At 40.8% G+C, this 72,089-nt stretch overlaps 2 protein-coding genes across 3 annotated transcripts in view; both read left to right on the top strand.

Annotated features, from left to right (window-relative positions):
• Positions 1–20,712, top strand: part of SLC25A22 (solute carrier family 25 member 22) — a 163,344-nt gene extending 142,632 nt beyond the window's left edge. For both annotated transcript variants that reach the window (XM_077459810.1, XM_077459818.1), the window contains exons 10-11: positions 4,362–16,995; positions 17,436–20,712. In XM_077459810.1, the coding sequence (XP_077315936.1) occupies positions 4,362–4,515 (154 nt within the window). In that variant the 3' untranslated portion in view covers positions 4,516–16,995; positions 17,436–20,712. The remainder of the gene's footprint in view (positions 1–4,361; positions 16,996–17,435) is intronic.
• An 11,295-nt stretch (positions 20,713–32,007) lies between these two features.
• On the top strand, positions 32,008–53,033 carry CEND1 (cell cycle exit and neuronal differentiation 1). The gene is made up of 2 exons (XM_077459768.1): positions 32,008–32,348; positions 45,126–53,033. The coding sequence occupies exon 2, from the start codon at positions 45,213–45,215 to the stop codon at positions 45,567–45,569; it is 357 nt and encodes a 118-aa protein (XP_077315894.1). The 5' UTR covers positions 32,008–32,348; positions 45,126–45,212; the 3' UTR covers positions 45,570–53,033.
• Positions 53,034–72,089: the final 19,056 nt, after the last annotated feature.

The raw sequence follows: 72,089 nt of genomic DNA, 5'->3' as shown, positions 1-72,089 counted from the left end.
CTTGTACCCTTCTCCTGACTGATACCTTTTAACAATGAGATCCCTCTGATGCTTTGGAGCTCTCTGTGGACCACGGCTTTTGTTGTAGGATGCGACTAAGAAAATGTCAGGAAAGACTTACTGGAACAGCTGAACTTTATTTGGGGTTAATCAGAGACACTTTAAATGATGGGAGATGTGTACTGACTCCCATTTAACATGAGTTTGAATGTGATTGCTAAATTCTGAACACAGCTACATCCCCAGTTATTACACTTATGCAACCACATTAGTTTTGTTTTTTTTATTTTTACTCTCCCCGCCTAAAAGATTTTGGTTTGTTTTTCAATTGAGTTGTACATTTTATAGGTCACATTAAAGGTGGAAAAAGTTCTGAAATGATTTATCTTTTTTTTTAACATCACAGAAACCTGACATTTTAACAGGGGTGTGTAGACTTTTTATATCCCGTATACAATTTTTTTCTTTTCAGGGCTAGATAGGTTAGCGTCAGAATGTTGGTGGCTATAGATGCAGGGATTTTCGTTTTTTCCATGGACTTCCACTTTAAACCCTCAGCGTTTTATAGTTTTAGGGTAGGTTCACATTTATGCGTTGCAGGAACGTGCGCAAAATTGCACAAGTTTCTGCAATGCACAAAAATGCACATCCCATTTGCTAGTGCTTAGCGGTGTCATTAATTGTTAATGGCATACCCACGCACCTCAATAACGTGTGTTTTGGTATTGCACAATTTTTAAAAGGGGTCTCAAAAAAGTTTATTTTATTTTAATCACTTCAATACAGGGCACTTATACCCCCTTCCCGCCCAGGCCGATTTTCAGCTTTCAGTGCTCTCACAGTTTTCTTTATTTAAACAAAATAATAGAAAAAAAAACAATAAAACACTGGATCTGATTTATAATATATGGGGCAAGGAAAATGTGAGCTGTTGCCTACAACAACCAATCAGAATTTTTTTTTCATTGTCCATCTTGCGAAGAAAAATTATGGTTTCAGTCTGGTTACTATGGACAAATACTCACATTCGACTTTCTTTCATCAATTATGAATCAGCTTCCCGATGGCAGATTATAAAGTAGGTCAGACTCTGAGTAAAGAGCAGCTCTAGCTCACAAAGACACCAGACCATATTTTATGTATGTGGTTGAGCTTGCTGGAGCAATATGTCTGTATACTGTCACCAAACCCCACTTAGTAAAGCTGTAAGGCCAGGTAAAGAACATGCATACATGCAGGAGTTCAGTATACATTGTAATTTTGTTCAAAAGGAATGAGCAAGTTAGATATCAGAATTACCAGTATGGGCTTGGCACAAATAACCTTTGCCATATCCTGGTACTGCACTGTCATGAATAGGAGTTAGAACAGGGTTTTTTTTCTCAGGTAATAGGTGCAGGACCCCCCCCCCCCTTTCAAGTCACCCTTCATTTCCATACCATACCATCCTTTGGTTCCACCCCCTACCCATCTCCCAGTACTGCACCTTTCAGAGAATACAGTACCAAGTATAATTTTGTACTACTCTGTAATTTCTATGGATGTTTTAATGATAACAAGAAAAATAGTAAAACAGATTCCTTACAATGAGCAATAATAGACCCCTCCCCAGCAACAATAGAGCCCCCACACAACAGTAGACTTCCCCCAGCAACAATGAACCCCCCACAACAAAATACCACCTCAGAAAAAATAGACCCCTAGTAGTACTAATAACAGATCTCTTAGCAGCCAGCATCTATAGACCCTCCAGCAGCCAGCAACAATAACCCTCTCCCTCAACAGTAGATCCTGCCCCAGCAACAATTGACCCCCCCCAGCAAGATAAGACCCCCCACCAGAGACAGCTGACTTACCAAGCAAAAATAGGTCCCCACCAGCAACAATAGATTCCCCAGCAGCCAGCAACAATAGACCCTCTAGCACACCCCATCACCCCTTGCCATTACATACACTCAGTGCTAGAGGTGACGGAACTGCGCTCCCCCACGTTCTTGCTGAAAAAAAGCCCTGGGTTAGAATAATGCTAGGTAGATAAAGTCCTAAGAGAGCATGGGACCAATGAACCGAGAGTCCAAAAACTGTTAAAATGGGTGTTTGTTCAGAAGGACAATACAAAACAGTCAACACATTTCAGGGACTCAGAAATATCCCCCTTCTTCAGGGCACAAAAGTATATTAAATTTAGGAGGATTCTAAATAGCAGAACCATTACAATTAATTTGCTTGAAAAACTAAACATAGTAATAAAGTTGGAAAATTGGAAAAGAAACTGTGCTACGGTGTAAAAATACACTAGATGTGTTACTATAGAAGGTCTATAAAGACCTATTGGAAGCTGCAACTCTGCTGCACAACATAACTACAGAGAACAAACAAGGAAAAATTTGAATTGCGCTAAACCAGTGAAACAAATAATAAATGAATCGGTGGCCTCACCAATAGAACCGAGCCACCAGGACAATCTAAATCAACACTGGAGGCACACATAGTGAGTAATCAAAACTAAGTACCAAAAAACCTCTACACACAACGAATCATGTATACATAATCATAACAATAAGTGACTGGAATGCACACAAATTAATGAAAAAAAAAAAAATATATATATATATATATATATATATATATATATATATATATAAATGTATTTATGTGAAAAGTAATATCCCTTTAAATGCAGTCCAAAAATGAATAATATGCGCCCGTGCGTGACAAAGTGAAAATTAAAATAAAAGTCCATCCAGAAAAATTCTTCAAAATGTGAGCCGTGTCCAATCCACCACCACTGTACAAAGATTCACTTCTTACCAGAAGTCTATGACCCCCCATTACAGAGGATCACAGAGAGCATAAGATGATATTACAATCTCCTTGACCCTCAGATCATCCCATTGATTAGCATAATCTCCAAAACTTGAGGAATGGACCGATACTCTTCAAATTGTCTCACGCCGATCAAGGCTCATAGATGGATATAGATTTGCATGAAAAGATATAAAGGCTCCAATAGTGTAAAACCTTAGATTTATTGAAGTAAATAAAATAACATATTGCACTTACAAAAACATGATGTCAGAGGCCTTAAATCCAGTGCGCCGGCCAGACACACACAAACAGACCAGTCCTTCCTGGATCCTATGACCACAAACACGAGGTGACGTCAGCTCGTCGCTCCGTCCTACGCATTTCGTAATAGAGTTACCAGGGGCACTGAACGACGTATCTCTATTATGAAACGCGTAGGGCTGAGCGACACGCTGACGTCACCTCATGTTTGTGGTCGTAGGATCCAGGAACGACGAATTCAGCACTTCAGTTACACATATTCCTTGACTAATGTGAGGGTCAGGGATCTGGGGATTTAGTTTAACTTTTTAGTTTAACGTATAACTCATTGCAGTCATGTGTGTTAAAACATGTATTACTGCAATATGTGTGAACGCATATGTTCTAGGCAAATTTGACTACCTATATTAATTGTATGTAATGATATTTTTAAGCTAACACTCAACTATAGTACATTAAATGGTGTTTGTTATATGTGTGGAATTCAGCTTGAAGTGTTCAGGTAGGGAGAAGATGTCAAGGAACAAGAGATGAGAGGAAATCTCTTGCCATCCCCGAGTATGATTGTCCCCCTTCTCACTCCAATTCTGGTCTGTACTCACACTTTGCTTTAAGGAGGCATTCCCACGTCATTACCTCTGCCAGCCAAACTACAATGATCCACAATGATCCTTGTTTCAATGCTCCATGAATTCTCTGTGTTATATGACAGTTCAGTGCTTGAGCGTGATTTGCACCCATGATGAAGTGAACTGTCACAGACTCTGTCACTGTCATAGACTCCAAGTGAACCATACACCAGACCATTTCTCTTTCCTGGGCAGAGTACACTTAACCCTGCCCGGACACAGTTCCGAGCACTTACACGACAGAAACAAACCACACTAAGGGATTGAGCCATGCCTGGGCACAGTTAAAACATCTAGTGCACATATGCCAAACACAAGGCTGGCAGGCCGACTCTAGCCCACCAGGCCTTGTCATGTGGTCCTCACACCCAGATTTGAACCAGAGACTGAGACACTTACACAGGGAGATACTAGAGCCAGGCCAGGTAAGAGAGAGAGATATGTGAGGAAGCACTCCTGAACCCAGCACTCTGTACATAGCACACCCCTAAACCCTGCACTCTGTACATAACACACTCCTGAATGCTGCACTCTGTACATAGTGCACTCTTGAACCTTGCATGTGAGAATAATAGAGACACCGGCATTGCACAGTTTAATTGTTTACGTGTCAGGCTTTGTATCTGAATTCTGTTTCTTCAACATATGTCTTTCTATTTGCAGGAAGATCTGGAGGAGTGAGGGTCCAGCTGCCTTCCTGAAAGGGGCGTACTGCAGAGCCCTGGTTATTGCTCCACTTTTTGGCATTGCACAAGTCATCTATTTTATAGGCATTGGTGAATTTATCCTTGGCTTCTTACCCTCCAAGCGTGATTAACAAAAAACCTACATTTATCTTCTTTTAGTGGCACCCTAACTTCAGCTCCTCTTGCCGCACAGTCCTTGTGTGGACACTTCCTGGCCCTGCCTTTTGTCACTTGTGGGTTTACAAGCTGGAAGACCTTACACCAGTGCAATCTGGCCTGAAAATCTGCAGAGCCTTTCAGCTAGTTAGGTAGCGTTCCACGCTGGCAAGCAGGACACAGTGTTAACCTTACAGGCAAGAAAGCTGTATTATGTCTGGTTGTTATTGTTTATGTTGCTGGAACATATTTTATTTTATTATCCTAAATGGTGAAAGTCTTTGTTTTAGACATAACAATCATATTGTTAATTCAAACTCTGCTGCATGGACCTGCAGCATACTGTACATGGATCCACATATATTTTAGTTAATGTATTTCAAAATTTAAATCATCTGGCATCTGTATGAATGTTTTGAGCAAGCCTAGAAAAGTATAGGGATTGGGATTTTTAATGCGCTAGGGTTACAAGAGATAATTATAATGCTGTTAAAAAGTACATGTATACATAGTCTATGCAGCTTTTGTTCTAGACTTTCCAGTTAAAGTGGCTGTTAAACCCAAAAGAAATCATGTATTATATTGCAGCTTACCATTTCTTAGATGTGATGGCTGCATTCATTTTCTTTTTTTTAGCCTTTCTTTCTTCTATTTCCAGCCAGTAAGTCTGTTGTTTTTCAAAAGAACAAGTTCTCCAGCAGAATGTATCAGTTACAGAGATGGGACAGACCATTTAACACTAGCAGGCTAGCAGGGGTGCTTACAAAGATCAGTTTTTATTTTGTTTATGTAAAGCCTTTATCACAAAAGTAAAAAGCTATTTGCTGTAATAACTTATAAAGTTTGAGTTAGAATTTGGCTGAATTTCTTAGTGTATCTGAAAGCACTAGTCCATATAACCCCCCCCCCCCCCCCCCCCGAGTGACAAAGCTTCCATCCAAAGTTGCCCATGTGCTCCTTCATCCAGAGGGAAGGCATTCCAATCTAGGAGGTGTGTTACTGGTCAGATCTCTAGTTGAACACAAGGAGAAAAATGTTTTAAAACTAAAATGAATGCAGCCAGCACATCTAATGATTAGTAAGCTGCAACATATTACATTTTTGGTTTTGGGTTTATTACCTCTTTAACAATTTATTAGAACATTGATAGGTTTCTCTAAAAAATACTCCAGCACAAAGAATTGGTTCTCTTTGTTGTAAACGGTTAACTAAAAATTAGGGAGCTACTGTATGTTTAATAGGACCAAAGTGCTGTATCATCATCTTTGATCATTCCTTCACATGTGGTATATTTTGGAGACACACTGGATTCCAGTTATGTACCTCCAGGCCACTTTATGCTGTGTTTTATTAACACAGCAAGACATTAGACCTATATATCAGATATACCTTATGTGAAATGCATATGAAATGATAGCTGCAATATGCTTGGTTGTTCTGGGCTACACAGACTTGCTAGTCTCAAACACCTTTTATATATGAGGCTCAATGAAAACGTGCTAGCTAATGACCTGTGAAATGTTGCTAACCTAGGCCCACTAAAAGTGGAATACCATAAAAAATCGTTGTATGAAATTCACAAAACATGAAAAGGTGAACTAACAACACCCTCCCCACACCCCCTGTTCCCACTGCAGTTACCTCATTGGGTATATTTTTGTGGTCATGTTAGCTGATCTAGCAGTCTCAGCATTTGTAGACCACTCTCTTCTGCAGCCTTCATTCTTTAGGGGCACCGTCCTGGAGCAAAGATGGTTCCGAGAGATTCTCATTGGTCAGCATGGTCACATATTAGTGCTGACCAATGGCGCTCACCTTTATGATGCTGCTTAGCCTCCTGGGCTGTGTACTGCAATGGTCCTCAACTTTATTGAGACCAGGGTCCAATAAATTCTTCCAAAACCTCCTTTGCCCCAACAGTAAAAGAAAACATTTATACTAACACAATAAAAGTATGGGAATACAAAATATGTATTGGAATGTTCTGGATAGGGTTGAGGGTAATGTGGGTTCTGAAGGAGTTTGGGCACTCTGCAGCAGACTTGGTGGCTCTTTAGGGTATTCTTGATGTAACTGGGGGGAATTGTGGGTATGGGGTCTTTAGAGGCAGCTGTGGGTTTCTGCAGTAGGCTGGGGCTTTCCAGCAGCATTGTGATAGGCTGGAGTGCACTGCAGGGACATTGCAGGGCACTAAAAGGGCTGTGAGTGATGGGGATTCTGAAGGGGGTTTAGGGACTCTACAGCAGACTTGGTGTTTCCTTAGATGATTCTGGAGGTAGCTGGGGGCAACTGTTGGGGTGAGGTCTTAGGAGGGGACTGTGGGTTTCTCCAGTAGACAGCGGAATTCCAGCAGCATTGTGGTAGACTGGAGTGCACTGGAAGGAGTGGAGGACACTGTTGGAGGTTGGGGCACTAAAAGGGCCTGGGGGATGTGCAGCAAGTTAGGGGACACTGCGGAGACTGAGGGCTTTTGTAGCACTTTGGGAGGGGCAAGTGGACCACTATGGGATGTTGGGTAGCACAGTGGGAGCTGGAAGGCACTGTGGTAGTTTAGGGGATCTGCATGTGGCTAGATGCCCAGGAGGAGAGAGGCCGTGCCCAGCAGTGGGCCACAGCCCGGTGGTTGAGAACCATTAGTGTACTGCATTCTTCAAATGCCTGAACCACTGCACTGGCTGGCAGGGGCAGCAGAATATAATCATCCAAGGAGGTAAGCGCAGCAAGGACCAGGGGTGTATGGAGGGTGTTGTGAGTTAGTTCACCTTTTCATTTTCTGTGAAATGGTGAGCTAACCCTTTAAGTAGAGATCTCTTCAATGGTGACACAAACAGAAATTTAAATATTGTCCTATAGTAAAGGGAAGTGTTAATTCCACTGTCATATGGCAGGACTGTAAGTGAGGGTAAATCTCCTCATCACACCCTTCCCCATCTTATCTCAAAATAAAAGAAAAACGTTGTGTGCTGGAGTCATACTTTAAATACATTCAATGGACTGTGAAATTCAAGTATATTTACGTTTTATGCCCCGTACACACACGGTCGGAATTGCCGACTGAAAACGTCAGATGGGAGCTTTTCATCGTATATTCCGACCGGGTGTATGCCCCATTGAACTTTTTACGCCAAATTCTGACGGACCTAGAAAGAGAACATGTTCTATATTTTTCCGACTGAACAAATTCCTATCGGGAAAACTGCTTTGCTGAATGCTGTTCCGACTTACCAAAAACGACGCATGCTCTGAGGCAAGTATGAGATGGAAGCTATTGGCTACTGGCTATTAAACTTCCTTTTTTTAGTCCCGTCATACTTGTTGTACATCACCACGTTCTTGACGGTTGGAATTTGGTGCGATCGTGTGTACGCAAGACAGCTTCAGCGGAATTCCGTCAGAATTCCGTCGGAAAAGCCTTCAGAGTTTATTCCGATGGGAAAACCGGTTGTGTGTATAGGGCATAAGGATACGTTTTATTTGAGAGATAACTGTAAGCTGAGCATTTAATATGGCAGAATATTTGGCTATTACCTTGTACAGTCTTACTGGCATTGTTTTTCTAAGACTATATATGTATATACTGTAGTGTGTAGACATATACATCTGGCAGAGTAAACTTTGTGTAGAAAGGACCAAAGCTGTTTGCCGCCTCTGAAAACAGCAATGTGTTGCAGACCCATGTGGCAGGGTATACTATTTAAAGGGTCAGAACACCCAAGAGTAATATGACAGTTATAGGTGGGATGTAGGGGACTTGGACACCTGCTGTCCTATATTTTTAGAGAGTAAAAGTAGTAGAGGAGTGGTCCAACTCTTCAGTTCCTACAAAGGGCTGAAACATTTTTTATTTTTTTTTAACAGACTGACGCTTTAAGAATGCCCATAGACATTGGATATAAATGTAATCAAAATGTGATTAATTGACAATTTCTGGAGGAAGAAATTTATGGAAAAATGTTGCAAAAAAATAATTACCCCAATTTTACTGTTCATTCATCCACACCATGGGCCGGCTGGACAATCATTTCTTCCAACTTTCATCCAATGTCTATGGGAACCTGACAGGCTACTACTTAGGGGTATATTTATAAACAGTGAATGTGACATTCACAGGCGGTTAATCAATCCCTGTACTGTAAAACATATACAGCAGATCTGCACTGAATTTTTGGTGAATGTCACACTCAATACTTATGCCCCTAGGAAATTATTGAAGTCACAAGTATCGCAGCAAAGTGTACTATATGTGTGCAAGAGATTGTATTAGTGTATTATTTATTTTTTGTTAAAAACTCCATAGGTTTGTATAAACGATATATTTTAAATGATAAATGTCCTTATGCTGTAGTATTGAGCCAAAGCTAAATTACTGAGGGGTGTATAGAAAGAATACTTTTCTTTTACAAATGATATACCCACCTATTGTTCTATACTTGAAAAATTACCCTCACTTTCCAAATCGTCATTGTCATTATTCAATACAGTATACTTGTCATAGCTAGGGGTTCTCCTCAAGATGGTTTAAAAACTCCTCAAGATGGTTACGACCCTGTTTTGGCATGGAGGCCACAATCCTCAACATATAAATCATGCAGAATGTCTGACTTGAAGTAAAGCAATCAGACCCAAATCAATGCTGGTGATTAACATACCTCATAGGGATTAGAGATTATTGAGTGTTAAAGTGACCCTCTAATAGAAATCTAAATCACATTGTCATTTTAAGTGAAAAACGACCTCTTTCGTAGTATGAAAAACAATACTGTTACTCCCAGTCTAGGCAACTCAGATCACATGGTATTGCAAGCCAATCATTAAACACTGCAGGGCATATTGAAAGACTTTGTGTTAAGCTGGCCATACATTTTTAGAAATTTGGCCGGTTTAGCAGGAAACCAGCCGAATTTTGATCAGTGTGTGGTCATTCCTGCTAAACAGAAGATATGTGTTAGAAAGTCTTTCTTGATCAGTTGCTGCAGCCGCTGATCAGTGTATTCTGACAGCAGTGGGTCCTGCTGTCAGAATACAATGTTCTGGCGTGGGGGACTTCTCCATCTGTCTTGTTTGTGTGGATGGAAAAATCTGTTAGTCTAGAGGGCTGAAAAAAGAAGACTAAAGCCTCGTACACACGATCGGATTTTCAGCAGGGAATTGTGTGATGACAGACTGTTTGCCTAAAATCTGTAAGCTCCTTCAGACAATTGTCCCAACTTTCTTCCAACAAATGTTGGATGGCAGGCTAGTACATTTTCGGCGGACAGTGTTCTGCTGTCAGATTTTCGGATTGTGTGTACACAAGTCTATCACACAAAAGTCAAAATTACAAACACGCATGCTCGGAATCAATGCTCATCAAACATGACATTAACAGAAGGTGCCCAAAGGGTGGCGCTCAAGAGCTGAAATTCCTCGTAGTACGTCACTATGTTCGTGTTTGGTGGCCAACAAGTGTGTGTCGTTAGTATTCAAGACAAGTTCCTGGAACACGCCCTTCAGACAAAAGTCTGAGGCTCTGTTGGCCAACAATCCAATCGTGTGTATGAGGCTTTGCAGTCTATGGCCAGCTTTAGACATGCAATTGGAATAAGATAATTAGCCAGGCACAAAGAAAATATGGTTGGCCCCATGTCCATGGATAATAATATGCTATTTTTAGAAAGGTAATATATTTGAAAACATGGTGACATTATTTTCAATAAGGTGACCTTCCCATGTATAGTGCATAGATAGAAAATAGAAAAAAAAATGAAAAATAGTAGGTGGGCATAAACTTATTGGGGATTCTGGTCCGGGCATATCTGAGTGATCTTGCCAGAAAGCTGTCCTTGGCCAATCACAAACGGTTGAGGCATTCCTGCCCACAGCTGCATGTATTCACTCCCATTGTATATGTGCAGCTGCAAGGTGGGGCATGCCTTGGCTACTTATGATTGGCCAAGTGCAGTGACAGCTTCCTGGCATATCTCTCTGGTGGATTCAGGCTAGGATCTGAACATGCTTGAGCTCATCCCTAACCTTCATATCCTGATATATTTCACTGAAGAATTTTGTTTGAAGTTCTCCTTCAGAAGGTGCAATACAATTTTGACCTCTTATTCACACATAACAAATCTAGTTTTTCCTTTTTGCAGTTTTCTTCAATAACATACCACTACCACCATTTTGTGAACTAAGGAGTTGTCACTATTTAAAAGCTGCTAGGTATATAGGACCTGTTGTTGCAGACTTGTTTTGGGGGGTGCATTTTCCAAGCTGTCATACTTATTCTTGATTCACTACTTGCTGAAGTACAGTCCTAGGACAAATTACAACTTATCTGCACATGCTTTTCCAAGTTAGTGCCTTGCTTAAGTGGGGTACATACTATAAGAAAATCGGGTGAACGATCGTTCGATTTAGCTCGTTGTTTCACAGCAATTCGGAACCGAGGAAAGAAATAATGTACAAAAATCCTCGTATGACTAATGCAACATACACACGACCGGACTTTTCGACGGACTTGGTCCGATGGACTTTGCAGCTGAGGTCAGCCAGACTTTCAAACGAACGGACTTGGCCACACACGATCACTCCAAAAGTCCGACAGATTTGAACATGAATAAGGAAGTTCATAGCCAGTAGCCAATAGCTGCCCTAGCGTCGGTTTTAGTCCGTCGGACTAGCACACAGGCAAGTTTTATTACTAGGTCCGCTGGACTTTTGGGAAGAAGAAGAAAGTCCGGTCGTGTGTACTCGGCAAAAGGCTTTTTTTTTTTTTGCTGTTTATTGTTTCTGAACATGTACATTCTTTCGCTTCGTTTTCTTGTGCGAAAATCGTATGAGAATGGTACATATTAAAACGAAAATCTTTCATTTGGTTCCCGTATGAGAATTATTTTACAGTTTGTCCCTTCAGAAATGTGTTTCCGACTGTCGGAATTGGCTGTCGAAAGTTGTGTACACACTATCAATAAATCGTATGATCGTTCCTCACGAAAATGTTCGCCCATTTTTCTTATAATGTGTATGAGCCATGGTCACTTTGAATACAAGTCAGCAATGGTAATTCTCATATTTCTAAATCAGATAATTAGCCACTAGTTAACAATTGCATTGTTTCATTATTGATAACATTGCAGAAATTCTAATATATACTGACGGATGTCAGATGTGATCCAACAGCTTTGCCTTAAAATAAAAATAAAAATATTAAATTCTTCATTTGCTTTATACAAGAAATTAATTGCTAATGATAAATGATAATCACCAGGTCTTTGATCTGGCTGGTTCCTTGCAGCCTTGTTAATAACAATCAGAATATAATCACTATGCACTTTTACAGCTGTTTGAGCAGAAGAAAATATATAGTAAACACAATCACCTGGGAAGGCTTCACACCTTGGCATTGTGGTAATGCCTGGTATTTTGTGCGGTGCATTTAGCATGGCACTTGAGCGCACTACTACAATAGATGTCAATGCATCCACTCTCTAGCCAAATAATGTGCATTCTGTGCTTTGTGGTGCACCGCATCAAAAATGCTGCAGGCGGGACTGTGTTTTTTTGTTTATCACATATATTGACAACCAATTCTAAATGAATGGGCGCTGTAACATAGCACATCTTAACACACTGCAGTGGAATATACATGGTGAAAAAGTCCTTCTGCGTTTTTGCAAAAATGCAAATGAGTCTATAGCGCCAATAGGTCTTGAAAATGAATGTTTATTAATTGCACTGTTTTATGTTACAAACTGTTAATGATACCCAGCACTTATAAATTACCCTTTATTTATACAATCTGTGCATTTCTGGTGAAGAAATATAGGGATTGTACTGATTTATCAGCCTTTGGGCTCCTATGCTTTGCACTCCTGCATACGGTGTATGATGGCTTCACCGTAGTGAAGATATTTTTGTAGCGGATGGGCTATCATTGCTCACTCTCTCAGAGTATGCCCCTAAAACAGAACATGCTTTGTGTGAGGTGGGCACAGCCATTAGGAAGGTATCAGGGGATTAAAATGATATAGTCTTTTTACATTTTGTTGTGTTATATACACATGAAAGTTAAACATTGTATGAAAAAACTTTTTGCTGTTGTAATATAAAAAAAAAAATTATGTATTTAGTATATTATTTAAATGGTGACATCTCTGTGTATTACATAAGCAGTGCCCGCTTCCTTAGTCGTGCTGCACAATAATTATGCTTTGCTGCGCCTCTCTTGTTATGGAAATCTGTCAGTTAGGTCTTGTTGATTAAACATGTAGTAATTTTAAGTCATTGAGAGTTTATTTTAACAGTCATACTGATGATTGTCTACTCTACAGAAAGCCACTAGACGTTTAACACAATTCCACATATATATTTTAAATATAGTAGAGCAAGCTTGTAAAAATGTCAATGTTATATAAAAATACCTACAGCCCAATTCCAGACAACTAAAAAATGTTTCCTTGCAGTGGGACTGTGCCCTACTTCACAAGGGTTATTTGCTTGTTTACTATAAAAGAACAATAAAAAAAAAATTATCTTACCTGATCCTCCGCTCCTCCTCGCTGCGAGACCAGTCCCATCACTGCAACGTCTTCTCCCCCACTGCTCCCACCACCGTATCATGGGGGAGCTGCATCTTCCAGGCAAGGTGAGAATCGGGTAAGTTAACCGCTTCCGGACCAGCCGCCGCAGTTGGTTGGCTCCCCTGGGCAAAACGACATTACCTTACCTTGCAATATCGCAGTCCCGATAAAAATGATGCTGATCACCGCCATTACTAGTAAAAAAAATAATAATAATAATGCCATAAATCTATCCCCTATTTTGTAGACGCTATAACTTTTGTGCAAACCAATCAATATATTTTTTTACCAAAAATATGTAGAAGAATACATATCGGCCTAAACTGAGACTTTTTTTTTTTAAATTGGGATATTTATTATAGCAAAAATTTGTCTCTCTTATTTTGTGTATAGCGCAAAAACTAAAAAACGCAGAGGTGATCAACTACCACCAAAAGAAAGCTCTATTTGTGGGAAAGAAGGGCTTCAATTTTGTTTTATTACAGTGTAGTACGACCGCGCAATTGTCAGTTAAAGCGGCACAGTGCGGAATAGCAAAAAATGGCCTGGTCATTGAGCAGCCAAATCTTCTGGGGCTGAAGTGGTTAAAGTATTTCTCCCCCCCCCCCTTAGAAAAACAAGCAATTAACCCAATACAGTGCGAGAGCAGCCCCATTGTAAGGGATCATTTTCCTGGAGTTGGGCTTTAAAGATTAACAATGCAATAATAACTCAGATTTATTGACAACATTATAGTTACGGTTTAAAGGTATACATAATTTCTTAACATTGGCATATAGCCTTGGGAATAATTTTGTGAACAGGTTATGGGTCAGTGGTAGACACATTGCACACTGTTCATGGGTAACAGGGTCATTTGAATCCAATTCAACGCACTGAAATCGGACATCCCTGTTGTGTCATGCACTTTGCACTCAAATTCTGAAGGAATTCCAGGTTTTCTTAAGCATATTTATTTAGCCCACAATTTGCTAACCTCCTTAATGTTTAAAGTGTATGTAAACCCAAAAACAAAAATGTTATATTTTGCAGCTTAACAGCTCTTACATGTAGTGGCAGAGTTGTTTTTTTTTTTTGTTTTTTTTTTTAAAGAGGAAGTAAACTCTGATGGGTTTTACTTCCTTCCTTTGCCCCTGGAAAGTAAAAGCATAATGTGCTAGTATGCATTGCATACTAGCACATTATGTGACACTTACCTGCAAAAAAGCCAGCGCCGTCCCCGCTGCAGGCCGCATCCATGTTCGCCCCTCTTCCTTCTGGCTCTGTGACTGGCCTGAGCCGTGTGACATCACTCCTGCGCATGTACACGGGAGCCACCAGTCACGCCATTTGCTCATGAAGAAACGGCATGGGGGGGGGGCGTTACTTCACAGCACGTGCGCCCTTTGACATCATCGGCGCAAAACACAGTAAATATCTTCTAAACGGCACACATTTAAGAGATATTTTCAGTACCTATAGGTAAGCCTTATTCTAGGCTTACCTATAGGTACAACTTCCACAGAGAAGTTTACAACCTCTTTAAGCACTTTTTTCTTTTGTTTTCACCTGCTAATGCTGTGAATAAAACTTCCTATTCCCCCATATATGCACTAATATCTGCATTGTATTTATGGAAGGAACCATGGTGGTCAGGACTTCAAATATGTCTGCCTTTGTGGTGGGACTAGTGGTTTAAACAAGAACAATAAGGCACTTGTACTTTCTTTTCAGCTTATAGGAAGTGACAAGAACATTACATTTCTGGCAAATTAACAGATATTTTCTGTACTTGCTGAAAATGTTTAGTCTGCAAAAAGAAAATGCAGCAACTACATCTAAGGACTGGTAATTTGTAATATATTACATTTTTTGTTTTGCTATAAGGAACAGACATATGTTGCGCGGGGTCTTCAAAAAGTTTCCACACTTTTATCTATATAACTTAGTTTAAAAAAATCCAGAAACTTTTTGAAGAAACCTTCTAATTAAAGGGGAGCTTCAGCCAAAAAAAAATGCAATCTACAGTATGTAATATCAGGTTATGTGCACTTGGTGCTATTGTGTTGTCGGTGTGTTACAACAGTACCTGTACTAAAGGCTATAAAGCAAAGTTGCCAGTGCAACTGTTCTGTACACTGTTATGCCCTGTACACACGGTTGGATTTTCCAATGGAAAATGTAAGATCGGATCGTGTTGTCGGAAAATCCGATTGTGTGTGGGCTTTATCTGACTTTTTCCATCTAAATTTCCGACACACAAAGTCTGAGAACTGGATCTAAAATTTTCCGACAACAAAATCCGATCATTTAAATTCCGATCGCGTGTAGACAATGCCGACGGACAAAGTGCCATGCATGCTCAGAATAAATGACAAGACAAAAGCTATTGGCTACTGGCCTATTTATAGTCCCTTCATATGTGTTGTACATCACCCCGTTCTGAATGATCAGATTTTCCGACAACTTTGTGCGACTGTGTGTATGCAAGACAAGTTTGGCCCAAAATCCGTCAGAGAAAATCCGACGGATTTTGTCGTCGTAATGTCCGACCGTGTGTACAGGGCATAATAGTGTACTGCATTGTATGTATTAATTAGTTAGTAGTTGGTTAGTACAGAAACCTTACAGTGGTACATATCTATCCATATTACTTATTTTATTATTGCATTTGTATTTTGCCTGTATTTCTCATACAATTCCTTAAAGAGACCCTGTCACCAACTTACAAAAATAACAGACCCTGTCACCAACTTACAAAAATACACATAAAAACATAAAAAGTTGACTTTTTAAAATGTTTACTTGCAGTGTTTCTCTTTTCCATAATATTTTTTGGCTCATGTGCCTCTGAACTTGCTAGAATGACTACTTCAGCTAGAGTAAATTCCCTCCCTCCTTGAACATCAAGCCTTCCAGATGTCTACACAAGGGAGGCACTATAGGTTAAAAAAACTGCATAAAATACAATAAATGCACATATAACCGTAAAGGAAAATTTTTGTTAAAATGAATGGGCTGCTGACAGGGTCTCATAAAACAACTGAACTGAATCTGTCTATGAAAGTGATTTAACCATAAGTCCAAATAAACGCACCTATGTATGCTAGCACCTAAAAAGATGTATGTACTCTACATGACAAATGTGTATTAATATTGTGTGTTCCTCCCCCTAGACTAATATATGTAATTTATCTCTAGAATAATATGTAGTAGATGCATCTTAACTTGTGTCAATTACCACAACAGTCCTATTATAAAATTAGGTAGCAGTGGAATTAAACAATTAATTTATTATTGACCAGGTATTTCAGACAGTGCCTACTAACTTACCAATGATGTCATTCAATATTATGCTACCTTTCTTAAAGCCATGATTTTAGGAGCCTAATTCAAGTGTACAGCATTCACAGCACTATGGGGGTTATTTACTAAAGACAAATTCACTTAGCCCTACAAGTGCAAACTACAAGTGCAAAGTGCACTTGAAAATGCACTGAAAGTGCACTTGGAAGTTCAGTCGCTGTAAATCTGAGGGGTAGATCTAAAATGAGTGGAAGCTCTGCTGATTTTATTATCCAATCATGTGCAAGCTAAAATGCTGTTTTTTATTTTCCTTGCATGTCCCCCTCGGATCTACAGCGACTGCACTTCCAAGTGCAATTTCAAGTGCACTTTTCACTTGTAATTTGCACTTGTAGTGCAAAGTGGATTTGCCTTTCATAAATAACCCCCTATTTCTGATAAACTAATATTAACCTCAGAAAAATGAGCTGGGGGCGGTTATCAGTAACCTTCTAGCCTAAGAATAATGCTTGAAAAATAATACTTTATTTGGGTTACTAAATGTGTTATACACTTATTTTCTGCCTTTTAAATCTGTACTTGCAAATATACCCTCCAGTTCCTACCAATAAGGCCGCGTACACACGCGGGGACTGTTCGCTCAACTTTGTTTGTCAAACAGTTTCAGCGGACAGTCCGCTCAAACTTAGCATGGACGGACTTGACCACACACGATGAACGAACAGTCCGCTGAAACCGTGCGTGATGACGTGAACGGCACGTACGACGGGACTAGAAAACGACGTCCTATACACTGCAATGCAACCTTCGGCGTGTAAATCCTTTCTGAGCATGCGCGGAACTTAGTTTGACGAACAAGCCTACACACGAGGGGACTGTTCGCTGAAACAAAGTTTCAGCGGACAGTTTTTCGGAAATTCCGAAAAACTTTGTTCAGCAGACTGTTCGCTGAAACTGTCCGCTGAAGCCCACACACGAGCGGACTGTCCGCTGAAACACTGTTCAGCGGACAAAGTTGAGCGAACAGTCCCCGCGTGTGTACGCGGCCTTAGGCTTTGCGATCGTTATCAGACCCCTTTATTTTTGGTAGAGTAGGAAACTGTTAGACCCTCAGTGTGGCAGATGTTGCTGTCTGTAACCCCTTAGGGGAAACTCGCTCTCACTTCCTGTCCTGGTGACAATGTAAATTTCCAACGGTGATATAGACAGCAATAAAAAGCTGATGATTGTATTTTTTCCACTTTGCTAACAAGTGTTGTTATTGCTATTTGATGCCCGTTAGAGAGATTTCTCCTACTTCCTGTCTTAGTGAAAACAATGTTTAAGCTGATTTGAAATTCGCACCTACTCTATCTACTCATGCCCATTAAAAGGACCAAAGCCACTTGCTGACAATACATAGTACATTGCAGTGGAAAATATGACTAGTTTTGTACAGAAGACTCTTGGATGAGCAATGTAATGCAATAGTTCTGTAAATCCCTACATATTTTAGCCATGTACTCTAAATTTTAGGAAAGTGCAAATATGTGTACGTTAAATATCTTATCATTACTTTAAAACCATGACACCCTTGGTGAATAATATAGTCTTTCTATGTAATATATAAAATATAAGGAGATATTTAAGATAAATTTAGCTGATAGTGACTGTAGAGATGTTTCATGGCACAGGCAAGGTTAGAATGTTCTCTCGAGAAGCACCGTCGGGGAAGTGCAAGGTGGAAAACCCTCACTTTCTGGCCTTTCAGTTGGCCAACTGTGTACAGCAGTGTATAGGCTGTAGGCCTCATTGACTCAGGTGGTAAGCATACATCTAGAAGATGGGCTGTTTTTGCTGGCATGGCATGCACAAGTGTTCCATGCATTCCTGTGCAGGCAGTACAATTCATATCTATTGGGATGCAGCAACTGCACGGATACAGCCACTGGTCCTTATTTGGCCTCATTAATATGAGGCAATTAAATGTGTGCCCTGTGCTGGGCTGTGTTTTGCAGATACAGGGATGCACAGGTGTGTCCTTGTGGCCTCTGCATCCCAATAAACATGAATTGGATTGCCTGCACACAGATTCATAGAAAACCTGTGCATTCCATGTGGGAAAAGAAAGACATTTTCACTGATGTACACTTATGTATATAGTTTATAGCTGCAACTTAGTTCTAAGAAAGAAGGGAGCCTGTGTCTGGAGACCCACTGGTGCTATAGATCAGTGCTTATTAACGTTATTAAAGAATGTACCATTTAATTAAAGCCATTGCTTAGCTAGTAATCATAAGTAAATGACTTTATCTAAAATACCCTTTGAGTCCCTTGATGTTCTCCAAATAATCCCTTAACCATAACTACAGATAAGATCAGTTTTATATTTAAATAGTTAGTCTAAAAAAATTGCAGTATAACAAATGTATGTTTAGAAGTAGTCACTAAACGTGCCAGAGGTACCATTGATTTAGCCCCTGTACTGTAGGCGCTCAGCTACAGCATCACTGCCTTCATTATACATTTACCTGAACCCAACATTGGCACTCTTTGTTCCATGTCACAGTTGGCTTAAATAGCCAGCTACAAGATTCAAAAATGTGCATGGTGTGCACTTACCTGGCTGGATCAGCGAAGCATTGCTCTCTTGCTACCAAAAACACTGAAGAATGTGCCAGAGAGAGAGCAACTCATCGCTCACCCAGCTGAGTAAAGGAGAAAACAAATGCAAGCAGGTATTTTATTACCCATGTGTGTCCTCTATAATGATCATGCGGCTGACAAATTCTTACTATCAGCAATATCACATGGATGACATGGTCCTTACACTGCATTGGTGTTATTAATGTCCCTGTGAGACTGTAAGGCCTGTTTTACATAGGCTTCAACTTGCATAAGAGAAGTGTGAACAGCAGGCTTTGACAAAGCATTTGCAGAGCTTTCAGCAAGCGTTGTTGAGGTTTCTAAAGTATCCTTTAGCTCCAGTTTGTAAATGTTGAACACAGATCCTAATGGAAGTTTTGATTGCCACTTTAAGCAAGCTGTTAGCAGGCTTCAGCAGGCTTTCAACAAGCTCCAAGTAGTAAAGCCTGATAGCAGCTAGTCTAAAGTGGCCATCAGCACTCTCATTAGGATCTGTGTTAAACATTCACAAAGCAGAGCTACTTTAAGCTTTCTGAAAGCTCTGCAAATGCTTTGTCAAAGCTTGCTGTGCACACTGGTCTTATAGAAGCTAAAACCCATGTGAAACTGTCCTAATAGTGGTGGAGGCTTTTCTGGAGCTAGAGTGCCTCACATGCATAGAACAGATAGAGCTGTTGTGAGAAGTTAAAGGATGGATGAATTGGATGGATGTGGATGCATTAATACCTGGTCAGCTAACATGCACAACCACTATTCAGTACAAGTCACTCCATCTTTTACTGCCTGCAATATAGTACCACATTATGCAGTAATTCATTTTACCAGCAGACGTGTTAATCGAATACCACACACATTTTCTCAGTACATTTTATCACGTGCAGTGCAGATGCAGAGCTTCCAATATGATAGTTTGTGCGCCATACGCAGTGTTATTGAGGCACATCATCCAGCAATATCTTGTATGGAAGATTTGGTGCTGACTTCACAATATTCTTGTAGCAACACCATTTTGTAAAAACCATTCCAATAAATGAAATGCAAATGTAAATATGTCTGCTGATGCAGTAGAATTCTAAATATGCGCTTTAAAAGAGGCAGAACTTTCTCCCAAAATGTTTGGAAACAATCTTGACTATTGGAGTGCTGGACCCCGTGTCATTAACTTTACGTTTGCCCAGTTTACTTTCTGGAAATTTTCTTTTTTGAGTTTACTTTGTGCTGTACTTTGCTAAGTTTGCTGTCTTTCATGTGAATCAGTAGAATGTTTTGTCTTGTTGTAGAAACCATGACTTTGCTACCACCAATGCACCTGGTGTTCAGATATAGCACATTTGGACATGTTTCTTTAAATGTCACTTATACACAATCTGTATTTTATGGTATACATTGGGAAAGTTCCTATGTGAACAGTTTATGCTTGGATAAACCTTGTGTAACCTTGTGTTCAATGCATTCCAATCTCCTTTCAGTTTTATTCCTACATTTTGTTTACTTATGTGAGTGTTTATGTTCTGTTGGAATTCGTCATGCTTAATTTTGTGAAAAGTATTGTACTTAACCGAACAATGAAATGTCATTGAAAATGCTGCTTTGAAAATAAAACAAAATGTTATTTTAAAATGTTTTACAAAAAAGTAGATAGTAATTTTGTTTGATGTATTGTATTGTAATGTAAAATAAATCTTAATGACAATGTTTTATCAACCATTTACTCAGCTCTTTAATTATGCATATTTACATACATCAATTACATTCTTTCAGCTGAAGTCGCACAATCAACAAGATTTTTTGTCAAACTGAATTCACAGCAAAATAATTAAATAATTTCCAGGACCCTTTTCCTCTGTCATAAATTAATCAAAAATACTTAGCAAAATGCTGTTTTACTTACATTAATATGATGTCCCTTGCTCCTTTGCAGCCTCACCAACATTTGAATTGTGTAAGCCCCGTAGAGGGCAGTACTGATTGCACTGCCTCAGTCTGCTGTTAAGCAACATTTCCCAGCAAGTAGGGGAAATTCACCCCAGTCTCAAGTCTTTTGCAGACCCTAACAGGTTCTCTTATAAAATTGCCCTGCATTTGGCTCCATTTATCTTCACATCAACTCTGACCAGCTCCCCTGTCCCTGCTGAAGAAAAGCATCCCTACAACATGAACATTTTAGTGGTTCAACATCAAAAAACACCTAAAGGGTAAGGCACCACATCCCTGAGAATTGAAACATAGATCAGAGACAAGAAAGGGAAATAGGGATTTTGGCGGTGCGTATAATGACTAAATAGTAAGCATTGTTCAATAGAATACAAGGTTAAATTACAATTATTTATTAAATTCAAAGTTAAAATTCATTAACAATAATTATTAATGAAATATAAAAACACAGGACAATACAATGCAGTGGTTGTTCTCGTTAAACACACATAATCCCAACATGTTTCGCAGTAAATTGCTTCTTCAGGGGATGTGCGAATTTTTCAAAAAAATCTGGATCAAAATGCAAGAAAATATAATAACAAAATAGTTTACAACATTATATCACAAATCAAAAAGTACAGGCTTGAGAGAAAAACAAAAACAAACAAAACAAAAAACAAAAACAAAAAAACAAAAACAAAAAAACAAACCCACACACAGGAGTGTCAGACCCACCTTGAACCACTACAATGATGGTAATGTAGGGAGTTTGTCCACCTCAAAGGTCACCCACAGCCATGCTGGATCGCAGGAGGCTAAAAAACCGGCCAGAGATAACTGACTAAAAAAAAATTTTTTTTTTTTCATCAATTCATCCTTTCTCCTTCTTTCTTTCTTACTATAAATTTTTTTTTAAGTCAGTTATCTCTGGCTGGTTTTTTAGCCCCCTGCGATCCAGCATGGCTGTGGGTGACCTTTGAGGTGGACAAGTCCCTACATTACCATCATTGTAGTGGTTCAAGGTGGGTCTGACACTCCTGTGTGTGTTTTTTTTTTTGTTTTTTTGTTTTGTTTGTTTGTTTTGTTTTTCTCTCAAGCCTGTACTTTTTGATTGTGATATAATGTTGTAAACTATTTTGTTATTATATTTTCTTGCATTTTGATCTAGATTTTTTAGAAAAATTCGCACATCCCCTGAAGAAGCAATTCACTGCGAAACATGTTGGGATTATGTGTGTTTAACGAGAACAACCACTGCATTGTATTGTCCTGTGTTTTTATATTTCATTAATAATTATTGTTAATGAATTTTAACTTTGAATTTAATAAACAATTGTAATTTAACCTTGTATTCTATTGAACAATGCTTACTATTTAGTCATTATACGCACCGCCAAAATCCCTATTTCCCTTTCTTGTCTCTGATTTATATCCCTACAACATGATGCTACCACCAGTGGGGATGGGATGGTGGTGATGGGATTTTGGGGATGGTGTGTTCAGTGTGATGTGCAGTGTTAGATTTTTTCACCACACATAGCATTTTGCTTTTAGGCCAAAAAGTTACATTTTGGTCTCATCTGACCAGAGCATCTTCTTCCACATGTTTGCTGTGTCCCCCACAAACATGGCTTCTCGCAAACTGCAAACGGGACATCTTATGGCTTTCTTTCACCGATGTCTTTCTTCTTGCCACTCTTTCATAAAGGCCAGATTTGTGGAGTGCACGACTAATAGTTGTCCTGTGAACAGATTCTCCCACCTGAGCTGTGGATCTCTGCAGCTCCTCCAGAGTTACCATGGGCCTCTTGGTTGCTTCTATGATGAATGCTCTCCTTGCCCGGCCTCTCAGTTTGAGTGGACGGCCATGTCTTGGTAGGTTTGCAGTTGTGCCATACTCTTTCCATTTTTAGATGATGGATTGAACAGTGCTCCGTGAGATGTTCAAAGCTTGGGATATTTTTTTTTTATAACTTAGCTCTGCTTTAACCTTTTCCACAACTTTATCTCTGACCTGTCTGGTGTGTTCCTTGGCCTTCCTGATGCTGTTTGTTCACTAAGGTTCTCTAACAAACATTTGAGGGCTTCACAGAACAGCTGTATTTATATTGAGATTAAATTACACACAGGTGGACTCTATTTACTAATTAGGCAACTCCTGAAGGCAATTGGTTCCACTAGATTTTAGTTAGGGCTATCCGAGTAAAGGGGCTTGAATACAAATGCACAAATGTAAAAAAATTGGAAAACCATTTATCATTTTCCTTCTACTTCACAATTATGTTCCACTTTGGGGGTTATTTACGAAAGGCAAATCCACTTTGCACTGCAAGTACAATTGAAAGTGCACTTGGAAGTGCAGTCGCTCTGAATCTAAGGGGTAGATCTGAAATGAGGGAAAGCTCTGCCGATTTTATCATCCAGTCATGTGCAAGCTAAAATGCTGTTTTTTATTTTCCTTGCACATCCCCCTCGGATCTACAGTGACTTTACTTCCAAGTGCACTTTCAGTGCAAAGTGGATTTTCCTTTAGTAAATAACCCCCTTTGTGTTGGTCTAGCACGTAACATCCCAATAAAATACATTTACATTTTTGGTTGTAACATGACCAAATGTGGAAAATGTCAAGGGGTGTGAATACTTTTTCAAGGCCTTGTCATTTTCTAGGGCCTCTGCTTTAAAACATATATAATGTTTGGGGGTTATAAGTCATTTTCTAGCAAAAAATACAGATCTTTACATGTATGTGAGAGTCAGAAAAAGGCCTGGTCTTCAAGTGGTTAATATTCTCAATTAACCTCCTGTACACAGCTATACACTATTACACGCTTCTCTGTATACATCCAGGGATTCCTAGTTTAAATATATTGCAATACATGCTCAATTGGAACTGTGTACAAGTATTCCCTCTGTGCAGTCTAACTTGCAAAAAGACAAATATACTTTAGTGAACAATATATTCTACATTCTGTTGATGGGGACAAGGGCCTCTTCTCCATAACTCTGTGGTTGTGGGGGTCTGCGGGCAGGAGGATTATTGGAATCTGCCCCCTTTGTCAAAAGTGTCAAAAATAAATAGAAACACAAAGACAGATTTTGACAAGTTCTTTATTAAAAAAACAAAAGCAATGGCTCCCCGAAATAAATCCAGCACAAATCACAATGAGAGTTGCCACAACCCAAAAAAAAGAGCTCTGCACCCAACGCTGGCACCTGCCATCTGACAGCTCATCTTGCAGCTGGTGTTAAATAAACTAAGGGACGGGGCCACACGGTGACATCACCAGGTGACCCCCTCTTCCTTGTGACATCATTGACCCAGCCCCATAGCATAAGGGAAAGATGTTCTGTAAGCAGGCTAGGCAAAGATTGCGTTGGAGTTCTCTTTTAACTTTTAGGGCATTGTGCCGGTAGATCATTTCCTTTGGGTTGGCCCTGCCCTCTGCCTAATTAAGAAATAGGAGTGGTCACCCCAGGGTCTTTTTTGAAAATGTTGGCAGCTTGAGAGGGTGAAGTGTTTTCTTCACTGCAGGATGGTGCCCTCTGCCCCTTGGGGTAAGGCAGGACAGACCAGTGGAGACCTCTGGCCTTTTGGGAACATAAACAGCATGCCCTTAACTGTGGGTAGCACCACAGCACCCTTCCCGTGAAACCTGTGAGGTGTGAACTGAGAACTCTGTGTACTAGATGTGGTGGATATCTTTGCCTCTAAAATATCAAATATTCTGGACTGTTATTCGTGGACAGTTGTAACCTGTGTGTTACTGCAGAAGTTAAAGTGGTTGTAAACCTCGCACATGAAATATGAACAAAGCATATCACTGTATATTGTTTAAACACATGGGCAGGCGGCACAGTGACTGTGATCGCCAACCAGAGGCTCGTTATTATGGGATGAAGGGCACTGAGTGAGAGGAGGGTCTCTGTGCACAGCGCACTACCCAACACAAACACTGGTACACATATATGTGGCCTTACAGAAGAAGACACATGTCTTTGAGGCAGCATATATTTGAACAGGCAATGGAAAGGGGTTAAAGAGGAACAGTATTGTTTGCTTGGGACACAGCACAGGAGCCTATACCTGGGTTAGAAAGAAGTATCTTGAGTGCTCCAACATTAGATCTGTGCCCCAACATGCTGGCTAACAGGAAAATGGTTTAATGCAGACTGACATATAGGGGGTTATTTACTAAAGGAAAATCCACTTTGCACTGCAAGTGCACTTGGAAGTAAAGTCGCTGTAGATCCGAGGGGGACATGCAAGGAAAATAAAAAACAGCATTTTAGCTTGCACACGATTGGATGCTAAAATCGGCAGAGCTTCAGATCCACCCCTAATGCCGCGTACACACGAGCGGACTGTATGGCGTACTTAGTCCGTCATACAATCCGACGGACAGTCCGTCAAACTTTCGACTGAACGGACTTGACCACACACGGATGCACAAACAGTCCGTCGAAAGCTTGCGCGATGACGTGTACAGCACGTATGACGGGACTAGAAATAGGAAGTCCAATACACAGCAAAGCACCCTTCCCCCGTGTAAATCCTTCCTGGGCATGCGCCATTCTTAGTCCGTCGAACTAGCCTACCGACGAGCGGATTGTCCGCTGAAACCAAAGTACGACGGACAGAATTTCGAAAAATCCGAAATACTTAGTACGCCAGACTGCACGCTGAAAAAGTCCGCTGAAGCCCACACACGAGCGGACTGTCCGCTGAAATGTGTTTTGACGGACTAAGTACGCCCGTGTGTACGCGGCATTAGATTTAGAGCAACTGGACTTCGAAGTGCACTTGCAGTGCAAAGTGGATTTGCCTTTCATAAATAACCCCCAGACTGTTATTGTAACTGTTCTTATTCATATATTTGTTTGCCAACTGTATACCCTAATTGCTACTGTTTATATATTTGTTTTCCAACTGTATATCCTATTTGCTACAATTCTATATACCCTACATTACCAACAGTATTAGGACGCCTGCCTTTACACGTACATGAACTTTAATGGCATCCCAGTCTTAGGCCTGGTTCACGCTTATGCATTTTTTTGTAGCTAAAGGCTAAAACAGCCATCAGTCCAGGCACCTGGCAGATCCAGACTTCATTGTCGGGATGGCGCGATGCCTGGACTAATTCCAGTGACGTCAGCAGACTTCAGACCGCTCTCTGCTGAAATGACATCACAGGAATGGAGAACGAATTGCACTCCTGTGACCCTTAGGAGAAGCCCAGCCAAACAAGCTCAGGCTGGACTTCTCCTTTAATCACCACTGTTTTTTTTATTTTTTGCTAAATAAACAAGGAAAAAAATCTTTCTGTATAAATTTAGGCCAAAATGTATTCTACTACATTTTTTTGGTAAATATAACCCAAATCAGTGTATATTATGTAGTCTGTAGGAAAGTTATAGAGTCCACAAACTATGGTATATACTGTGTGTATGTGTATATATATATATATATATATATATATATATATATATATACACATATAGATATATATACACCATTATTTTCCAGCACTGCCTTAACCCTCTTGGGCATGACCATCACCAGAGCTTCACAGGTTGCCACTGGAGTCCTCTTCCATTCCTCCATGACCAGGGGCGTTGCTAGGTGGCAAAAAGACCAGGGGCTTCATCCCAAAGTCCAAGACCAGAAACGGTGGGGTGCGGTTGGGTGGTATATGCGACGCAGGATTTATTTTTGGCTGGGCCGTGACCTACCTGACCCACATACACTGATGATAGTGACCTACATACACTGATCTACCTATCCTACATACACTAACGGTAGTGACCTACATACACTGACCTACCTAACCTACATACACTAACGGTAGTGACCTACATACACTGACCTACCTAACCTACATACACTAACGATAGTGACCTACATACACTGTTCTACCTGACGTACATATACTGACGTACATACACTGACCTACATACGCTGACTTACATACACTTACCTACCTGACCTACATACACTGACCTACATACACTGATGGTAGTGACCTACATACACTGACCTACATGACCTACATACACTGACCTACATACACTGACGGTAGTCACCTACATACACTGACCTACCTACACTGACCTATCTACACTGACCTACATACACTGACGGTAGTGACCTACATATTCTGACAGTAGTGACCTACATACACTGACCTACCTGACCTAAATACAATGACCTACATACACTGATGGTAGTGACCTACATACACTGACCTACCTACACTGACCTACATACACTGACGGTAGTGATCTACATACACTGATCTACATACACTGACCTACATACATTGACCTACATACACTGACCTACCTACACTGACCTACCTACACTGACCTACCTACACTGACGGTAGTGATCTACATACACTGATCTACATACACTGACCTACATACATTGACCTACATACACTGACCTACCTACACTGACCTACATACACTGACGGTAGTGATCTACATACACTGATCTACATACACTGACCTACATACATTGACCTACATACACTGACCTACCTACACTGACCTACATACAATGACGGTAGTGATCTACATACACTGATCTACATACACTGACCTACATACATTGACCTACATACACTGACCTACCTACACTGACCTACCTACACTGACCTGCCTGACCTACATACACTGGCATTTACATACACTGTCTGACCTACCTCAGCTCAGCCGTGGTGTGCGGTGTTACAGCAGGCAGTCAGTCAGTCAGAGGAGGAACCGAGGAGGAGAGAAGAGCTGCCCGCCGAGCGCCAAGTGGGGATGTGGCACGGTGGCCGCATTGTAATTCCTGCCTTCTGGAGCCTGCAGCGCCCATTGGACCAGTGGGACGTCCATCATAGGCATTGCAGGCTCCAGAAGGCGTGACCTGCTATGGCACTCGGCCACACTCGGAGGCACTTGGCTGTGCTGAGCCACACTCGGCGGCGCTCGGGATCAGATTGGTCCTGGCGCTCGCCGCTCAGGGCTAAAAATGGAGAGCTGCATGCCTGAGACTCGGGGCTTTTCGGCATGACATTCGGGGCTTCAGCCCCCCCAGCACCCCCTCCCGACGACCCTGTCCATGACGACACCATGGAACTGGTGGATGTTAGAGACCTTGCACTCATCCACCTTCCATTGAGGATGCCCCACAAATGCTCAATAGAGTTTAGGTCTGGAGACATGCTTGGCCAGTCCATCACATTTACCCTCAGCTTCTTTACCAAGGCAGTGGTCGTCTTGGAGGTGTGTTTGAGGTCGTTATCATGTTGAAATACTGTCGTGTGGCCGAGTCTCTGAAGGGAGGGGATCATGTTCTGCTTCAATATGTTTGCCACCACACACGCTTGACACCATCTGAACCAAATAAGTTTATCTTGGTCTCATCAGACCACTGGACATGGTTCCAGTAATCCATGTCCTTAGTCTGCTTGTATTCAGCAAACTGTTTGAGGTCTTTCTTGTGCAATATCTTTAGAAGAGGCTTCCTTCTGAGACGACAGCAATGCAGACCAATTTGATGCAGTGTACGGCATATGGTCTGAGCACTGACAGGCTGACCCCCCCCACCTCTTCAACCTATGCAGCAATGCTGGCAGCACTCATACATCTATTTTCCAAAGACAACCTCTGGATATGATGCTGAGCACGTGCACTCAACTCCTTTGGTCAACCATGGTGAGGCCTGTTCTGAGTGGAACCTGTCCTGTTAAACCGCTGTATGGTCATGGCCACCATGCTGCAGCTCAGTTTAAGGGTCTTGGCAGTCTTTTTTATAGCCCAGGCCAGTGATGGCGAACCTTGGCACCCCAGATGTTTTGGAACTACATTTTCCATGATGCCCATGCACTCTGGAGTGTAGGCCATCTTTATGTAGAGCAACAATTATTTTTTTCAGATCCTTAGAGAGTTCTTTGCCACAAGGTGCCATGTTGAACTACCAGTGACTAGTATAAGAGAGTGAGAGTGATAACACCAAATTTAACACACCTGCTCCCCAGTCACACCTGAGACCTTGTAACACTAACGAGTCACATGGCACCAGGGAGGGAAAATAGCTAATTGGGCTAAATTTGGACATTTTCACTTAGGGGTGTACTCACTTTTGTTGCCAGTGGTTTAGACATTAATGGCTGTGTGTTAAGTTAATTTGAGGGGACTGCAAATTTACACTGTTATACAAGCTGTACACTCACTACTTTTCATTGTAGCAAAGTGTAATTTCTTCAGTGTTGTCACATGAAAAGATATAATAAAATATTTACAAAAATGTACTCACCTTTTTGTGAGATAGTGTATATGTATAAATTGATCAATCCTGATGTACTGAGGATCTCAATATTTGAATCCCAAAAATGCCAGAACGGTACAAACATCCCCCATATTACCCCTTTTTGGAAAGTTGATGGTCCAAGCTATTTAGCAAGAGGGATGTCGCATTTTTTTAAAGTTGTAATCTTTTGTCACAATTTTTTGGAAAACTAACCGGTTCCCGACCGGCTCGTGTACATATACTGTGGCACATGGACAGGTGACAGTATGTAAAAATAATAATAATGATGTTTATTAAGACAAGACAAGAAAAAATACAATTGACAGTGCATGGTAGCAACACATAGATTCTATGCCACTGATCTAATACTAATTATTTAATAATTGTTTTTCAATTGTTTTTTATATTTTTTCTTTTCTTTAGAATCTTTTTTCTTTACATACTGTGGCCAGAGCAATACAGTCTTACCATAGTAACACTGGGGAGGTGATCAGGATTTTTTCTTTTTGGACACACTATGATACCTCCAAACTGTCCCTGATTTCGAGGGACTGTCCCTGATTTGGAGCAATCCCTCTGTCCCTCATCCCTCCTCATTTGTCCCTCATTTTGGTCTGTGCTATATAGCTGTATATAAAATGCACTTTTTATCTTTCAAAAAATGTTTCCCAGCGCTAAATCTTTCATTCAATCTCTAAATTGCTGCATTTGTACATTTTAAAAGCCAATATATGAAGAACACTGAAGTCGTATATATACATACCTCAGATGTAGTATATCATCCTGGACCCACTTTATTAATCTGTGTAGCAAGTTTTGTTCAGTTAATTTAATTACATATTTTCTTATTTTACAACTTTCTGTATTCAACATATTAACGCAATTAGTGGCCTTTCCATGCCTACAGTTTGAACCCAATAGGGGTAGGCTGGTAAAGACTATCAATTACTGTATTTGTATAAGAATAATCTTAGGAACTAATGCAACTAAATTGGTTACAATAACTATCGTGACAGTGTCCATCTGTATTGTTAAGAAAATTCCTACAATAAAAATCTATTGTTAAAAAAAAAAAGAAAAGAAAAGCCAATATAAAGGAATAGTAGTAGTAAAAAAAAAAACACTTGTGGGTTTAATTAACCTTTTTTTGGGTTAATTCTCCTTTAAGGGTATGTGGCAGGGGGCGTGTCCTATGCCTACATACCTTTGATAGTAGGTGTCCCTCATTCCCATCTCAAAATGTTGGGAGGTATGCACTGTGATTGCTTAGAGTTGTGAATTTCACTGTTATATGCAAGCATTTTTACAGAATTAAATAAATTAATTCAGTGTTTATTGTGATTAGCAGTGATTGGCCACAGCTAATCACAAAGTACAGATGGGCTGTGATTGGCCCTGTCTGTACCATGTGATCACTGTGACCAGTCTCAGCTAGCAACACAATTGTAAATAATGAATGGCATGAATCAAAGACATTCATTGTTTACAATTGTCATGTGATCTGCTGTTATTGGTCACAATGATCACATGGTGGCGGCAGCGCGCCGGTGCACTAATCTGTCATCCACTGTGTCCGACGGACAGATCGTGCCGCATCACGGTGTGTACAAGGTGTGTTCTAGGGAGGACATCATATGACATCCAACCAGAATAATGGGGCTCTTGCTGAGGCATCATTTTACAATGGCCCGGCAGGAAGCACTTAAAAATACCTCCCAACATTTTTAGATGGGAATGCAGGACACCTACTCACAAACGTATGTAGGCATAGGACACGCCCCTACCACACCCCCTTAAAGGAGAATTAACCAAAAAAAGGTTAACTAAATCCACAAGGACTGTTTTTTACCACTACTATTCCTTTATATTGGCTTTTAAAATATACAAATGCAGCAATTTAGAAATTGGATGAAAGGTTTAGCACTGGGAAAAACTTTTTGAAAGATAAAAAGTGCATTTTATATACAACTATATGGATCAGACCAAAATGAGGGTCAAATGATGGGGAAAGAGGGACAGCGTGACATTGCTCCAAATCAGGGACAGTCCCTCGAAATCAGGCACAGTTGGGAGGTATCAGTTAAATGTGAATACTGTGCTGAAACTGAAAGCCTAGCACAGTGATGGCGAACCTTGGCACTCCAGATGTTTTGGAACTACATTTCCCATGATGCTCAACCACACTGCAGAGTCCTTGAGCATCATGGGAAATGTAGTTCCAAAACATCAGGGGTGCCAAGGTTCGCCATCACTGGCCTAGCATTTGGCTTGCAGTTGAAGCGCAGCCTAATTCACTTCAATGGGTTCACGCTCAGCGGTGGTATTGCCCGACAAACACAACAGAGGTCATCATTTTTGTTACTGTGCTTCTCAACTGCTTTATATCAACGCAAGTGTAAACTATGCCTAATAAAAGTAAAGGACAGTAAATAACCTTTATTTTCACAGGCAGTGTATGAGCTAAACATTTTTTTTTTTTAATATTGTTAATGCAGAGAGTAAACTTGATTTGCTTAATATATAAGAATATAATATGAGGGCATGCAACACGTTACACATTGTCTGTGATTTAGACAGTAGGTCTGTGCTAGTTCTATGGTGTCTGTTTATTTCTACGACGAGTCCTTATAATCCGTACTGCCAGCATTCACTGACTGCTGTGACTGCACAGCTCAGCCATTACAGCCTAATAAGTTCTGTCACTAAGCAACGGTTCCCATGGAAACAATGACGTATCGTCGACATCACTAGCCCTGAGTCATGCTTTCCTTCCCCTTGTACATCGACAAGGTCACATCCACTTTCAGGAAAATAGGTGGAATAAATAACTCCGCTTATTTTCCCACTAGTGATTTTATCTTTCATTAAACAGCACAGGCTGAGTTTCTGCATGACCCCATTCTAGAGTCTCTGAATTGCAGCTCGGAACAAGTGAAAGCTTATCCCCGTCCCCCCTATGTGTTTTCTAGGATGGTACATTTGTAACGCAATACCTATCCAGCTTGTGATTGGACAACCTTACTCTCTACCCCCTCTCATTGCTGCAGCGAGTGAGGCATTGTGGGAAACTCCCAGGTTGGGTCCTGCAGAGCATCCTCTGCGTGCAAAGTGGTGAAGCTGGAAGGTAACGTATGATATATTTCTTTAAAGACGATAACAGACTTTATTATAGTATAGTAAAGCTGGCTATGTCCTGTGTCCATAACATTTCATTCAAACACCACATTCACATATATTACATTTTTTTATATATCATGTGTTACTTATATTACTTTATTATTATTACTTTATTATTCTAGGAGGGATGACACAAAACTATGCTTACTAGCTGTTGCAAAAGTGTTGTTCTATGATAAGCTGAACATATTAGCTTACCCTGACTTGCTGGGACTTACAGTTCTACAACTTTCACACTGCAAATCCCTGGACATGCTACTGCTAGTCATATTGGGGGTGATTTACTAAAACTGGTGCAGCCGTGCATAGTAACCAATCAGCTTCTAACTTCAGCTTGTTCAATTAAGCTTTGGCAATAAAACCTAGAAGGCGATTGGTTACTATGCATAGTAACCAATCAGCTTCTAACTTCAGCTTGTTTAATTAAGCTTTGACAATAAAACCTAGAAGGTGATTGGTTACTATGCATAGTAACCAATCAGCTTCTAACTGAAGCTCATTCAATTAAGCTTTGGCAATAAAACCTAGAAGGTGATTGGTTACTATGCATAGTAACCAATCAGCTTCTAACTGAAGCTCATTCAATTAAGCTTTGGCAATAAAACCTAGAAGGTGATTGGTTACTATGCACAGCTCCAGCAGATTCTGTGTGCACCAGTTTTACTAAATCTCCCCCATTATGACAAATTACTGTGTTATGGTCTAATATTTGTCAGCTATCCTGCTTATAATAGGTTCAGTTTACACTATAGAAGGATAAAGTTATTTTTTTCACCCAAGTGCAGACATACCCCACTTTTAAGTACACAATTGGGCTTATTTACTAAAGCTGGAAAGTGCAAAATCAGGCTCACTTCTGCATAGAAACCAATGAGCTTCCAGATTTTATTACCAAAGCTTAATTGAGCAAGCTGGGGTTAGAAGCTCATTGGTTTCTATGCAGAAGTGAGCCTTATTTTGCACTTTCCAGCTTTAGTAAATAAACCCCATTGTGTACTTAAAAGTGGGGTATGCCTGTAACTGTCATTTTTAAATCTCAGCTGGAAATAACTGTCATTTTTTTTAAATATAAGTGTCTTTATCCTGGTGAGTTATCTTTGTGAATTGAACCCAATGCATGCCAAGCAATGAACACTTTTCATCATGGTGACTGATGATAGTGATGATTTATAAAATAGGTATAAAAAAAGTGTTAGTTTACAATATTTGCTATATAAAAATCACATGAACTTTAAGCTGACTAGATCTAATAAAATACAAATAAAAGAAAAAAAATCAATATGAATTAATAATATGTTAAATGTTATTTGCATTACTAAGAAGTTGACTGCGTGCATATTTAATATTACCATAACCAATGATAAGTGTTAACAACTTCAAATGCAATTAAATATTTCATACCAGTTAGTTGACCTAAATGTCTGCTGCAGATATGTAAAGCAATGTCACTTTCTTGTAAAATTGTCAAGAATCTACAGATGATCAGCTCTTCCTTTCGGAAAGCAAGGCCCTGTACATAAGGCATCCTGATATCTGGTAGTTATCTATAGTAGTAGGAAGGACATTGGCAGAGGTGACTTTGTTGTAACTGCGGTTTACCGATGGCTGCATAATATTAACCCCAAGCGTGCTGGATCATTTGCAACAATAAGTTTTTTTCGAAGAAGGCCCATCTGGTGTATCCCTAGATAATGACGTAAGCCTCCGTATTCCCAGTTCAAGTAACATGAGACAGATCTCACTACGCCTGGTGGTGCTGTTGTGACTGTTCTCTAAAAAAAGGAGAAACGTGAGCAGGTTTTGCATTGCTGCTGTGAAATTAGACCCTCCAGCCGTTGTTCCATAGCCTAGGTTATAATCTGAAAGAGAATAGATGGGGAAATGCCAGTAGTCATATTTTATTGCCTTTTTCAAATTTGCACTGGTTTGTGGCTCCTCCCTTATGCAGTCTCTTTATTCAGCCAAAAAAACATTTATCTCCTGATAACTCGTAGTTCAAAGAGCTTTATTAACTAACCTAGAGCAATGATGCACAGTAAGGCGCCATAACTAAATTATGAATCAGCTTTGTAACAATTACTGCAGTCAGATTTATGAAAGATAGTGCTTGCTAGAGGCTTCTACACTTTGTTCTTATTAAATATAATGCAAAGCTTTTCCTTTTATTATCTCACAGTAAAATAATTGCTTTAAATGATATTTCCACTTTTGCAGGAAAATTTGCATAAAACATTCTTACTTAGTTCTCTTTATGAGGTGGCTGGGGAGCTATGTTTGCCATAATTGAACCTTTCTGTACTATGCTGACAGATATCGTTATCAGTTGTAAACCAGCTTTGACCACTTCTGTATTAACAAGGGGCTAACGATGTAGACACTAGGCTTTGAGAAACACATAAAAGTTAAGAAATATTTGAAAAAATAGGTATGCAGCAGTGGCGGGTGGTGGTCATTTTTTTGGGGAGGCGGGCATCATGGGCGGCTTCCCGTTCCCCTGCTCTCCTGTGCGGGCATAACCATGGCTTCTGTCGCCTCTTTCCTCCTTGGTGGCCAATCGAGAAGCTTCTCCTTTAGGCCCATCTCAGGCCCATTTCCTGATTTGCCAGGAGGAGTATTAGTGTGAAAATAGCTAAAATTCATTTGCTATTGTCACACAACTGGGTGGGCTTGGTTTGCTGTTCTCTGCATCCCGAGTCCACCCATTTTTGAAGGCTATTAGAGCCAATGGCTTTAATCATGTGGTTCAAAAAGACACCTTCACCATTGTAATTCATGTATCCAACATCCTGCATGGGGGCTGGACATGGATGGGGGGCAGCACTTGTGCGCCCTTATTGGATGGGCTGCCACTGTGATGCAGTGTGAACAAAGTTGATATTCATCTCATATGGAATTATTATATATGGTTTTCATTATTATAAGAAGAAATAATCCAAAAAGTCATATATAGTCTATTTTCATATTTCAGAACTGAAAGGGCTCTTTTCATCACTCAGTTAATTCCTCTTAGAGGAATTATGAGCAATTATATATTAATAGATATTCATAGATACAATAAAAGCACTTGATGAGCCCTGGGGAAGACAGAAAAGGAAGTACTGGGACTCTGGTTAAAGTGCCACATAAAATCCATTGATTGAAATTACTTCCAGATGTCTGTGGAAGAAAAGGATGCTTCAAATGATTATATACAATTCAAAGTTGATGTAACATAGTTTATATATAAATCATGAATGATATTACGATAATGCAACCTTGCTGTACATCTGCTCTTCTAAGGTGACCTTCAATTACCCACTGCTTCCATTTACATGAGTGCCTGAAGCATCCAATATGATCTGTATTACGATTTTAGAATTAATCGATAAAGTATGGGGCTTCATATAATCTGGGGATTTCTGAATTGTTTTCTGTGAGCCAGGTATAGGCCTCTTTTTTTTTCTATAGATTTCCTATACATTTGATATCTTCCATAGTATACCAGTTCTGGGCAGGAGATGATAGGTATAACTGACATTTGTTTCTGTACTGGGTCTTGCTTGATCAATCAGGAAAAAAAACAATAAATCTGGCTGTATATTCTGACCAAGTCTGGGCTGACAGTATGGCAATTATTTCTGACCTTGGCCAAAAGGATTGGTTTGACTGGTGTGAGTTCCTTGAGGCTGTCCAGTCTTCATCATCTCTGTATGGAATACTAAAATCCACTGCAAAATGTGAGCATACAGTACTACTTTGAGCCCAAAGCACAGTTTTGAGTTAGTAGTGGTGCCAATAAATAAATAAAAAAATATTAAATTGCCCTATTGCACCAAAGACTCTATGAAATACCTCAGGCAGGTTTCTGAGAGTGTTTGGAGATATGAACTAGTTGAACAAGGCAAAAGCCCCAAAATTGTGGGATAAAGTTAATTATTTTGCTTAATAATTCAGAATATTATTGTAGTAATTTTGATCACTAAGCATGTAAGGAGGCTGCTGATTGGCTGACTGTTGGCACCAAATAACCCAAGCTCCCACCCCACTTCTTCTTGGATAGGACTACAACCCACTGCTGGTAGTTCTTAACCTTTGCCATATTATGCCCAACTCCTTGCCATCTGCCTTCCCATAACATCCCCAGCCATTAGCGTTTATATTTATAGCACTACCCCCGTAGGAGTCGCTAGTATCACAGATCCCCCACTGCTGCACAGCCAATCACACAGCATTTCCTTTATGCACTCCAATGCAGAAATCAGCCCTTGGCTTGTTTATGATGTTTTATTGTGGATTGATAACTTGGATTGGGTAAGGAATTATGGGATGCCCAACCTGAAAAATGTCCAGAACTATGAACAAAGGGACAACTCCTCCCTGTTTACAAAAAGTCCACTTTTACTTCCTCCTGCACAAACTTCGTTTTCTCAGCAAAGCACCTGCTGCATTTGTTGAGGAAACTAACCGTTTTGTTGTTAGCTCAGCAAAGGCCCATCACAGGCAGGAACTCTTGTTTTGGAACAGTCAGCCCCTTGACAAAGTAGTGCAGAGAGCAAACAGCATGACATTCCTCCTTCTGCTTCCCTGTGGCCACTGATCCCAGTTCCACTTACCTGAAGAAAATTGCTAGCCCATCTGGCTGCCATCAGCCACACCTGGCTGATCTTCTTCAAAGTCCTACTGACTGACTTTCTTCCCCAGTCCTGCCCTACTGGCACACTTTCATGGAGATTCCCCAGGACAAGGAGAGCACTGTTAATGCTGACAGTCTCTCCCCTTGTGTTGTCCCTGCTCAGTACTGATCTCTACTCACTGTCAGTCTTTTGCTCTGTCCCGCTGCCTCTCCTGAATGTAATAATGTCACTGGTCCCCAAAAAGTGTAATTTGGGGTCAGATTTGTCCACCACAATGTTACAGTGCCACTAAAAATCGCAGATCACCGCCATTACCAGTAAGAACAATAAAAAAAAAAAAAAGTCCTGAATCTGTCCTGTAGTTTGTGGACTCGATAACTTTTGTGCAAACCAATCAATATACACCTATTGCCATTTTTTCTACTAAAAATATGTAGAAGAATATATTGGCCTAAACTGATTAATAAATTCGTTTTTTTATATATTTTTTGGGATATGAATTATAGCAGAAATACAATTTTTTTTTTCAAAATTGTCGGTCTTTTTTCATTTATAGGGCAAAAAATAAAAACCGCAGAGGTGATCAATTACCACCAAAAGAAAGCTCTATTTGTGGGTAAAAAATTACATCAATTTTGTTTGGGTACAGTGTGGCATGACCGTGCAATTGTGAGTTAAAGCGTTGCAGTGCCGTATCGCAAAAAAGTGGCCTGGTCATTAAGGGGGTGGCAAATCCTTCCGGGGCTGAAGTGGTTAAAGTGTAAATACACCTTTACAGAAAAATCTGTAAGGTGAACTTACACAGATCCCCCTACCCCCCCCCCCCCCCGGTCCTGCTGACCCGGACCTGGATCTCTAAGCCCTGCTAAATCTGCACCAGGAGCCCGGGGCATAGAAAACCTCTCTGCATCCACGCGTCTTCTGTATAGCTGACAGGATGAGCTATGCAGCTGCTAATTGGTCAACTCCTGCCATGTGACGGCGCTGACCAATTAATATGCTCCAAAACATTCCTCCTGACGAGGGTGTAAGTTCACCTTGCAGATTTCTGTAAAGGTGAACTTACCCTTTATGGGTTACAAACACTTTAAGACTCACAGGCTGTAGCATAAGTCAGGTACATTTTCCTACACTGCCACGTCTAGTAGCGCACACTAGAGGGTGCTACATATTTATAAGAAACGAATGTCCACACAAGTAATAGGGTTTTACACACTTTACTGTTGTTCTTGAAAGATGGCAGTGCATCCTCAAATCACATCACACAGCCATATTATCTGTTGTCGCTTGGTGTACTTCACAGATCACATATAGTGGATGGTCCGTAGCAGTCAATTGTGAAAGCTGCACATTGCACATCACACATCATTGACAAGCCATCTTCCCTTAAGACCTCTCCCCTCTTAATGGGAGCATTACAGTGCTGGGATCTAGCTCCCTGATGTTAGTTGCTTACATCCCAGGATCATCAGTATTCACTCGAGGGCTATGGCTTGCCCATTAGGACTTATACATAAAGCTCATAAATCCCTTCATGTCATTGCAGAGACTGGACTGCTGCAGCTGCACCTCTGGATTCTGTACACTTAGCCCAGGTGTCACTAGAAGTCCCAGGGGCATTAGTATGTTAGCCAGAGAACACTGGTCTGGCTTTAAAGGCCTTTTGCATCCCTCTTCCAGTTCAGTTAGATCATGTTCCAAGTCCAATCAGACTTTGTGTTGGCTAAGACAACTAAAGCTTGCTATTCTGGGTATTGGACTATCTCACCCAAGGCTTTCTCCTGTATGCAGGGCCTGTGCAGTAGCTGATTACATGCACATAGGTGTAGGGTGTGTGCCTCCCACTCCTTGTCTGCCTAGAATTCCTCCCATATTGGCTTTTATATGGCTAATGATTACACCCATGACATCACTACAGGAAGGCCTTGTCTACATAATTCGATATTAACATGCTATTCTGGGTCAGGGACACCTAGTGACAGACTAGCTAACTGCACCTGCTTACAAGCAACCGTTTTCACCAAATAGGGACAATTGATCTTGATAAAAAATCCAATAACATTTTACCAAATTGATTTCTGTCCTTGTTATCGCAAATGATTATTTTTAAACAGATTATTTGATTTACTAAAAGAGTAGAGCATGTTTACTGGAACATAAATTTCATATGAAAATGATCTATTTCTTTAGTAAATTGACCCTGTTACTTATCAATGTGTAATCCTATAATATGGCTCTAACAAAAACGTGTGCACTCTTAATCTTATACAAATCATGTGATGTAGTTTAAAATAAGCATGAATAACATATTTGTCAAAATGTATTTTAAAACCATATTGTACTCCCTAAACAGTGCTCTGTATCTATAACGATAGTTAGCTTCATATCTTTAACAAAGCTATTTTAAACCAACAGCAATAAAAACAGCTGAAAAGTGGCTCCTACTATATCTTTGTTAACTTGAAAAATACTATTGTGAAATTATCAATTCCTCTGTAGAGGGAAGCCTTTATAGTCAATACTTTAGGTGCAAGACTTCCAAACTTAAATTCAAACTATGAGAGGCAAATCTTGATAATCAACGTTGGTCATTTTCAATGTTCCCAGGCAAGGGAGTATCAAAAAAGGTCATGGAGAGCTGGCAATAATGGGCAGCTGCCGTTACTTTGCACAGATGGCCATCCTTGTCCTTTACTAGCATGTGGAATGCCATAAGACAGCAGAAGGCAGAGGAAAAATATGAAGAGGAAAAGGAGGGTTGGGGTGCTGCTAGTGAGGTGGAGGGTTGGGATTATAGCAGTGAGGTGGAATGTTGGGGTGCTAGTGGACGGGCAATGCTTCACCACTGCCCAATACAAGGGGAAAGTTGGGGGATCTACTGCCATCATTTCAGTGGAAGCCCAAAATGCAACACTTTAAAAAATGTGCTGCAACAAACTTTTGGCAGATTTCCTGATGGTGGTACGATGGAGGCCTGACTGCAGGCTGCAATCACAATACCTGAACCACAAAATTACTGATTACACTGTATGAGTGAAGGAATAGGAGGAAAAGGGGGGTTTGAGTTTTAGTGGTCAGATGGAGGGTAAGGAGTGAGGAGGAGGGTTGGCATGCTAACACTGAGGAGGAATGTTAGGGTGCTGGTGTGGTGGAAGGGGAGGAAATCAGTGGGGGACTTCAAGGAGGACATTTTTCCTCTCTTACCTTTGTGATACAAAAGATAAAAATTGTGGGATTTACTGCCACTATCCCAGAAGGGGTCCGCTTTTTGTGATGGTGGCAGGATACCCATCACTGGAGGCATAAAGGCAGAAGGAAAGGTTGTAGCCAAAAGTTGCCCACCTTTCCACAATGCAGGAGGAAGTGGTAGGAAGCATCAAATGGAGGGGAAAAATCCTGCAGCCAGGGGGAAGGGCAGGCAGTTGCAAAAATAAAGTGCACATTTCTAACACGTCCTATTTTATTTAACTTGTTTTTTTTTTACCTTGCTCCAGTCTAAGCATACCCTCCAGATTTTCAACACAGCAGGGAGTGATACAATTTACTGGTGGGTGTGCCAAGTTGTTGCCCTCAGTCACACCTCTGCAAAGGTCAGCTGAACAGGTATAGAACCAGAACATGGTACACAGTCAATTAATCAACATCAGAAAGTGGGACAGACAGAAAGTCAGGGAGTGTGTCGAATAGATACAAGTTGGTGACCGGTAACAGGAACTCAGGAAATAACAGACTGAGGTCTGGAATTAGAAAATTAACCTTTTTCTCAGGAAATGAGTGTTGGTGTGAGCACAAATAAGTAGTGAAGTTGATTGACAGGCTGGGCGAGCATTGGCTGTGTAGGTGTTATTTTAACCACCAGATGAAATCCAGCCACGCTTCTACCTGTTGGTCCTTGAACAACACAGGCTGTAGCTAGGAAGAAGAGACCACAAGTACCAGATAACCTGTGTCACATATTTGGTCTTAATCGAGAGGTGAGAGGTCAAAAGTCTTCAGAAAGAGCAGAAACCCAACATGTGATATAGCTGAGAGACAAACACTAGTCCAAACACTAGTCCAATAAGCCATTTCCCAACCCAAAATCACTGTTTTGCTATGTTTTCATTTTTTGATTAATTATTATTATCTTAATTAAAGAAGACATTTTTTTATAATATTCCTTTCTTTTCACAATTTTCATTTTTCTTTTTTCCTCATAAGGCCACCCCGCTGCTTTGACTCCCTGTGCAAAGATCTTAGTTAAAGCAGAGGTTCCGCCCACCCCTGCAAAAATTAAAAGTCTGCAACTACACATACTACAGCTGCTGACCTTTAATAATAGGACACTTACCTGTCCTGCAGTCCAGCGATGTCATCACCGCAGCTGATGTTTCCATCAGCTGTCGGGTGCTGCCGCCACCATTCCCGGTAAGGGAACCCGGCAGTGAAGCATTACGGCTTCACGCCCGGTCCCTAATGCACATGCGCAATGCATCACCACACTCTACTACTGGCCTGGCAGCGGGGGAAGGAGGGAGCCGAGCTACTGACATAATTTGCCGTGGCTGGGTCCCCCGAAAGGTGCCAAATGTGGCACCGGGGAGGGTCAATGGTCCCTAAAACAAGATAGAAAGGACAGAAATCTAACCTTTTATAGTGCTGAGGGCCAAATGCTGGTCCAAACCCAGCCATTATTCCACCTGCCATCACTATATTATTGTATATTTTTTTTATTATTTACAGGTTTATACTTTTTTAAAATTTTAATTTTTTTTTTCATTTCTAAATTTTTAACATAAGATCATCTTTGCCCTGGTGAACTAAACATAGGCAGGGTCCGCAAGACTAACTAAAATGCTTACAGGCAATCGTATCCATGGACCACTGGGTGTCAAGGATTACCACTGGCTGGAGTTGACCCAATATGAGTTTGAGGTACTACCCTGCCTTGCTGCACATGCCATGTCAGCACTGAGAATTTGACTTTTAATAACCAGGGGAGAGGGTGTCCAGTGTTTTTACTTTTTTTTTTCAAAGGATGCAGTAACATTCTGCAAAAAAGGCAGCTTTTAAATGGACTGTCAGCAACAACAGCCTGATGAACTGTAATCACTCCAAGCTAAATCCTATACAGTAAGTGAACAAACTGCCAGAAGCAGGACCATCTTTAACCACTTCAATACCAGGCCAATTTGAAGCTTTCAGTGCTGTGTCATTTTGAATGACAATTACCCAGTTATGCAACACTGTACCCAAATAAAATTTTTATAATTTTTATAATTTTTATAATTTTCTTGAGACAGATAGCGATTTATTTTGTTGGTATTTACCACCGGCTTTTTTTATTCTATGCTATATAAACAAAAAGTTTGAAAAAAAAATAGTTTTCTTAGTTTCTTTTATAAAATGTTGCAAATAAGTTATATTTCTTCATAAATTTAGGCCAACATGTATTCTGCTAAATTTCTTTGGTAAAAGTTACCATACTTACAGTGCCTTTCAAAAGTATTTACCCCCCTTGGCATTTTTCATGTTTTTTTTGCCTCACAACCTGGAATTAACATGGATTGTTCGAGGATTTGCAGCATTTAATTTACAGACCATGCCCACAACTTTGAAGAGGTTTTTTTTTTTTTTTTTTTTTTTTTGTATTGTGAAGCAAAATAACAGAAAACATCAGTGTGCATAACTATTTACCCCCCTAAAGTCAATACTTTGTAGAGCCACCTTTTGTGGCTATCACAGCTCCAAGTCACTTTGGATAAGTCTCTATGAGTTTGCCACATCTTACCACATCTTTGTGCCCATTCCTCCTTGCAAAACTGCTCCAGCTCCTTCAGGTTGGGTGGTTTATGCTTGTGAACAGCAATCTTTAAGTCTAACCACAGATTTTCTATTGAATTGAGGTCTGGGCTTTGACTATGCCATTCCAACACATTTACATGTTTTCCCTTAAACCACTCAAGTGTTGCTTTAGCACTGTGTTTGGGGTCATTGCCCTGATGGAAGGTGAACCTTCATCCTAGTCTCAAATCACACACAGAGTAGTACATGTTTTGCTCAAGAATATCCCTGTATTTAGCACCATCCATCGTTCCCACAACTCTGACCAGTTTCCCAGTCCCGACAGCTGAAAAACATCCCCACAGCATGATGCTGCCACCACCATGTTTCACTGTGGGGATGGTGTTCTTTGGGTGATGTGATGTGTTGGTTTTGCACAAGACATTGCGTTTTCTTTGATGTTCAAAAAGTTAAATTTTAATCTCATCAGACCAGAACACCTTCCTCCATACATTTTGGGATTCTCCCACATGTCTTTTCGCAAACTCAAAATATGCTATTTTGTTTTTTGCTGAAAGTAATGGCTTTCTTCTGGCCACTCTGCAATAAAGCCCAACTCTATGGAGCATACGGCTTATTATCGTCCTATGTACAGCTACTCCAGTCTCTGCTTTGGAACTCTACAGCTCCTCCAGGGTTACCTTAGGTCTCTGTGCTGCCTCTCTTATTAATGCGCTCCTTGCCCAGTCCGTGAGTTTTGGTGTGCTGCCATCTCTTGACAGGTTTGCTGTTGTGCTATGTTCTTTCCATTTGGTTATGATAGATTTGATGGTGCTCCTAGGGATCATCAAAGATTTGGATATTTTTCTATAACCTAACCCTGACTTGTACTTCTCAACAACATTTTCCCTTACTTGTTTGGAGAGTTCCTTGGCTTTTGGAGCCTTTCAAAAAGGTGTGTATATGTAATGACAGATCACGTGACACTTAGATTGCACACAGGTGGACATAATTTCACTAATTATGTGACTTCTGGAGGTATTTGGTTGCACCAGAACTTTTTATGGGCTTCATAACAAAGGGGGTGAATACATACACACATGCCAATTATCAGTTTTTTTTACTTCACCAAACATTGAACTAAAGGCTGTAATGTAACAAAATAGGTAAAAAGCCAAAAGGGTGAATACTTTTGCAAGGTACTGTAAATCACTGTATATTATTTAGTCTTTGTGATAGTTATAGATAGTTTTAGAATCTACAATCTATGGTATATATGGTACACCAATCTGTGTTCTACTGTGCCCGGTGGACACAGTTGGTCACAGATTGCACCGCTGCGTGGCCTCTAAGGAGTGTGCAAGGTACGCAAATGGGAGGACATTATATGAAATCCTACCATAATAACAGTGCTCTTGAAGTTTTTTTACTATAGGGCAGGCGAGAGGTGGTTAATCAGGGAGAACATAGAGACAAACATAGAGACAAAGAGTACTACTGTTTTAATTCAAGAATTAAAAAGATAAATCTGACAATATCACTTCAAGAAATCCTAGAATAAAAATTGTAGCCAGCAACAATTAGGAAATATTTCATATGAAAAAAAAACACATGCACCCTTCTTTGATTGTACGGTATTGATATAAATGCATTTCAGCCAAGAAAAATGATGGTAACCCAGTCTTTTAAAATATGGGGGGTGGCACATAACAAAGCTGATATTATTGTCAGTTCTAAGCCACCTGTCCTAAGTTCAAAGGCAAGGAAGTCCATTACTGGTAGTTGGTTTTTGTGGCATCATAATCGCACTTCAGTTTACCGGTCTGCAAACCTATATTCAGCCGGAACCTGAATCTCATCCCTCCTACAATGGTCACACCAGCAAAGTGAATTTTTTTCAAGACACATTTTTTTATGCAATATTCTATGCAGATAATTCCTCCAATCAGCTGTCTTGGCTGATTGGAGATGTGCACTTAACAGTATATAAAGATGAAGACAGCAGATATACATGTAAAACGTATGTAAGGAGATTTGTTTTATCTCTGTGTATCATCTGAGGCTGTTTACTTCACTGGATATATGTGAGGGTTTACATCCACTTCAAGCCAAATTTTTACATTTCGTCCCTAGCACCACCTGCTAGTGAAATCTGAGACTTACTTACATATGTACTTTATCAACTTGGGACATGATTTTGTTTTCTGTGTACATTTAGCAGTGGCAATACAAGAGTGTAGGAACCACAGAGGGGCCAATGGAACTGGGCAGATTTTCATAATGAAAAAATAATCTTTAATTATGTTTTGAATACATTTTTTTTCTTTTTTTTTTCTTTTGTTTGACAGAGTCATCTGAATGAATTAGTGTGCACAATCATTTATTATTGCTGAGCCTAAAGCAACTTACAAAGCTGTAAGTAGCGGGATTTCAAAATGGAGCCAAAGCCAAGATCCACCAGTGTCAAGAAAGCAGACAAAGGCAACCCAGCCACTAGTGGAGACAAGAAAGAAGGAACTATCAAAGACCAGCCTAATCCAACAGCTAAGAAGGTTACCACAGGAGACACTGCACCTGTCAACCATGAAGACTCAAAACCCACTGTTCCTGAGCCACAGGCACCACCAAGTGCACCAGAGAACAAAGCCGATGGGGAAGAAAATGATTCATCTAATGGAGCTGCAGATGGTTCAGGATTTGAGGGTCTTAAGCCACTGCTGATGGCCGCAGGAGTGGCTGTTGCTGCTATTGCTGTTATTGTGGGTGTTGTGTTCTTAGCACGCAAAAAATAAACTGATAATTGTACATTGGAGAAGATGTATAGAGAAGTCCAAGCAGAGGCAAAGGTGTATACTTTCTTCAAAGAATGATGCATGCCACAGAATGGTCACCTTATCTTTACATATGGTCTCACAGATGTCACAGAGTAGGGGAAAAATGACATTTTGTTTTACAGGTTTCAAAATGGCTTCAAGGCCGCTGTATGGACATGGTTTTTGTCTACAGTTTCTATTATCTGTCATTGCCTTCTTCACTCAACTACACATACACGTTTTGCCTTTTTAAGACATTTTCTTCCTATTTTGTTGGTAAGAGGTCTGACTTGCTAAAAAATACAAGTTAATTGAATTAGATTTTTTTAATTTGTTACTTTATCTATATGCTGCTGCTGGTTGGATTTTCTTTGTTGGCCCTATTTTTTATTTTTTGCGTTGTCTTTTTTTGTATTCTTCTTCTCAGGCCTCAAAGGGTAGCTAAGTTATATTGTTTGCATTTGACTTCTATCTGCTCTATCTGACTTCTGTTCTATATTTAATTGGTCTTCCTATATCAGAAATTATTTTTGAATCCTATTTAAAACCTTTCCCTCCTTTTATAATCACCTGCACAATGCGTTATTGCTAATTGCAATCGACAGGCACTTAAACATATCTTTGTGGTTCTAATTACAGAGATAATGTTGGTAGTAATTGTTCTGCAAAGAAGCAATAAGTGATCTGAGGTAACATGGCTGACAAATGGGCATCATATGATTATCCAATTTTGTCCATTAAAAGTAATCTTTAGAAGCTTTGAAATGGATTTGTGCTTTTGCTATTGTTAGTGTCTTTCCTGTTTCGCCATGGTACATTTTATCCCTCTCTGCTTGGAAATAGGACTACTTCATATCGTTTTATATAAAGCTGTCATTTACTCCAAAACTCTCTCTTCGTCACAGTTATCTCAGCATTTGTAGGCCCATTAAGTATTAGAACATACTTTGCTAACACTCCCTCAAAGATTAATTCATTGTTGCAGTTTATTGTTTTATATATAACCTCACCAGAATATAACTTTTGTGTCAATAACCTACCTTCGGTGCTGATGTAAGTGGCATCTTGAACTACATAATATGTTGAATTACATAATATATTACAGTTCCCATTAACAGTCTTCAAGCTGCTGGAATACAAAATCTTCAGCATGACTCATAAGATTTTCACTATGTTTCAGGCTATCTCTATGAGATGTTTGTACTTAGGTTTCATCATGGTGTTATATCATTTCTTAATTCCTGGATTTTAAATATGCCCAATGCCAACATCTGCTGGTAGAAAGTCACAATGTTTAGAGACTCAGGCAATTAATTGTCACTAACTAGGGGTGAGTGACACAATAGTTGCCTCTGCTAGATGACAAGCACCATATTTATGGTTAGTCGGACCATATATGGACCGATAACTTAAACACACTTATGTGAAAAATGGCAAAAGACGAAATCCTGAGACAAAATATATTGTGGTCCAAAGCATTTTAGCAAGTTCTAAATCCCAAGGAAGTTGGAGACTAAGCTATAGTCTGAGTTTTCAAAGATTTGAGACTGTGTTAAAGTAAATATACCTTAATAGTATATAGTTTCACTTATTTTAGTAGACAGTACTGGGTAGGCATTATTTTATCTAACTGCATACAGCATTTTGGAAAAAATGTAAGATTTATTTTTTTACATTGGTAAAATTGAAACCTATGTATATGCAATACCTTCTATGTTCATCAAATGAGCTCTTGAAGCCCTAGCAAATATTATTCTGCCCCAAGCACTATTTTTGTTGAATTAACAAAGCGTATAAATGCAATAAAACAAAAGTGATAAAAGCAGATTTGATTAAGGCTCATATTTGTAAAGTTATCTCTGCCATATAGCAAATCTCTGCACGCTTGCCATGAATTATGATGAGATCCTAGTGAGCCTTATTCTTCCTGCAGTTAGCTTATTCCATCACATGTAGAAAGGGGGCTAAAAATCCCTCACACATACTTGTGAGTTGTTATCCATTTAGTAATATGCCTTTATGAAAGATGCATCATCTAGTGTTTGTTTCATTGCATGGTTTACAAAAGGGTGAGGGTTTTCACAGGAGAACATCACCTATACATGAAAATATAGCCAAAAATGGACTTGTCATCTATACATACCCAAGGCAACCATACCATAGACAAAATACATTTGCAGTGCATCAAGAACCACTAAAGCTGGCCACAGACATGATATTTGACAATTAACATTTATTTTTTAATGACTAGCATGCAAAGACATGCATTGTTATACAACAAGTGTGCGGGAATCCAATCAGTTAGCCCTATCGCTGAAATCCAAAGTGTATATTAACTACTACCCCTGATAATTAATCATCCAAGGCTTTCTTCTGCTGTAGTCTGAAGTGCCATATATATGATAATTGTCACCTGATTAATTCTTATTTCTGGTGATCATCAAGTTCGAGCTTTGCTTAACGGGTTAGACTTGATTTCACTAATACGGACCACTGTGTCTTCTTAACTGACTGTGACTGTGAATAATCAGTTATTGTGTCTTGCTAACTTGGCTGTAGAGAGCAGTGATAGTCACTAACTGATGGAGCATGGTGCATCATCAGAGACTACCATTGCTGGTGGACCATGGGAGATTACTAGTTCCTGAGTAGTTCCTGAGTAGTGCAGTCAAAGACTCAACCATGTAGTAGAACATTACTGTCCTACTGCATTTAAGTGCTAGATTTGTCTTGTATTGTGGTCTAAATTAGGTTTTATAAGGCAGAACTAGATCAGAAGTCACTAACCTCTTTCAGCTTGTGGGTAAAAATGAAGCATCGCATAAGAATCCTCTACAAAAGTAATGATAATAGTGACTGTACAATGATAATAAGATTTAAATAAAAATTATAGACACATGAACTAGTTTCATAAATGAATGTGTCATTCTTACAGACCAGTCTATCAAGCTAAGCACTGATTTTGAGCTGCTCTTCTGAGTTGCTTATGATTGTTTCTGAGTTGACATGAGCTGCTTCGGAAAGGATTTATGCTGCATTTGCATTTACTTCTTGGGGGAAGAACAGTAGATAATACATAAAAAAATGGCCAAGTACAGAAGCCCTAATCTACATGTGAAATACAGTTCCCACTGTTAGGAATCACTAATACTTTCTGCTCAAGACATTGAGAAATGGATCATAAAGCTTTATGATGCACTGTATATAATAGATGTTGTTTCCAATCAAGGCATCTTCTCATTTTGTTCTGCATATTTATTTAATAAAAAAAGATGAGTGTTCACAGTGGGAAACTATCAGACATGACCATGCACTGGTATGATTCAGTTGCTAAAAGATGGATGGTTGCATTGGGTAACTGCACGTCTTTGCCCTTTTTGAAGTTTTTTCAAGCAACTCAGAACATCAACTGTATATTTGTATGTACTGAAGTTTTCATGATCACGAAATGGCCTGTGACAGTGTGTGATATTTGAGTTTTGTTACTACCTATAGGAGGCAAACCTCCTGTCTATTGCACTGGGTATTTGGGGAAAATATATATGCTGTACATTTTATAATCATTACGGTAATTGTTATCCATACAGCCTTTGCATGTGGTGCACTGGCATAAAGACATAAAATAAAGTTTTACCAGTAAACTATTTTATTCATAAAATATTGTTATACCTTCAGTACTGTTAATTACTGATTTTAAGTAGTATATTTCCAAACAAATATAAAATGTATATAATGAATTTTACCAAGCGTGACATTTGGGGATTTAGTGCTGGTATGTATTGGATGGATTAGTAATAGGAATTGCAAGCATGCATGCAATGGGTTCCCAGACGGATTCCTATGTAGTCATGCAGAATGCCTTCTCTATGCTCTAAATATGGATGCTTTAGTCACTATAGGCATGGAACAATTCTTTAATCCAGCATATTCTACAGATTTCTATACTAACAGATGCCATACACTGCTAATATCACACATAAGGCTAAACACATAAACAGCCACAGCCCACAGTACTCTTTGTGTGGCCTCTGGGCATGTGAAGCCCAAATGTCTAAAGTAAGACATGGAGCCTGAAACAAATAGATACTAATTTACCCACAAAGTTGCATCCTGCAGAACTAATGGTAAAAGAAGAGATTAACTTATTTTTTTCGCTATGCTGCCCACAAGGAAATAGTGATAGGAGGTTTGAGCTGTAATTCACATAAGCAAGACATTGCTTATAATGTTTTACATTGGAGAATTTCATGAAACTGAGCCATTTTAAGCTTACAGTCAGAGCCTGAACACTAAACAATTGAATAAGAATTCAAGTTAGGCTGCCACCGCCCCGCCTTTCCACCTTGCAAAGCATTCTATGAATGGTGCCCATACTGAGTGGCCGATCTCCTGTGTTCACAATGCAGCAGGGCAGTCACTCAACATGATACCCAGAAGCTAGTGGAGATCACTGGAATAGCGGTGTCTACTAAAATGATTTACAGATTCTAGAAAAATCCTACCAGTATGCTATATGTATAGTTGCATTGATCCAAGCTGGACCAATGTAACTAATGTATAAAAAATTCCATTCCTGGAATTCTTCTTTAAGGTTAAAATCAAGATTACATATTTGTTATCAGCAGCATAATGGCACTATGGTTTTAAATGTGGAACAAAATCATTTTATGAAAGCTGCATTATAAGATGGATTACTTCATATGTCATTAATTTTCCACCATTGCATATGGGTTACTTATTTGATATCTACAGGAAAACAAAGCATGTCTAACAAAATTATATTGCAACATACTTGTACTGTTAAGTATATCTAATTTCAAATATGATTCCTTGTGGTCCAGACACTGAAACCTTCCAAAAACAATTCACATTTTGAGGGAAAAAGGTGAACACAATATGATAAATGTTTTTATAGATGTCATTGTGCCCTTTGTACTATATAACTGAAGGAAAAAGCGCTGTCCCTGAAAGACCCCACATCTTGTGATTGGTATGGTATTTCTGGTAAGTCACATAATTAATGTATCTATGGCCAGAGAAGAATCAAAGAGTTGTTCATCTGACTCTAAAAGCAGATAGAGCTTTGAGAAGCAATTTTGGGCATATGATCTACCCTTTTCCATGTGTATGTTGTCATGTAGGTACCAGGAAAATGGAATACTTACCCTTTAGTAATTTTCCTTTCCTGGTGCCTATTCATGACAGAATTCACATAGAATTGTAGATAAGAGACCCATTGCCCATAATCGCTTCACAAAGCTCTATCCACTTTTAGAGTGGAATGCCCAACTCTTTCATACTCCTCCGGTCGTAGACTCATCTATAATGCGACTGGTCAGAAGCACCACACGACTGTTAGAAAATGCAGAGTCTTGCAGGAACATCCTAGATCACCAGATTTATGTAGACCTTAGCAAGACATAGGCAGCTGTGTATGCTGCCGTGTAGGCACCAGGAAAGTGAATCTGGCATCAAACAAGATACTTAACACACAATTGTCTATATCTGTGCGGATTATTCTGAACAATTTTACTGCTGTGCATTTGAAATTAATTTCTTAATTTGCCTACCCATTCATCAGTGGGGTCTTGTGTGGAAAGTTACAGGGTTGCTGTGGTTCTTGTAGCAACTAATCATATTGCATCCCTATTTTTCTCACCACAGTATTGAAACTAAGGCTTAGTACACACTATGAGTCTTTTTCTGTTCAACCCAGCAGGTTGAACAAAAAAAACTGTTAGGACCGTTCTGAGCCACTGTACTAATGATCCGACATTAGTATAGTGATCGATCTCCCCCACTGAGCTTTTGCATTCGGACAGGATGTCCCTCGCCAGGACACTCCAATCAGTGCTTTTAGCCATTAGCCGAGAGCGCTAATCAGGATCTGGTCGGCTGCTGGTTTGCCAACATGAATGTCCGACAGAAGCGGGCCAAACGGCTAGCTTCTGTTGGACCAGCTGACGTACACATGGGTTGAATATCAGCTGATGTCGCCCCTGTAAACTAGGCTTAAGGCTGACTATACATTATACAATCTTTTTGTACAATTTTCTTTTAGATTTACCATGAGGTCAGACCTAAACACTTTCAATTTGTATGCAATCAGGTCTTAACCAACATACATGAGAAATCAACAATTCATTGGTTTGTAGTGAACATAAACTGTGCATAATTTACAATTTGCATAAATATTATTATGATAAAGTGTGAGAATACTGAAAAAGCCCCATGAACATAATATATCTCCAAATTTTCCTAGGTGAGAAAAAAATGTCACCTTCTAGCACAAAGTATGTAGACAAAGAACACACTCTTACTAAGAATAAACCTCTTAATGCCTCCGTAGGAGCTCTTTAAGTGGATATTAAGGCCGGAAGGCAGAGTTCCTGAACATGTGACCACTGTGATTGACTCTCACAGAGAACATAGGATCAGCAGTCCATTACAACATCCCCAGATTGTAAATGGTGACCACAAGCGGTGGTTGACAGCTCAGTCAGTGTGCTGGGAGCATGCAGTGATCATTCTCTCAGCACACAACAATGGAGCTCTGTGAATATATATGGTATTTGGGTTTGCTGCCACCTTTATACATTATTTTGGTGTGAACAAGTTGACATTCAAAATATGATTGGTTAAAACCACAAGTGCTTTTTTACCATTCCTTTTCCTTTATACTGGCTTACACCGGCTTTTTGAGAGAACAAATTCAATTATTTAGAGGTTGAATGAAAGTTTAGGGAAGTATAACATTTATGGTAGTTAAACATAATATATTATAGAAAGGTTTATAATAGATCAAAAAGAGGGACACCTAAGGAGGAAAGAGGGACAGAGGGATTATGTTCAAAATGAGAGAAAGGTCTTCGACCCGAAGGACAGATGGAAGCTATGAACTAAATCTCCTCTTTAATATCACTGAGGCATGCAAGCATATTTAATAAGGGTATGCAAAGACCAATAATGTGGAAAGTGCAGTAACCCATAGCAACCAATCAGATTTAATCTTCCATTGCTTTATAACAAGACTGCTGAATGGTATCAATAGGCAACTGCACTTTGCATGATTCCCGATGATGCAATAAATAAGCCGGAATAGGTAATTTTGGTAGTTATAAACATAAGTGCAAATGATAAAATGGGTGGATGACAGATTTCATACTGGTAGTAGTAAGTATCGCTAAGTTTCTTTCCTATCTGGTACAAGTACATATTGTATAAGTGTAAGACAATGTGTAATTTGACTTTAAAATAATTTGCCACCAACACCTTTTTCATCTCACTCAAGCCTCTGTTGGACTTCTTCAGTGTCATTGGTGACTTTACCAAATGGAAACTGTATGGCTGTGATGTGTGAAACAGAAATAATAAACACCTTAGACTTTGAGTAGGAATGTATGATTATGAATCAAATGTACCTAATAAAATCTTAAACACTTATTTTATGCTCTGTGCATACATGGAATTTGTGGTCTCTTTTTCTGTTCGTCCCATACAAAGTGATCATCTCTTAATATACATTAAGGGGGAGATTTACTAAGACTGGAGAGTGCAAAATTTAGTGCAGCTGTGCATGGTAGCCAATTGGCTTCTAACTTCAGCTTGTATAATTAACATTTGGCAATAAAACCTGGAAGCTGATTGGTTTCTATGCAGAGTTGCACCAGATTTTGCACGCTACAATTTTAGTAAATATCCCCCTAAGTGTCAATGATTAGTGCACATGTCTGCTTGTATCATAAAGAAGGTAAGAAGTCAAGGAGCCCCATCTAGGGGAGACATAAGACATGCAGGGGAATTCAATAAATTCCTAATGACACTTTTCAGTCACTATGGCCCATTAAAATGGCCTGCACCAGATTCAAAAATCCCTGCCATCAGTTTCAGTAACTTTACAGATATGTGCGGCAGATTCAGGTCGTTTTTAATAGAGCCACTTTTAAAAAGTGGCACTAATATTGCACCAAATAAAAAATACCTCCACTTCATGTATAAAACACAAATGTTCAGTCGGCAGATGAGGAGACGAAGAAAATTTAACGATCTCTCGGCTGCTCACTGCTGCCCAGAACTGCAGCTCTAAAAAAAATAGAAATAAACAATACACTCCTTATTGAGTAAATATTCGCTGACTCTCGATTACAAGATGCAATTTGATGTGCAAAAATATTATATTCACACTCATTAATTCATTAACTCTACATCATAACTGTGTGCACAAATAGTCCAAAAAACAGGGCGAAAAAAATGAACCACAAAAATTCTCCAGAGCGAATGCTTTCTATTGGAATTTCTTCACTACCACCATGTTCTGCCACACCACCTTCACACGTGAATTCCACACATAGGAGGCTAGTGATCAGTGGAGGCCCCCTTTGGTAATATTCTTACCGAGATGCACCGATGAACTCAGCATATCGCATAAACATTATCCCCATCGGCACAGATTTTTTGGCTATCTTCTCCTCCTGTTTAATCTTGATCACGCTACTGCTTCAATACTTCCCAGTGTTTGTTTACATGAAAAGACAGAACCATACATAGCGTAATCTCGTCAAACCACAGTTAATTTTATTGCAATAAACAGCAAAATAAAAACTCACAAACATAATCTTTCAATAGGCATAAAATCACAAGACTCAGCGGGTTCGTCAAGTTAGTTGTAGTTCAACACATTGCTCACCCATCCCTTGAAATCTGCGCAGTCCACACAAATTACAATCCTCTGGTCTTGTCCACTATCGTTGACCATGTGTCATACACCGTTACACTGACGCTTTTCGTCTTTAAAAGACATCATCTGAGGGTTCATAGATGATGGAATTGTAGGTAATTAGGACTAGCTCCAGATTGGCATAGAGATAAAAACAGATTGCCAGTCCTTGTACTTATGTAGCAAAGCAGCATATTTGCCACCACTACCCCCCACCCCACTTATTACTGGTTAAAGAATGCTGTTGGCTTCACAGCTGACAGCCTTCTAGCATCTGGTGACTTTGCAGTTGGCAAAGCCTGATGGGGAAGCTGAGACACCAGTTCCCCATCCGGTCAGGTCTCTCCTTGTGCTTGGCAGCAGGCAGTGAGTGGATTATACTGGCAATAGCGGGATGTCTAGTGGCGAAGGATCCGCCCACTGCCTACTGTCGACCACTAGGGAATCAGACCTGATAGAAACTAGTGTCTGTGAATCCCCATCAGGCTCCACCCCTCAAGATACAAAACTTCCCACTGCTGTGCTTGTAGGGAATAGGGGGTTAAACAATTGACACTTCCTCCATGTGGAGAAAAACAGCAAATTTCCATGGGATCTTTTAGGTGCAGCATAATGATTGAGCAGTAGATTCTTTAAAATAATTCATTTTTAGTTAAACAATAGGCTAAAATTACATGTTTGCATAAAAACATATACAATTATGACCCATATGGTGTGGTCCTTATTATTTATAGTGGCATACTGTATATGTAGATCCTGACATGTTTCGCCCAAAAATTGGCTTCCTCAGGGACATTATCCGCTTACGCCCAAGGACTTCCTGCAATTACACAATGTCACTTAAGTCTAAGGTTGCTTGTACAGACAATTGAATGCTAGTTTACTTTCTCAATGTTAATATACACCACCATGGTCCCAGATGCAATTAGGAAGGACACACTGAGCCAATGCCCTCTCCACCTGTCCAGTTTATCTCTGCTATCTCACTTCCAGTAATGTAATGGGGTACTTCTGTGGGGGCTCCAAAAACACACACTCACGTAACTCTTCCTCCACCTGTGCACAGGCTGAGGATCTCTGTGGTACTGATCTGCTTTCATTGCTATGGGAGATGAACCTGCTCATGGAGAGAGTGCCAACAACTCCTCCTGCAAGATGCTATCCCACCTAACCCCCACACTTATGACAGGCTGCTTGTGAAATCTTCTTTAGCCTTGATAACCACTTGTGTCTTCACACTGTATTAGCTAATGTACCGTTATCTGCATACCTCTGTGTATTCAACTGCACAGGATAGAGTCCATTATGGCAGAGCTCTAGATATGGTGTCTTCGGGTGATTTGGAGATCTCAGTGGTCCCTTACTCTGTAGAAGCCTCTTCATCCATAGGTGCTCCAGCTTCGGCAGTAGGCTATGAGGATGGACTCCAGTTACAGCACCCCCTCACTCACTCTCTGAATTGGACCCTTATCCCATTTTTCTGCAGCATAGGACCAGTGGGTCAGACCCAACAAAACCTGCCAAGAAAGAAGAAGGCAAAAATGGTAACACTAACCCTCCCGGCTGGGGCAACAGAAAACTCAACCTGCTTACACACTCTATGTGATGGCTGCCTCTGCACAAGGTAGTATCCATATGGACACTTGGCCTCAGTGCGCAACCACATTCATGTACTTGTTTGCAACATCCATCATGTGGAGGCATGTCAGCATTATGAATTCTGCTAATGTTTTATTCAATACAGCAATGCAAAGAGCATTGGTCATGAGCAAGGGGCAGTTATATAGAATAAGACAGGTTTGTTTGAATGTTTTCTGCTATAGATTACTACTCTTTGCAATATAGATACTTTTCACTTCACTATTAGATGTGTCATGATCACTTAGTTCCCCTGTTCCTCATTCCAGCACCTGGGGGTTGGCTGTTGACCTTTCCCCTGTCTGTGTTCACCTGCAAGATGATTGATCTGATCAGTCAGGGCAATTATAATCAATCCTGCCTGGATACGGTAAAAAGAAAGAGGCTACAGATGAAAAAGACAGCAAAAATATATTCAAAGATGATCCTTGATAGTAGAAGTAACACTCTATAGCAGTAATACCTGCAGCATCAGGTTTTGCCCTGTACACACGGTCAGAAATTCCGATGGAAAAAGTCAGATAGAATTATGTTGTCGGAAAATCCGATCGTGTGTGGGCTCTATCGGACTTTTTCCGTCGGAATTTCCGACGGAAAAAGTTTGAGGGCTAGATCTAAAATTTTCCAACAACAAAATCCGATCAGACTTTTTCCGATCGTGCGTAGAGAATTTCGACGCACAAAGTGGCAGGCATGCTCAGAAAAAATTTGGAGACGAAAGCTATTGGCTACCGGCCTCGATGTAATCCCATCGTATGTGGTTTACGTCACTTCATTCTGAACGATCGGATTTTGCGACAACTTTGTGCGACCGTGTGTATGCAAGACAAGTTTCAGCCAAAATCCGTGGGAAAAAATCAGACGGATTTTGTGGTCGAAAGTCCGACCGTGTGTATGTGGCATAAAATAAGTGAATAAGTAAATTTTCTTCACTTACACAAAGCCGTGTGAGTAGGCACTAATGGAAGCTTACCTCACTTGCTGGCTCCTGATACTGCTAGATTATATATGTATAAGCTGAAGGGCAGAATCCTAGATGGTTCCAGGGGCAAGAGGAGTTCCGTGGTTATTCAAAAACAGCAACAGAGTTACGAGCTATTAGTCCATCCTAGACTATTGACAGTCCTCACCTAGCATGAACCACACTGCTCAGTACACGCTTGTACTTACAGACACGCCAGGCACCTCAGCCATTCGGCGAAGGAAGTGGGGCCCGTATGATTATGGCTCAGGGCCGAAGCTTGACTCACCGCAACAGTACGCCGCTCACCAGGTATATGAAAGTTTTATAAAACCCTTTCAAGTCTCTATAGAAGTGATATAAGAAGCGGAAAGTTCATTACCTGGGGATCTGAGTCATCTCACCCGCCGAGATTGCTGACACTTTAATTGCTGTAATTAATATGAGTCCAATAGAACATCCATGTTCCCATAAAGTCGTCTGTCCACCAGGCAGGTGTAGGGAAGGAGGGGGCATAAGTCCGTGGTGAGTACTGTAGATGCAGGGGCGTCTAACTGACGCGTTTCAATCGACAAGAGACTTTTATCAGAGCTAGAAGGACACTGGATAACAAGCCACTAAATAGTCAATTAGTCTAATTAGTGACAGCGTAATCCAATCAGACTGCTCACATTCATAACTTAACCCTAAATACTTGTGAAAGCTGTGTCACATTAATTAAGAAACACTCGCACACACATCAAAGAAAAAAATATATATACATAAAAAAATAATGTATAGGTAAGTATCTCAAAAAAGCCCGACCAGGCTTGGACAATGAAGTGGTCAGGTATGTCAGGATCGGTATATAAAAAAATTAAGCATTCATTATTTAATCCACTCGATTGTTTATGTTTACCATGTTACCTGTCAATTAATATCAGGCCCTCTCCGGAACCAGCATTATTAAGAGACCATTTAAAAGAGAACAATAGGAAAAGGAAGAGATTATGGAGATGATCGGATAGATGGTTTATTTGCACAGGATAAAATTGATGAAAGGAGAAATTTGATTGGAGGGGTATAAAATTATATTATTGTACAGCAAGTGAAGAATAAACACAGGTTAAAACCTAGGAAAGAAACCAACATTTAGTACCAGTACATGAAACAGCCCACTTTTGTCCGTTCATGTAGCTAAGGAGTTCGGAAAAACAGAGAGATTATACGCATTGTTTAAACTGGCAAGCTGGAGGGAGTTTAAGAGATAGATCCACAATTTTTCCTTTTGGTACAATATTCGATAAAAGTCACCCCTCCTGAGGGGCAGGTTCAGTCTATAGATACCTTTAAGATAAAGGCCACTGGGGTCACCCCATGTACTTTAAGAAAGTGTAGAGAAAGTTGTCGCTCGTCATCTTTTTTGAGGATGCTCTGGATGTGCTCACTGATTACGATCCTGAGTTGTCTTTTTGTTTTTTCCCACATATATTTTACTACAAGGACAGGTGATTATATAAATCACCCATGTGGTGGAGCAGTTAATAAAGTCTTTGATTTTAAGTTGTTTTTTGCCATCAGAATCAGTGAACACATCCGTCCTCTCCACATATTTACAGATGGAACACTTGCCACATGAGAAACTGCTCTTCAGGGGGGTAAGCCTGTCAACCAATTTCTACTGGGGGACCTTGTATATTCAGAATGTGACAGGGTATCTCCAAGATTTTGAGACCTGCGTGCTGTCATCAGAGGACGTTCCCCAAAGAATCTACCCAATATTGGCGCACCAGATAGAATGTGCCAATGTTTGGTGAGGACATTTTTCACCTGGTCCCACTGTGAACCAAATTTGGTCATAATTCTGATGGGCTGTTGGGAAAAATGTCCCTGTTTATCCTTTGGGGTGATGTTCAGGAGTTCATTTCTGTTGGTATTCATAGCCCTTTTCTTGGCCCTCCTAATTGACTTATGCGAATAGCCTCTTTCCCTAAATCATTCATACAGCTCGGAAGCTTTTCTATGGAAATCAACATCCAATGAACAATTCCTTCTGATCCTCAGGAATTGTCCAGTCGGAATTCCCCAGATCAGGGCATGTGGATGGTAACTAATAGCCTCGAGGAGGGTGTTGGCCGCAGTTTGTTTACGAAACGTCTTGGTCACTAAACGTTCTCCTGGATACTGATATTCAGATCCAGAAAGGGCAGTGAGTCCTGATGATAATTATACGTAAATCAGAGGTTTCTACTGTTAGTATTGAGTCCCTCCAAAAACAAATCCAATTGGTGGGCTGTGCCCTCCCATACCATGAATATATCATCAATGTAAACTGTGGCTGAGGTACAGGAAGGACAGGGAGGACCCGTAGACAGGGCCTCCTCCTCCCAGAGGCCCAGATGGAGGCATGCAAAGGAGGGGTTGCTGATAGTAGGAGCCCAGAAATTGGAAGCAGTTGTTAGCCAACATGAATTCCAAAAGTTCAAGAATGAACTTGTTTTAGGCCGCAAGAAGTGGATAGCTTCTTTTCAGGAAATTACCTACCCCGCGGAGACCCCACTTGTGGGGAATCGACGTAGAAAAATGACCAATGTAGACTGATACAATATACAAACATCACTCATCAAACATCATAACTGTCACAAATAGCAGTTAACCCCACTGTGTTTCGATTCAATTGATCTTCATCAGGGGGATAAATATGGGTGGTATAGCCTGAAACATAGATGAATACAGGATCCAAATATCTATAAATAGATGCATATCAAACCATTTAGATATAAAGCATGCATCCCTGTGCATTGCAACATAATATATGAACACATCAACTTACAAAATCCAAATGAAAAATTGGAGTTGATGTGGATCCCAACAAAAAAAAATCCTCTACTGAAGCCTGAGGAGCACAGAGGATGCCAAGAAAACCACCCACTAAGACCCCTTTCACACTGCCAGCATTTTTCAGGCACTACAGCTCTAAAAATAGCGCCTGTATAGCGCCTGAAAAAAGCGGCTCCATTCACTCCCCTGTGAAAGCCTGAGGGCTTCCACACTGGAGTGGTGCACTGGCCGGGCATCACAAAAAGTCCTGCCAGCAGCTTCTTTGGAGCGGTGAAGGAGCGGTGAAGGAGCGGTGAACTCACCACTCTTCCACCGCTGCTCCCCATTGAAATGAATGCTGCTCCATTTTGCGGGTGGATTTAACCCCTTTTTGGCCGCTAGTGGGGGAGTTAAAACCGCCGCACTAGTGGCCGAATAGGTGCCGCTAAAATGATGGTAAAGCGCCGCTTTAACCGCCGACACCCGGGGTGGCACAGTGTGAAAGCCCTCTAACAGACAACAAAAGAATCAAAATGAATGATGGCATGTTTATGTTAGATTTACCAAAGTATCAAGCAGCCTACCTCCTTTTTGCTGCGAACACTTCATTTTTGAACAAAAAAGGAAGCCAGTAAAAGTTTCAAATGAAACGCGTTGGGTGCAGCCTTACGTGCATTTCCGCGTCCGGATTGGCAGCCATCTTAGTAAGTTTGGACACTTTTATTGTGTTTGTTCCATGTGAAATGTCAAGTTGTTTGTACTGAATCAATTTTAACCACTTGATGACCGTCCCATAGCAGATATACTGCTACAGGACGGTCTTTCTGTGCAGAATCAGGTATATATATATATATATATATATATATATATATATATATATATATATATATATATATATGTGTGTGATTCTGCATTTCCGCCTAGGGGAAGCTGCCAGCGCCCCACTTCTGCTGTGATTACTCACAGCAGAAGCCGATCTGCGGGTATTGGGCACTAGGCATCGTCGGGCAGAGATACAGAACGCAGCTCTGTCTATATAAACAAGGAAGAGCACCATTATGACAGGGGGAAAGTGATGGATTTTGTGTCGCTGCAAAGCAGGGAATAAAACCATCACTTCTCTTAGTAAAAGCAGCCCACAGTTTACACATAAACACTGGTTAGGCATACAGTTGACCCTTTGATTGCCCCAAATGTTTAATCCCTTCCCAGCCAGTGTCATTAGTACAGTGACAGTGCATATTTTTGCATATTTTGCATATTTTTTAGCACTGATCACTGTAATAATGTCACTGGTTCCCACAAAGTGTCAAAAGTGTCAGTTAGTGTTCAATTGTTCACCACAATATTGCAGTCCCACTATAAGTCACTAATTGCCACCATTACTAGTATTAAAAAAAATCCAGTTTATATTCCGTAGTTTGTAGATGCTATAACCTTTGCGCAAACTAATCAATGTACGCTTATTGGGAATTTTTTTTTACCAAAAACATGTAGCAGAATATATATTGGCTTAAATTTATGAAAACATTTGATTTTTAATTAATTAATTTATTTTTACATGGATATGTTTTATAGCAGAGAATTATATATATATATATATATATATATATATATATATTTTTTTTTTTTTATTGTCTGTCTTTTTTTTGTTTATAGCACAAAAAATAAAAAGCACAGTGGTGATCAAATACCGCCAAAAGCAAGCTCTATTTGTGGGGAGAAAAATTACAAATTTAATTTCAGTGCGGCATTGCATGACTGTCAGGTAAAGTAGCCCAGTGCCATATCGCAAAAAATAGCCTGGTCACAAAGAGGGGTAAATCATCCAGAGGTCAAGTAGTTAATCGTCTGGATTGAGGATCAGGGAGTGGAGTCTATGTATGGTCATGGTCAACTTGATATGCTAATGTATATTAAGTATGATCTATTGCACTGGGAATCGCCATCATTGAGTGTCTCTCAAGTAGAGGTTTTTGCAACTTTGGTACCTTTTCCTGGACTTTTTGAATATTTACAAACACTGTCACTTTATGGTCACTATAGTGCAGGAGTGCCCAACCTGCGGCCTCCTGCTCTGGGATGGCAGGTTGGCAAGCCCAGATTGCAGATTGCCTACCCGCCATGCCAGAGCATCAGTGTTGTGAATGAAGCCAGCAGTAGAGAAAGCAAGCAGTTGCGGAATAGTGCTGCATAAGCCAATGCATAAGCCAATGCTTCCTGTATAGCACCGGCTCCTGGCATAGGCAGAGTGATACCAAATGCCCTCTGCCTGGAACAGCAAGTTTATTACTAAAATAACAGTGTATATATGGACATATCTGTTCTGCAGTGGTTACTGGGCTGCTTTCAAACTGATTTGCGGGTGTAGTGCAGAGCACCTGTGGCTTACCTGCACTGAGCCATAGACTTCTGGTTTTACCTGTGGGTTAGGTGCACTTTCAGAAAGTGCACCACACCTACAGGATATAATAGAATTCTATGGCATAGTACAGCTAACCCGCAGGAAAGCCATAGGTGCACTGCACTGCACCCATGGTGTAGGTGGACCACAGACCATCAGTGTCTGACCCAATTGGACCCTCCATTCACCTCTCTGGAGCAGCAGATGTAAACGGGCTTGTGTCCATTTATACCTGCCTGCGTCCAATCAGATCTGCTAAAAAAGCAGAAGTGGATCCGTCCCCTTCCATTTGACCAGATCAGAGGGCCCATAGAGAAGAGTGGGCTGTGTCTGTGTCCGCTTTGCATAGGCAGAGTGGACGCAGAGCAGTCATCTACCCACTCTGCTCATTGTGGCTCACAACTGGTTATGAAGTCGCTTAAGTGACCCTCACTCTTCAAAAGGTTGGTCACCCCTGCTATAGTGGATTTCTTACTAAGTTTTTCAATTATAATTATATTTGGATGTACTTTTGTTTGATTTATTTATGCACTGTTTATAAGATTTTAATGCACTTTATGTTAAAGTGCTGCACTCTTCTTGGGCTATTTTAAATATTAGTTCAGTTGGTCACCTTTTTGTGCAAGCCGCTTCTACCCCTGAGCGCTCACTTTTATTTGAAGTGTTTTTAAATGGTTTTAACTTTTAATTTCTAATAAAAAACAGTAATGCACTATTAAGAGCATTCTTGGTCTGTTTCATATATTCCTGTATTGGAGCCCCTGCACCCGGAAGAAGGATTGTTACTTGTGTACTGCCAAAGAGGGGATAGAGGGAACATGGAGGAATAGAAAACAAGTGCATAAAGACCCACTTATTTTGGTAAGGGGTCATGGATGGCCGGTGAGTGTGGTGTGCAGATGGGAGCAAAGAACCAGCACTCGGACTGAAATACTATTACACTTTATTCTGGCACCAGAGAAAATATACACTCGGACACTTTCTGAAAATTGTTATTTGGCTTGAGAAATTATTTAAAACCAAGAAGCACACATACTTTTATAGAGCACTTTATTCAATTTTATGGTCATATATAATTAGGATCCTTGATCAAAGAAGTAGAATCTGAATCCCCCCCCCCCCCCCCTTATTTGGGAAAATGGGAAGAGGAGATAGGTTTTCTTAGGGATGAGGAACATAAAAGGAAAATCTTTCTCATCAAGCAACATAAGGACAGTGGAAATGTGTTATAAACTTCTGGCGAGATGGTATGTGACCCCCCAGAGGGCACACAAGCTCGGGACAGAATACCCCCCCAACTTGCTGGAGGGGATGTGATGATCTGGGGACCTTTGCACACCTGTGGTGAGAATGTACAAAGATACAACCCCACTGGGGTAGAATTATAGTAGCGATTTATCAAATAATGGGAGAACGTATTCAGAATGATCCCTGGGAATGTCTATTTCATGAACTGAGAAAGGCGGCGCCCCAATACAGGAATACCTTAGTCCCATACCTCTTAAATGCAGCTAAAGGTTTGATTCCGAGCCTATGGAGAAGCCAAGAAGCACTGAATATGAAGGAGTGGGTAGCAGGAGTGGACATGGTGAGAGCCATAGAGGAAACAATTCACACATTAGAGGATTCATTAGAGACATATTGGAACATATGGGGAAAATGGATGGAGTTTAAAAAACATGAGGGTTGAAGGAATTTGATGGAGGTCTTAGGCCACGTACACACGGGCGGATTGTCTGTCCAACTTAGTCCGCTGAACCGTGTTTCAGCGGACAATCCGCTCGTGTGTGGGCTTCAGCTGACTTTTTCAGCGGACTGTCTGACGAACAAAGTCTTACGGAATTTCTGTAATTTTGTCCGTTCAAACTTGGTTTTGTCCGTCCAAACTTGGTTTCAGCGGACAGTCCGCTCGTGTGTAGGCAAGTTGGACGGACTAAGTATGGCGCATGCTCAGAAAGGATTTACACGGCCGAAGGTTGCATTGCAGTGTATAGGACGTCGTTTTTCTAGTCCCGTCGTACGTGCTGTACACGTCATCACGCACGCTTTCAGCGGACTGTCTGCTCATCGTGTGTGGTCAAGTCCGTTCATTCAAATTTTGAACGGACTGTCTGTCGGATTGTCTGACGAACTTAGTTGGGCAGACAATCCGCCCGTGTGTACGCGGCCTAAGGTTTTTTTTAGGGGGGGGGGTGGTTTGAGGGTGGGAAAATAGGGAGAATAATTGTATATTGTAATTAATTTATGTAATGAAGAACGATGACATTGGAATGTGAGTTTTATTACTTGTATTTGAGTATTTTTGTTTATATAATAAAAGAGAGAATAATATATAATTAGGATCTTCCCTGACACATAACACTTTGTATTGGTTTTCTAAGACTAATTGATTTGCACAATTTATTGATTGTACTGTAATTGTAAGGTTTATTGTTTGTAAAGGTATATTTTTAAGCACAAGTAGTGCTGCACCCACATTATTGACTTTTAGCATCTAGTATTACCAGGATATATTCTGGTAACAAGTACGGGCGCAGGACAGTTATTGCAATTATTTAAAGAGTGCACAGCGCATGGTATAAATGTATCATTGATCTTTTCTATCTACATGGTGGCCACATGGAGAGCGATAGACATCTTGACCACACAGTACCTCAATTCATCCATCCTCCCTGAACACATATGAAGGTCCTGCCACAGGTCCTGGTCTGCCTACTAGGGATGGCCGAACGGTTCGCCCGACGGTCGTTTCACAGCGAATTTCGGCTGTTCGCGGTCCGCCCGATCGGCGGACTATTGCTGCCGTTCGCCCGGCGGACTTCCGTGTTTACTGTGTAAAAGAACTTTGACCTATTATGACACATCCATCATGGGGTACAGGACAGCCAATTGAGACATTATAGCACATGGACACTTGGACATTCCCCCTAACTTATAAATAGACCCGATCCGGCGGCCATTTTACATTCTTTCTACTGTCACTATAGGGAGAGGTTGCTGTGTGGAGCAGGGAGAGACTTCAGTGACCCAAATCGCTAGCTATTAGGTCCACAAAAGTTCTTTTAACCACTTTCAGACCGGACCATTTTGCTGGTAAATGACCAGAGGTCTTTTTACACTTTGGCACTGCGCTGCTTTAACTGGTAATTGCGCGGTCATGCAATGTTGTACCCAAACAAAATTTGCATCCTTTTCTTCCCACAAATAGAGCTTTCTTTTGATGGTATTTGATTGCCTCTGCGATTTTTATTTTTTGCGATATAAACGTAAAAAGACCGCAAATTTTGAAAAAAAATGATATTTTCTACTTTTTGTTATTAGAAAAATCCAATAAACTCAATTTTAGTCATACATTTAGGCCAAAATGTATTCAGCCACATGTCTTTGGTAAAAAAAAAGTCAATAATTGTATATTTATTGGTTTGCGCAAAAGTTGTCACATCTACAAACTAAGGTACGTTTTCTGCAATTTACGCAGCTTTTAGTTTACGACTGCCTATCTCATTTCTTGAGGTGCTAAAATGGCAGGGCAGTACAAAACCCCCCCAAATGACCCCATTTTGGAAAGTAGACCCCCTAAGGAAATTGATAAGAGGCATGTTGAGCCCATTGAATATTTTATTTTTTTGCCTCAAGCGATTGAATAATGACAAAAAAAAAATTTTTTTTTTTTTTTACACAAAGTTGTCACTAAATGATATATTGCTCACACATGCTATGGGCGTATGTGAAATAACACCCCAAAATAAATTCTGCTGCTTCTCCTGAGTACGGGGATACCACATATGTGGGACTTTTTGGGAGCCTAGCCGCGTACGGGGCCCCGAAAACCAAGCACCGCCTTCAGGCTTTCTAAGGGCGTAAATTTTTGAGTTCACTTCTCACTACCTATTACAGTTTTGAAGGCCATAAAATGCCAAGATGGCACAAAACCCCCACAAATGACCCCATTTTAGAAAGTAGACACCCCAAGCTATTTGCTGAGAGGCATGTTGAGTTCATGGAATATTTTATATTTTGCCACAAGTTGCGGGAAAATTACAAACTTTTTTTTTTTTTTTTTTTTTCACAAAGTTGTCACTAAATGATATATTGCTCACACATGCCATGGGCATATGTGAAATGACACCCCAAAATAAATTCTGCTGCTTCTCCTGAGTACGGGGATACCACATATGTGGGACTTTTTGGGAGCCTAGCCGCGTACGGGGCCGCGAAAACCAAGCACCGCCTTCAGGCTTTCTAAGGGCGTAAATTTTTGAGTTCACTTCTCACTACCTATTACAGTTTTGAAGGCCATAAAATGCCAAGATGGCACAAAACCCCCACAAATGACCCCATTTTAGAAAGTAGACACCCCAAGCTATTTGCTGAGAGGCATGTTGAGTCCATGGAATATTTTATATTTTGCCACAAGTTGCGGGAAAATTACAAACTTTTTTTTTTTTTTTTTTTTTTTCACAAAGTTGTCACTAAATGATATATTGCTCACGCATGCCATGGGCATATGTGAAATGACACCCCAAAATAAATTCTGCTGCTTCTCCTGAGTACGGGGATACCACATATGTGGGACTTTTTGGGAGCCTAGCCGCGTACGGGGCCCCGAAAACCAAGCACCGCCTTCAGGCTTTCTAAGGGCGTTACAGTTTTGAAGGCCATAAAATGCCAAGATGGCACAAACCCCCCCCAAATGACCCCATTTTGGAAAGTAGACACCCCTAAATTTAGGGGTACACTAGTGAGACTAGGTAATAAATGGCGGGTGCCCTGAAACTATAAAAAAATAACTAACCAACCAGCGTCACCTGTAACAGTTATATGGTGATCACTGGTGAAAGGGTTAACTAGGGGGCAATCAGGGGGCTTTATGCGGTAGTATATGGGGGTCCCTGGCGCTATAAAAAGCTGCGGGGAACCTAAATACCTACCTGCCTAACTAGCGTCACCTGTGACACTAATACAGCGATCAGAAAAACTATCGCTTATTAGGCTGGGTTCACACTGGAGCGATGCGGGAACACCACGAATGCGCGGCGGGTTCCCGCATCGCATGCCTCCCGGCGGCAGTTCACACTGCCCTATGCGAACTGCTGGGAGTGTCAGTGAAATGTTACTGACACCCCCAGATCAGTTCGCATATCGCAGTGCGATCTGCAAACTCGGATCGCATGGTGTGAACACCCATGCGATCCGATTCTGCTGTGGGCCAAAAAAAGGGTCCCGTGCGAATTTGCGGCGGGTGCGGCGAATGGCTGAACTCGAATCGCACAGAGATCGGATGTGATTTGCACTGCAGTGCGGTGCGAATCACATCCGTTCTCATAAACCGCTGCAATGTGAACCCAGCCTTAGTGACACTGGCGACGGGGGGTGATCACGGGGTTAAACCTTTATTGGGGGGGTTAGGGGGGTACCTTAGAACTAAAGGGGGCTAACCCTAACTGCCCTAACAGTTATTAGTCACAAATGACACCCGCCGGGTGATCAGGGGGTTAAACCTTTATTAGGTAATAAATGGCGGGTGCCCTGAAACTATAAAAAATAACTAACCAACCAGCGTCACCTGTAACAGTTATATGGTGATCACTGGTGAAAGGGTTAACTAGGGGGCAATCAGGGGGCTTTATGCGGTAGTATATGGGGGTCCCTGGCGCTATAAAAAGCTGCGGCGAACCTAAATACCTACCTGCCTAACTAGCGTCACCTGTGACACTAATACAGCGATCAGAAAAACGATCGCTTATTAGGCTGGGTTCACACTGGAGCGATGCGGGAACGCCACGAATGCGCGGCGGGTTCCCGCATCGCATGCCTCCCGGCGGCAGTTCACACTGCCCTATGCGAACTGCTGGGAGTGTCAGTGAAATGTTACTGACACCCCCAGATCAGTTCGCATATCGCAGTGCGATCTGCAAACTCGGATCGCATGGTGTGAACACCCATGCGATCCGATTCTGCTGCGGGCCAAAAAAAGGGTCCCGTGCGAATTTGCGGTGGGTGCGGCGGGTGTGGCGGGTGCGGCGGGTGCGGCGAATGGCTGAACTCGAATCGCACAGAGATCGGATGTGATTTGCACTGCAGTGCGGTGCGAATCACATTCGTTCTCATAAACCGCTGCAATGTGAACCCAGCCTTAGTGACACTGGCGACGGGGGGTGATCACGGGGTTAAACCTTTATTGGGGGGGTTAGGGGGGTACATTAGAACTAAAGGGGGCTAACTCTAACTGCCCTAACAGTTATTACAGTCACAAATGACACCAATGCAAAAAAAAAAAAAATAAATGACATTGGTGTCACTGTGACTGGGGGGCAGGGGTAATTGGGGGGGTGATCGGGGGGTAAAGGGGGGGTGTGAGTGTGCCTGGCATGTTCTACTGTGTGTGTAGAGTGTTGGTGCAACTCACCGATCCGCTCTCCTCCGTGTCGGAACGAAAAATACCGACACGGAGGAGAGAATACATCACTTCCTCTCCTGTGTTTACATTACAGGAGAGGAAGTGATGTCACGGGGGATTCCTATTCGTCGGGAGCGATCGCGAGGGGGTGGCCATGAACGAATGGCCGTCCCCTCGTCCGGGATCGCTCCCGCACGAATACCGACCGCCGCAGGCACCGGGCGGGGGCCCGATCGGGCCCCCGACCCGCGGGAGGCAAGGGACGTACATGTACGCCAATATGCCTGCCCGTGCCATGCTATCGACGTACATCGTCGTGCGGCGGTCGGCAACTGGTTAAGGACTGGTATCATAGTATAGGTGTTAGGTGTAGTTCAGGATATAGGTTTGAGGCACTGCTGTGCTACTGATTGTTGCAGCAGCCTGAGTGTCTTTTGTCAGTGTAGAGAAAGGGACAGGACGCTGTGTGCAGCAGGGACAGTCAGTTTAATCATTAGCTGTTACTATTAGGTCCACAAAGGTTCTTTTCAGGACTGGTATGGTAATAGGCTTGTACACGTATAATATTCTTTCTTCCAAATATAGAAAGAATATTATACTTGACTGCTGCCCTTCTGCTGCAGTAGTCCTTTATCAGTATAGGGACTGAGGTACAGTCTGCTAATCATTCACAACCTACTAGTTCCACAAAGGTCCTTATAAGGACTGGTAAGGTCTAGGGTACTACAGTACATAGGGTTGAGTGAGGTACAGTCTGCTATTCCTTAAGGACTGGTATAGGTCCACAATATATAGGGTTGAGGTGCACCACTGCTGACTGCTGCCCTACTGCTGCAGTAGTCCTTTATCAGTATAGGGACTGAGGTACAGTCTGCTAATCATTCACAACCTACTAGTTCCACAAAGGTCCTTATAAGGACTGGTAAGGTCTAGGGTACTACAGTACATAGGGTTGAGTGAGGTACAGTCTGCTATTCCTTAAGGACTGGTATAGGTCCACAATATATAGGGTTGAGGTGCACTACTGCTGACTGCTGCCCTATTCTGCAGCAGTCCTTTATCAGTATAGAGACTGAGGTACAGTCTGCTAATCACAACCTACTAGTTCCACAAAGGTCCTTCTAAGGACTGGTAAGGTATAGCGTACTAGAGTATATAGGGTTGAGTGAGGTACAGTCTGCTAATCACAACCTACTAGTTGCACAAAGGTCCTTCTAAGGACTGGTAAGGTATAGCGTACTACAGTAGATAGGGTTGAGTGAGGTACAGTCTGCTAATCCTTAAGGACTGGTACATCACGGTGCTGGTGTCAGTGCTTTATGTCAAGCTGCTGATGTCAGTGCTCTCTATCATGGTGCTGGTGTCAGATCACTCTATCACGGTGCAGGTGTCAGTGCTCTATATCATGGTGCTGGTGTTGGTGATCATCTCCTGCACCCTCTTCTTTGCCTACCCTGACCTTCCCTCGTCTCCATTGTCTCAAGAGTCCTGAATTGTCAGAATTTCACATATAATAAAAGAATGCTTGTAGTTGTCGATCCCAGATTCACCTCATACATGTGTTATGTCATTGGCCATGTGGTGGGACTATGTGTGCACAGCTAGTAATTATTTTGTGGCTGCAAATATGACCTGTAGGTTTGTAAAGTTCACCATCCCTGTGCTGTGCTGACTTCCTCCTGGGGCTGCTTATTATGAGGGGCTCCCACCATCCCTGTGCTATGCTGACTTCCTCCTGGGGCTGCTTATTATGAGGGGCTTCCACCATCCCTGTGCTGTGCTGACTTCCTCCTGGGGCTGCTTATTATGAGGGGCTCCCACCATCCCTGTGCTGTGCTGACTTCCTCCTGGGGCTGTACCTCTGCTGTGCATATTATGAGGGGCTCCCATCATCCCTGTGCTATGCTCATTATGAGGGGCTCCCACCATCCCTGTGCTATGCTGACTTCCTCCTGGGGCTGCTTACGGTGCAGGTGTCAGTGCTGTATATCACGGTGCTGGTGTCAGTGCTGTATATCACGGTGCTGGTGTCAATGCTTTATGTCACGCTGCTGATGTCACTTCTCTCTATCACGGTGCAGGTGTCATTGCTGTATGTCACGCTGCTGATGTCAGTGCTCTCTATCACGGTGCTGGTGTCAGATCACTCTATCACGGTGCAGGTGTCATTGCTGTATGTCACGCTGCTGGTGATCATCTCCTGCACCCTCTTCTTTGCCTACCCTGACCTTCCCTCTCCTCCATTGCCTTCATGCGCTCCACAGTCCTGAATTGTCACAACAATTTCACATATAAAAAAAGAATGCTTGTAGTTGTCGATCCCAGATTCACCTCATACATGTGTTATGTCATTGCTATGTTTGCACAGCTAGTAATTATTTTGTGGCTGCAAATTTGACCTGTAGGTTTGCAAAGTTCACCTCCCATTGAAGTCAATGGGGCCCGCCGCGAACGTTACGGTTCGCGAACTATCGGCCGCGTTCGCGAAACGTCCCGTCGGAAGTTCGTCCATCACTACTGCCTACAGGTAAATGAAAAATTCATTAGCACTAATACTTCAGGAATGAGTGGCAATATACAGGCACAGGCAACAACATTTTGGCTATTCTAAAATTGTCCAAAAAAAACAAACGAAAAAAATACAAAAAAGCACATAATGTATTCATGCATGTGCATATAATAAATCATGCAAACAGTTCATCAGTTAGTGATACAAGTCTCATCTATAGTAATATCTTCACTAACGTATACATTTCCAGTACAATACATTTCCAGTACAAAGGAATAGTGAAACCAGAATCCCAGTGCTGTAAATTCTTGAGTGAATCCACACAATGTTGAACCACCTCAGTGTGATAGGTGTGCCCTGACCTTCAGTCATGGACCTATAGATAAATATACTGTAGGTCAAACAGCCCCTTCCCCAAACAAAGGGATTGGATCAAGGAACAAAGGATTTCTCCAAAACACAGTTGTTCTACTTTCACATTCCAAGGGGGACTGTCACTTTAAGAGGTGGCCCTTCAATTGTCTCACTAGAAAATTGTTCAAAACCACATAGATACTGCCAGAGTGTAATATTTTACAATAAGTTCAATTTATTTAATAAATGCACTCACAAGTTCAATTTATTTAATAAATGCACTCATAAGTTCAATTTATTTAATAAATGCAGTCACAATGAACATAAGCAGGTTTGCATATGGATAAACAGATTATAAGTGATTATCAATCTACTCAAGTAAATTAATTCATTCAAAATAATCTAAGCAGCGCTCCCATCATATTAGCATAGTAGATTCATATATATTCTCACATAAATCACATAAAAAACATAAAAATTCACAAAACCGGAGTGCTGATTAAACATGGCTCTCGATTAAAGAAAATAAGAGAAGAACAGATGGTAAAATTAGCAGATGAAATTCAGAAGTTGGAGACTCTCCACAAGAATATACAAATTACATCTATAGGAAATGAGTTGGCATATCTGAGGAGACAGTTGACAGATCTCCTCCGATGTAAAGCGAAGGCGGCAATACAGTTTGGCAGGAAAATTACGTATGAACTAGGGGATAAGT

The sequence above is a fragment of the Lithobates pipiens genome, unplaced genomic scaffold (assembly GCF_037356315.1).
Source record: "Lithobates pipiens isolate NorthernLeopardFrog02 unplaced genomic scaffold, aLitPip1_a1.2 Scaffold_10, whole genome shotgun sequence".
NCBI classification, from domain to species: domain Eukaryota; kingdom Metazoa; phylum Chordata; class Amphibia; order Anura; family Ranidae; genus Lithobates; species Lithobates pipiens.
This window is presented reverse-complemented; position numbering and strand designations above follow the sequence as displayed.

Excerpts from the sequence above, each read along its gene's own strand:
- CEND1 (XM_077459768.1), top strand. The coding sequence starts at position 45,213 with ATGGAGCCAAAGCCAAGATCCACCAGTGTCAAGAAAGCAGACAAAGGC.